Source organism: Uloborus diversus, chromosome 9 (genome assembly GCF_026930045.1).
Source record: "Uloborus diversus isolate 005 chromosome 9, Udiv.v.3.1, whole genome shotgun sequence".
Lineage (NCBI taxonomy): Eukaryota > Metazoa > Arthropoda > Arachnida > Araneae > Uloboridae > Uloborus > Uloborus diversus.
In genome coordinates this window covers 118470497-118542585 of record NC_072739.1, presented here as the reverse complement: position 1 = coordinate 118542585, position 72089 = coordinate 118470497, and the positions used below count along the sequence as shown (strand labels likewise).

General features: G+C 33.2%; 2 protein-coding genes across 2 annotated transcripts in view; one reads left to right on the top strand and one right to left on the bottom strand.

Annotated features, from left to right (window-relative positions):
• The window catches only part of LOC129229865 (uncharacterized), a 255772-nt gene extending 254891 nt beyond the window's left edge, over positions 1 to 881 (bottom strand). The window contains exon 1 of the mRNA XM_054864242.1: positions 656 to 881. Within this exon, the coding sequence (XP_054720217.1) occupies positions 656 to 696 (41 nt within the window). The 5' untranslated portion in view covers positions 697 to 881. The remainder of the gene's footprint in view (positions 1 to 655) is intronic.
• An 18293-nt stretch (positions 882 to 19174) lies between these two features.
• LOC129230457 (40S ribosomal protein S26-like) lies at positions 19175 to 55651 on the top strand. Its single transcript, XM_054864856.1, is given in 5 exon segments — positions 19175 to 19258; positions 21602 to 21688; positions 21690 to 21780; positions 45922 to 46058; positions 55556 to 55651. Coding segments are annotated over 5 exon segments (447 nt in total). The 3' UTR covers positions 55604 to 55651.
• Positions 55652 to 72089: the final 16438 nt, after the last annotated feature.

The window sequence follows — 72089 nt, the reverse complement described above, 5'->3', positions numbered from 1 at the left end:
GAAATAATTTAAATAAAAATTTTTTTAATGGTACATTTGCTCAGTTAACGTTTGGGCATGTCCAAAATTGTGTCTTTTAGCAAAGAAAATATTTTTTTAAGGGCATTCTTAGAGCATTTTTTCCATGATTTATGTCAATTCTTGCCTCTATACAGTATTATAATTTAACTCAAAAATTTTAGAGTTAATTAAAATGAAAGTTATTTGGTGTTGAAGCTTCAAAGTTGAAGTCTGTATTTGCTCCCACCTTTTGAGAACTGCCCATAGTATTTTCACATTTTGCGAAAAATGCGACTGTAGCGGAAACCCAGTACAGTTTCATCTGTTTAGGAGCTATGATACCACTCGAGCTAGAAATACTTAGTTTGTTTCCTAAGTAAAATTTCTCAATGTGCACAAAATTCTGAAAAAAAAACTTTTTGAAGATAATGGGTCTTTTCAAATGAGACCGCCCTAAAAAATCGGCCACGTGTCATCCCACTTCCGCAATTCAAGTCGGAATGGCTTGTTATAAAGATGAGACATGCACAAGGCTCGGAAATATTCTAAGTAAAACATAAGTAAAAAGAGACTCTCAAAAAAATTAACCATTCCACAAAATAGTTACCCCACCCCCTCTTCCCTCAAAAAAAAAAAAAAAAAAGCAGATTCATACCTTAAGTCAGTTGAACAAAAATTTTTAATCATAAAATTCATGCTTCGGTAAGTTCAAAATCAAAAGCGATTTGCTGAAGACAAACTTTTTGAAAACAAGAACTTCTTCTTCTTCTTCTTTTGGGAATTTTGCTACACTTAACCTAAGTGGCTTTATCCCTAATGATCCAGGTAACGAGGACTGCAATTCTGAGGGCAGACAAACTTAAATTACACCGAAACACTGATGAAAGAACATAACATGAGAAACAGAATGAACGAAGGTGGCAAGATACACAAGACAAAACAAAACCAGGTCCGAAAACAAGAACAAAAGGAACCAATCCGATTCCAATACCGTAGCCTACGAGGATGCAACGCTTCTGACGCATCTGTCATTTTCGACCTTTTCGACCGATTTCCGAAGCTGAAAGGGGACCAGAAATATAGTTCAGTTTGAGCCGATAGATGGAGCTTTTAGCGTTGCCAACAAACCGCACGATTGCATATGTTTGCGTGCTAAAAAGCGGTTTTGCTTTCGCTATGAATAGAAAATAATTGATAAAATTGAAGATGAAAGGAAATATTGTTGGATACTTTAAAGTTCAGCTTCTAAGGTACTTCAATGAAAGAATGTCCCTCCAAATAATGTTCATAATAAGCTTTGAATAGTGCTTTTAAGGAAATGTTTTATCGGACCCAACCATGTTACACATTTTTAAATTACGTAAAATAAAAAACATATTTTAAATCGAATTGCATTATTACTATGGACGTATCTAGAGGGCGGCAAGGGAGGGCAGCCGCCCCTTTAAATTGGGAAAACATATTTTAAAATAAAGCATGAAATTTCAAAAAATTGATAATTGACATTTGTTTCAATTTCTCAATTTATTGATAATTTGGCTCTAGTGACCTGACTTTTCAAGTATAAACTTTTTTTTGGGGAGCTAAAGCGAATATAGATAATTTCAACTGCGTATTTTAGTCATATAAATTGTAATTGGCATTCGGGGTGGGAGGGGGGATTTCTTAAATATTTTTTATTTATTTATTACTCTATTTTATTTTTAAAAATTTATTTCATTTTATTGTTTGCATTTTATTTCATTTAACTTTTTAGTTTGCGTGTGTGTGCGGGTATATGGGGTATGTCATTGGCACTTTTCGAATAATGTAATAATTATAATAATAATTAAAAATAAATAAGTAAGTAAATAAAAATATTCAAATAAATAAATCTTTACTAATAATAAAGCTGAAAGTCTCTCTCCGGAGGATGTCTGGATCTCTGTGACGCGCATAGCGCATAGACTGTTCGGTCGATTTTCATGAAATTTGTCACAAAGTTAGTTTGTAGTATGAGGGTGTGCACCTCGAAGCAATTTTTCGAAAATTCGATTTTGTTCTATTTCTATTCTAATTTTAAACACATTTCTCACAGAAATTTAATAAAATGAGAAAGAATTTGTTCTGAAAATTATCTTTCTTTATCTTTTTTTTTCTTTACTTCTTTATCTTTATTCTTTTCTTTTCTTTTTAAATAACAAACCTGAAAGTCTCTCGGTATGAATGTCTGGATCTCTGTGACGCGCATAGCGCATAGACCGTTCGGACGATTTTCATGAAATTTGTCACAAAGTTAGTTTGTAGTATGAGGGTGTGCACCTCGAAGCAATTTTTCGAAAATTCGATTTTGTTCTATTTCTATTCTAATTTTAAACACATTTCTCACAGAAATTTAATAAAATGGGAAAGAATTTGTTCCGAAAATTATCTTTCTTTATCTTTTTTTTCCTTTACTTCTTTATCTTTATTCTTTTCTTTTCTTTTTAAATAACAAACCTGAAAGTCTCTCGGTATGAATGTTTGGATCTCTGTGACACGCATAGCGCCTAGACCGTTCGGACGATTTTCATGAAATTTGGCATAAAGTTAGTTTGTATCATGAGGGTGTGCACCTCGAAGCGATTTTTCGAAAATTCGATTTTGTTCTTTTTCTATTCCAATTTTAAGCCCATTCTTCTCGGAAATTTAATAAAATGGGAAAGAATTTGTTCTGAAAATTATCTTTCTTTATCTTTCTTTTCTTTACTTCTTTATCTTTCTTCTTTTCTTTTCTTTTTAAATAAGAAACCTGAAAGTCTCTCTGTATGGATGTTTGGATCTCTGTGACGCGCATAGCGCCTAGACCGTTCGGCCGATTTTCATGAAATTTGGCACAAATTTAGTTTGTAGCATGGGGGTGTGCATCTCGAAGCGATTTTTTGAAAATTCGATTTTGTTCTTTTGCTGATCGAATTTTAAGAACAAAAATATCATAAGATGGACGAGTAAATTACGAAATTATCATAACGCAGAACCGTAACATGGGCATAAGCCAATTAGCGAGATACAAAATTATCATAACGTGGAACCGTAACATGGGTACAAGCCAATTAGTGAGAAAATTCACCATACATTATTTGTAAATATACAGGCGACCTTTTAATTTTTCTATTACGGGCATAGCCGTGCGGGTACCACTAGTAAGTAAATAAACAGAAAAAAAAACATGAGCTACAAAAAAGGAATAGAGAGTCGAGATTTTTTTTTTTAGTAGTGGGGGGGGGGCACCCCTGATTGGCTTGGATTCTCACTAAAAAATGAAATTTTTTTGATTATCTAGATAGGTCCGCTGTTTCAGAAGGTAGGAGAAACTGAAAATCAACTATAAAATCTCTCTACTAAATTAGCTGGATTATCGTCCTCTCCTGCTCCCCCCTTAAAATTTAATGTTTTTAAAGAGGTGTAAATATTTTTTATTTTAAATACATTTCAATTTTTGGAGCTTAAAGGAAAGCCTATGCCAAAGCATAAGATGTGATGTTATTTAGCAATTTTATTCAGTACATATACATGGCCACAGGGATCCCAACGCTTCCCCCCCCCCCTACAGGACTGATGAAATTAGTTTCCCTATAAAAATTATCCTCCTTCAAAATTAGAATGGCGGAACCGGCACCATGAGTGCCCCTTCATAGGCACTTCTGATACAAATAGACCGCACCGCTGTTTCTTTCTTTTTGGAGTATGTGTGTGGGGGGGGGGGGTAATATTAGAAGGTTTTCAATCTTATTTTATTGCTACTACAAAGCCCATCCGCCTTATACAGACCTCTCAACTGCTATGAAATACTCCCAAAGAACGAAACTGTCCAAACCCTATAAAATGACCCTCCTAAATCAAGAGGGTTATTAACGCAGACTGCCTCATTGATCTTATTTTTTTTTCCGGAGGAGGGGATGTGGGTAATTTTTGAAGGCTTTTTAAAGTGCAATCTCAGTTATGAGCCCCAGTGGGTTCTCCTAACATATCCCACACTATATCTATCCCGCACTATCCAAAAATTTTATCCTTTTTAAATAGTGCAAGATGAGCGGCTCTGATAAAAAGATGTATGACCTTGAGATAGTTCATTTCTGTGTGGAAAAAGATAGGAGTGCCATGATGGGGACTCCTGGCAGAAATTGCTCGGGGGAGGGGGGTTAAAAATTTTAAAAATCTCATTTTTGAGGGGGGGCTTGTTACCGGGTCGTGCTCCATAGCATTTGAGAGTCATCCTGGGGAAATACTTCTGATTTGGGTGCACACGGGGTACAAGTGCAGTCTCTTCTCCTGAAATTGACAGGGGGTAATTTGGGTAGTCTTTTCATTGGGGGCCGCTCCATAGCATTCGAATGGGCGATTCAATACATAGTGCATGATCTCAGTGGCGGATCCAGACGATCCTGTTGGGAGGGGCGAATGAGTCATGCATTATAGAGGGGGGAATCGACTTTCACGAAAATAAAAATTTCCCAAACTTTATTAACTGAAGCATGACGTGTTTTTTTCTTTTTTTTTTCTTTCAAAATATGTAATGATTCAAAGGGTTTGAAGAAAGTTGTGTTTCAAGCACGAAGAATAAAAAATTGAAAGAAAAAAAAAGGAAGATTTCTCCTACTAATATTCTAGATCCTGGTCTGGATCAGGATCCATTATCCAAATTAAACCTTTTAACTCTTAATTTGTTTGAGGACTCGTGAAGTATTTTCAGTAGCCATTTAGGTCCTCAATTGTACTTTTTTCCTTATGAACGAAAGGTTGCAGTGTCAAGATGACTACTTTTTTACCAGTCTTCGTAACGAACACAATGAAATACAAATATTGCATTTGTAAATAAAATTTGAAGATAGTATTGGATTTTTTTGTTTGAGCTATTTAACATTCGCACATAAGTAGGAGAGTAGTAGGAGAGTTGTCGGGCATTCCCTGAAATATTTTGTTAGGAATGCATTTTCAGTATAAATGTGAATATGTGTTTGACATCTCATTACGTCAGAATATATGTTGTTTTACTTTTCCTTCAGAAAATTTAACAATTTTCAAGCTTTTTTTTTTTTTTTTTCGTTTTGCTCATGCCCCCTTTTGGAATTATCATGTTCCCGGAAGGAAGGACGCACCCCATATCTTATTGACTTTTTTTGCTCAAACGTTATTTACAGGCGTTTTGTTGAAGTTTACAAATCGAAAAAGGGGCTATTTTATAGTCCTCATTAATCACTGTTCTTATGGTTTTACTTGTACACTGTTTCGATTCATTAGGGTTCTTTGTGAAACATTTAGCGTAAACAAAAAATCTGAAAAGAAAACCTGAAATTTATTCAAAACTATTATACTTTCAAAAACATAGATAAATCCGCTGTACTACGAACAAAATAAAAAAAATAATGAAAAAATAAAAAGATTGCCAAAAACTTTGTTTGAAACAAATTAAATTTTTGTTTTCGAATGCTTTGCTAATTCTAAAATTTATTTTGAATATTTATTTTTATTCTTCAATGAATTATGAAATCAGCATGTTTTAAGTCCGAAAAATACGTTTCCGGACAATTTCAGTGCCGTATCGATAAGGGGAGGCGGAGAGTGATCTGTAATTTACTTTATCAACCCTGTGTCTGCTTTTGATTTTCAGAATGATAAGGTTAATGTTGCATTTTGCGCGAAAACAAAATGTTTATGAACTTACTGCATATCCTTCTTGCATAAAAAGTAGACTGTGAGAGCATTTTAATAAATCAAATTTAGAAAACAAACAACGAACATAATGATTAACAAAATTTCCAGTTGCAGTACATAAAGAAAGTTATGCTGCCCACTGCCAATAAATTTTGAGCATAGACAGTCGTTTAGAGGGGGAAGAATTCATCCAAAACCTGTCAGCAGATCCGCTTAGAGAGGGTAGAAAAACACTGCAGCTCTCTCTCTCTCTCTCTTCCCGAAAGCTAGAAAATTTCTGTCGGATGAGTCCTCTTAACAGCTCAAAAATACATTTAGCAAAAACAATGACAATGCCATTTGGTAAATGCACCGAGAAGATAAAAGAAGTTTTAAACGAAATGTTTTACCGGATCCAACCATATGTGACATATTTTAAATCACTTAGAATAAAAAATATAATTTTAAATCGAACTGCATTTTTACCACGGCCATGCCAAGAGGGGAGAGGGAGCAAGGAAGAGCAGCTGCCCCCCACCCTTAAATTGGAAAATATTAAAAAGAAAAAAAAATAAGTATGAAATTTAAAGAAATTGATTAATTGATGTTTGCTTTAATTTCTCAATTTATTGATGATTTGGTAAAAGTTTAAATGTTCATGGCATAGCTCAACATATTTAATGAAAAATGGATAATCTGGTAGTGCTTTTAATGTAAACATTTGCACCCTCCCGAAGCAGAATCCTGCCTATGCCAGAGAAAGGAAATGTCGTGGGCAGCGTTATCTTCCTCACCAATTTCGTTTATTGTAACTAAAGGGGCCCATACACACAAGGGCGCAGTTATAGAGGCTCCCTGCCCCCGAAATGAGGGATTCTATGAAAGACGAAATAAGCTGACAAGTAACATTGACCTAGTGTCGCATGCCGATTTGAATTAAAACTTTGCACATCGAGAGAACACTTAGGAATATTAAACACGTACTTTTTTATCGTCAATAAATACTTTTAATGGGGTGAAATTAATCTCTAAATGCTCTCAGCTCCACTTAATCGGGAAACGGATAAACGAATACCCCGCTTTTCGAATAACACCTCCCGGAATCGAATATTCCCCCATAGACGCAATGTTAAAGATCCCCGCTTAATCGAATATTTTCATCGGATTATCGAATAATATTGATCAGCTTTCAAAAATATTCTTGCTGACATTTTTTAAAAATAAATTAGAAATAAATTAAGTAAGGAAAATTATTGACTTAAAAGTATGAAGCAATAGTTTTCGCCGACAAAACGGGAGAGAAAAACAACTTGCATATTACATCGAAACAAGTCCACTATTCTATCAAATTTCTTTTGTCTTTGTCATTACAAAAAAAAAAAAGAAGCACATTCGAGAAATAAAGTGAATAAAAAAAAATACACATTTTCAACAACAATTAAGATTAATGAAAATTAAATGCAAAGCACGGTAAACGACGAGTAGGGGAAAAAGAGAGTCAGAAAATGCTTTCCCCAAAGATCTTGAACAAGCTATCCACTATTATGGACTTAATTCAAAAAAATAATAAAGTGAGAAAAGATAGCAAAATTTTCAAAACCCAAGTTGTTAGTTACTTTTTTTTTCCTCATACTGACTTGAGATTAATTATGAAACTATTTTGTCCTTTATTTATCTTATTTCAAAAACGTTTTACCAAAAACATTAATTATTCCCTTTATATAGCTATTGATTTATTATTGTTACGTTTAAGACAAATGTTATCAATTTAGAAAGGTAAAGAACATTTGCCCCCTAATCAAATACCCCGCTTAATCGAATAAAATTTCTTAGAACCGAAGATATTCGACAGCGGGGCCGACAGTACTGAATAATTGGGATATTAAAGAGTACAATATATTCTTTTTTTTTCAAATTTTAACTACAAAAATTCAAATTATGATTGAAAATTGGTTGGAAGACACATATAAAAATATAAAAATTATTAAAGTTCAAAAAAGGAGGGAGGGGCAAGCTTAGGTTCAAACAAAAAAAGAGGGTAACGCTGTTCATCCTCGACTACACTAACTGTCAAATTTTAATTTAAAGCAAATTTGTGGAATGTACTGGATAAAAATTAGCAGCGATTGCTAATAATTCCTTCAATTCTATATTATTAGTTTTAGAAAACGACGGTCACGGAGGGGGCGGTCGCCCCCACCGCCCTCTTGTAAATCCGCCTCTAGTCAAGAAGGCGATTTTTCTGACATGGAATTGTTCATAGGCAACAAGAAAAATCCAAAAACACGTCAATTTTAGTTTGTTTAGTTTTTTTCAAACTGCCAATCATTATTTGAATTTTAATATTCAAAATTACAAGTGAAAGAATATATTGTACCCTCTATTATCTCAATTATCGAACATTTAGGGGTAAATTTCATCCCGTTAAAGCAGTTTGTTGCCGATAATAAAAAAAACACGAGTTCAATATATTTAAATGTTGTACCGAAGGATATGCAAAGTTTTATTCCAATCGGTAATTCACACTTTTGAAGGATTACTTGTGAATATGAAGTAACGTAATTTTTAATCGATATTTTAAAATTGTGTACTGATTAAATAAAACTAACCAAACATATCGAAAAACATTCGAACTCTCATGAGCTGCAATCTTCAAAGTAATTTCAGTTGTTAAAAGACAACACATGTTTCTCCAACTGCAAACCTCTTTGTTTTTAGCCTACTTTCCCAGTAAAAGTCAGAAAAAGAAGAAAAAAGCATGAAAGAAGGCTTAATGCATCTTAAAAATATCGTGAAAAACAAAAAAAAGTCGAAAATAAATAAAATAATTGAATGAATATTGAAAAATTAAAAATTGGAAAGTAGGGTATTGAGATGGGGAAAAATGTCTGTCGGTCTGTCTGTCTGTCTGTCTGTCGGTCTGTCTGTCTGTCCCCCCCTAATAACTTTTGAATGAATAGTCCGATTCGAACAAACTTTTTTTTGTTCGAAAGATCTCGGCGAGGACACCTCATTCCCATATTTCACTTTTTGATTTGAACTATTTTTTGTTCAATTTTGAACAGTTCAAAAAAACTTAACATTAGCGCCTACGGGGAAATTCAAAGCAATTCCGAACTGTGAGGCGAATTTGCTTCAAACAAACTTTGTAGGAAAAAGCTTTTGATAAAAAACTTGTATATAAGATATCTTTTTGATTTGAACAATTTTCCGTTCAATTTTGAACAGTTCAAATCCCTTAACATTAGCGCCTACGGGGAAACTGAAAGTCAATGTAGATTCCGTACTTGAAGGCGGATTTACTTCAAACAAACTTTGTTGGAAATAGCTCTTGACGACCAACTCCCGACTCCGACTCCGAGAATTTAGGGGGACCTGACACTGACTCTGACTCCTGTTCCCGACAATTAATCGGACTCCGACTCCCCGACTTCGACTCTGACTTCGTAGCTTTGGCAAACATTTATACACGGAGGACAAATGACTGACTCCGATTCTTGGATATTTGACTCCGACTCTTTTATCCCAAAATGAGATTGACTCCGACTCCGACTCCGCTGCTGTGGTTTTAACTGTGAAATAATTATTGTTGATATGATTTGTTTTTATTTTCACGCTAAAGTTTTAATTTAGGTATTTAGTTTTCGGTGAATAAACTCGTAAAATATGCGCAGACGATTTTTTTTTTTTTTTTTTGACAATGAAAATTATTTCTTTAAGTTGACATTTTATTGTTTTTTTTTTTATTTTGGTAAGTGCATTAATTCGTTTAAAAAATTATTTTCGGCAACAGGGGAAAAAGAAACGATTTTTTTTATATGATGTATTTATTTTAATGAACTTATTATTATTTTTTCGTTTTGAAAGCTGTTAAAAAATTTTTTTTAATGGAAAGAAGTGTATTAGCTGCTTTGTTTAAAAGGTGCTGCTATTTTATTTGTTCGTTTTTTTTGAAGAAAAGTAAGGAATATTTTATTCCTAGAAATCAGCTTAAAATATTAAAAAATATATGTTGGAAAAAATTTGCGATTTTAGCTATTTTTGAGAATATTGATCAGGTACTAGAAAGTAGTATGGGTATACGGGAAAGTAGGCTCGTCTAGTTCTAGACGGAACTTCTTGTCCTTTCTGAAGGTTATAGCAGAGACACGCCAGGGGATAGGAACACCTAGTAGAGTACAAAGCGATTGCCAATGGGGTTTTCCGGGAAATTCTTTCAATGACAAGAAGGTTGGGGGGAAGACCGACGGGGGACTTTTATCCGAGTACTCGATTGTCGATTGCCCAATTTGGAAGGGATACAAGAAAGTAGTTTGTATTTCCTTATCCTCCATTCAGCTCAGAAATCTAATTAAAAAAAATAAAAAAAAAAACATCCGATTGTATTAAATTTGGCTTTCGACAGTCATTCATCGCTTTCTATGGTCGAAGATTACGAGGACATACAAAACAGTTTAATACACTATAATTCATAATTTAAGTAGCATTTTTGAGTCTCCAACCTCCGGCCCGTGAACAGATTTTGTCCGGACCCGCGGGAAGCTTACAAACTTTTTCTATTTTTTGAAACAGAGACAGTCTCGTGGGAAATATAATTGAGACTTTATTTTTAATTACAAATAATTATTTAAAATATTTTTAATCGCTAGTTAATCATTTTTTTACCGTTAACTACGAGTGCAGCAATCTCTCTTTTTGCTCTTTCCGAGAACAAATCTCTTTTCTCCGCGCTACATTCTCCTGGCATTGAGCATTTCATGGCACCAGGGAAAACATGTGCTAGGCTGACACCAGATTTAAATGTTTTTTTCCAAACTCTAATGCTAGACTATGAATTTTGTGAAGAAACTTTAGAACAAAAGCCGAACATTAGCCTTTTATTTTTTTTGAGCAATTATGATTGCTTATCGTTCTCATTTGACTGTTTTGAATTCCTATGATTTTATTTTCCCACCACCACCCTCTGCAGCACCACCGTCGCGTCGACCGGCCTCACGATGCTGCTCCTCTTGCGAAAACCGTCTACAGGTTGCGTCCATATCCTACACACACACACGCATACACACACATGCCTACACACATACACACACATGCCTACACACATACACACACTCATGCCTGCGCACAAACACAAACACACACTCCTACACACACAAATACACATACACACACTTATGCCTGCACACAGACACAAACACATATGCCTACATACACACACATACATGAACGCCTACACACACAGCACTGCATACACAACACGCACACAAGGACGTAGCCAAGGGGTGGGTCCATGGGGTCCGGACCCCCCCCTTCCCGAAAGACCACTGTCTGCTTTTTGTCAGTTGTTGCACCTCATGTCAACAAAAATTTTTCAAAAGAGAAAAATTTTATGAAAACCGGTATTTTTACCTTAAATATTCCCATTAATCGGCAATTTACCCGCATCCGAGTCAATTCAGAACACGAGAACCTCGTGAAACTGCAATTCCTTCTTCCGCCATTCTGTGTCGCGTACTCCATCCAAAAATGACGAATTTTCGTTTCTGCTTTCAATTCAGCTGGGTTGTGACCTTGAAATTCGGCCCCTTTCCCTTGATTCACCAGATTGCCATCGGCAAAGTAATTGGAGACAAACATTTATTGTCACTTTCGCCGTACCCCCAGTCTCCATTGGCCGTGGTTTTCTTTCTTTCTTTCTTTTTTGTTTTGACTCTTTTCCCGTTCGGACTTGATTTCCTAGACACATGCTGCACGAAGGACAGCTAGAGTGGGGTGCATCTGTGGTAAATCAGTAATTGAAATTCCTATTATTTTCTGTTTTAACACACAGCATTTTTCTACTACACACTTATAGGAAACATATCTAGAACAAATTTGTAATCAGAAGAAAATTAAGTTTACACAAACTAGGTAAGTTGTAGTTCCTTTTTAAAGGTTTCTTAACAACACGAGCAATTTTATGTGCTAATGTGTTTTCCCATTTAATAATTAAGTTCAGACAGAAACGAAAAAGAAATTCTGCACATTTCGTGTGTTTGAGGATGAGAAAAAATGAACATTAATTATTAATTAATTTATTTTTGCTGTTTATATTTTTGGCATGATTCATTTCAGATTCATTTTATATTTTGATTAATAATCTTATTTAAACTTTTAGCTTATTTTTAACAATAATATATTACTTATGTCCCCAGAAGCTTACAACTTTTGAACTGTAATCCTGAAAAAAAAGTAATTTTTTTTTTTTTTTTTTTGAAAATTTGTGTCTTATTTTTAGCTCAAGATAACATTGAGAAACTTCTCTCTCCTTTCTGAGAAACAAACTAGATTTTTTACGGATGTTTTTCCACCCAATATTTAAACATGACCATGAAACATATTAAATGCCCAAAAAGAATTTGTGTTTGAAGGTAAAGTAAGTGAATAAATAAAATTTGAAGTTGACGCAACGAAATTACTTTTCACTGTATCAAAATTTTATAAAGCGAAGAATGAAATTGAAAATTATTCGAATATTTTACTCTGATCAGTTTATGAAATTACAAGTTTGGCCATATTAACACATGTAATTTAAAAGTAATTATTTGAAATTCGTACTTTTAAGTCTTACTGAATTGTGAGTCTATGGTTCCAAGAAAAGAGCCGTTAGTTACTTTTAACAGAAGAACAAAATCTTTCTTCGATGTTGTTCCGTTTTTCAAGTAAAGCATATTTATATTTGCTTCATAGGAATAAATTTTCTGATTGTTATTTACCGCCTTTGTACTTAGGAATTATTTAGTAAGCATCTATGCATTCATCATTAGTAAATTGCGAAGGTAGCATTAAACGTAACATAAACTGACATGTGCATTTAACTATAAATTATCAGGTGAAAATTTCTGCTATATTTACTGCGTTACAAGCAAAAAATTTAAAAAAAAGGTGAATGCGAGGTAAATTTTCTTGTGTTTTTCACTTCTATATTAGTTTTTTTCTTTTTTTTTTAACTTTTAATTTCTTCAAGTTAAAATTACTTGCTATTTCTTGCACTAGAATATATTTTACAAACATCACATAAAAGAACGAAGAAAAAGTCAATATCTACGTTATAAAATATGATATGCTTTCGCGAATACAGGATGATTACAAAATTACTCCTATAATGGAAGTTATACCAATTTGAAAATGAAAGATTCAGAAGTATTATTATTGTTATATTAATTTTAGAAGATTGATTTAAATCATTACTAGATTTTTAACCACAACTATTCTAAGAGTTTTTACAAAAGATTGTCTTTAGACTTCGGAACATCAGATGACCGAGGAGCAAAAAATTTGCAAACTGAGGCTATGAGAAACCTATAAGTTTTGTTTCCAAAAATTGGCTAGCTTTTTGCATACATATTGTTGAAAATGGATCTAATTTGATGCTGCTGTATTATCGCAAACGGGACGAAGACTACCTTAATGATCAAAATTTGACGTTTGACTCCAAATTATGAAATTTTCGAGTCTAACACTTACTTCCGCTAATAAAGACAATAAAGTAACCAGGTTATAATCAAATAGTTTCACGATAATTCGTAACAGAGCATATTGCCATTTTACCTGTAGTTGTTTACAATTATTTTTTTAATTTGAAAAAGACTGATTTGTACAGAAGTTGTTTGTATTAGCATAATAAACAGAACTCGTGTTTGGTGGTGAGATAGGTGGGTACAATGCCTCCTCTTGATCTTTTAAATGAAGCATCAAATTGAAAACATCAGAGGAAAATTGCCAATAATGTTCAAATCAGTCATGACCTTATAAAAAAAACATTTATAAAAAGCAATCATTTACATTTTTTCCAAAATGTTGTTAAAATAAAAATACATCGATGCTTAATCTCATTCATTATACATTCCATTACTCGTCAGGTAAAAGATCTCTCAGGTATTTGTTTGGTTTGACAAAATTAAATCCCTAGTGCAGTTTCGCATCGCAAAGAGCTCAAGTGTCTGGCATCTGGTGGAAACTCGGCGTCAAAATTTCCTGTGCCAGTCACATCCGCGACTTAATGGTAGCATATGAAAGACTAGATGCCATATCGGTGGTTCGCACTATGTCCGAAAAAGCTAAAGCCTCTAACGAAACACCATGCCTTTTTTTTTTCAAATGATTGCAGCAAAGGAAGTCTCCGTCCCTCAAAGAGTTAATAGTTTTGTTCAAGCTTTTAAATGATGGTTAGAAATGATAATAAGAAAACGGATAAAATTAGAAATTTCATTCAATTTCGTATTATCAAGAGAATGTTATAAACGTAAAATAAATAAAGAACTAGTTCCAGTTTTTTAAATGAAACCTTGCTAATATTTTCGTCGAGAGGATGGTTGAATTTTGCCAGAAATCTTGTTCAAATCGAACAGAGTGGCGGAATTACGTTATATAGCATTCATACAGTTATACATTCGAATCGATAGATATAGATTTCTTTATTTTTTCAAATAAAATGACTTGTACATATTTTGTTGAAATATAAAACAAAGCTTTAATATTTTATTAAATTATCACCTGCATTTTCCAAGTAATCCCTAGGACAGTGTCCGTTTTCCGATTTTCTTTTATTGTGAACTTTTTATTAATAGGAATTATTATCACTCCTTTTCAAAGCATCAGAATAGAGGAAGCTTATGTGATGGAATTTTTCTATCCATGTTTGGAAACTTAGTATGGCATAACTTTGAGTTTAATGTTAATTTTATAAACTGACACTAATTTCTTTTCCACTTAATATAAAATTTTTGTTAACTAAATCTAACTAATTGCTCTATCAATTTCAATTATTTAATTAATTTTAGTTAATTATCATATTCTTATAATTAGTTTTAATTGGATTTATTTTTTTAACGTAGATATGCTACTAAGTCTGCTTTAGCATGCCTCCTCTTTTGAAGTTCGTGCAACCTTGGACCCCCCCCTTAACAAAGTTCTAGCTACGTGCCTGACGCACACACACCCACGCACATGAGCCTACACAAACACGCGCATTCATACACACATGCGCTCGTGATTGCGAAAAACATAATTTGAATTCAAGATGCCAAAAATTCAAATTAATATAATTTTTTTTTTAAACTTCACTTTATTGTGTGACAAAGAATACATTTTCTTTCAGTTTTCTGTACTATTCTAAATTTTACAAGACTCCCTGTCGTTTTATTGTTAGAAATTTAAGGGCACTTAAAATACAATTTCATTTAGCTAAGAGCAAATATGTCTAAGGAAATATAGTAACTTATTAGAAGCAAGCTCAGAAATTTTTCAAAAACTACCACTGAGACTGAGAGCTTAATTTATATATATATATATATATATATATATATATATATATATATATATATATTAGGGTGGTCCTTATTTTTGAAGTTGTAGATATTTTACGCGACGCCCCCTCAATTTGTTCCATTATACAAATAAATGATCCATGCAAAATTTTAAGTCAATCCATGAATATTAACACGTGTCCCTAGGGCCCCCTTTTTTGAGTTTCGAAGAAAAAAATTGCGGATTTTCTCATTTTTATGTACAAATATTCCTAGGTTTCATATTTAAAGTAATTTTGAATCTCAATAGATGTTGCTACTTCCTGATCAACCATTCTCTCACTTTCATTCTGTAAAATTTTACATATTACATAGGGTACATGTACACGAATGGCCTTGAGACAGCCATACCGCTATTCGAACTCGTTTCAAACCAAACGGCAGGGGAACATTTCTTTCCATCAAGATGGACACAAGGGATTCTAAAAGCCATTAATGAATGGAATAGGCCATTAATGAATGATTTTTGACAACAAATTGCCTCCTCCAGTCTTTGGGGGTGTTGATTTAGAAAATTTTCTGTGTATGTAATAGGTGTTGCAAATAGGGTCACTAGGTTTCCGTGCTATAAATATAAATAATGACAATTATATTTTAATTCGCTGTTCTTTAGTTATATACTTAAATGTTTATGCATTCTTTATAATTTAAATTTTGAAAAAATCCTCTATTACCCTACCATAAAAATAAACTCTATTTTCCATATCTAAAATATAAATTTTAAAAAATTCCAGATCGGAATAATGTAAAAATCTATACTTTAAACTGTCTTCTATTTCAGTACATAGTCCTTTATTATCATCAAATTCCTCTTGCAATTCACACGATTTAGAAACCGAAATGGGTATCTATCCTAACCTGTTGAACTTTTTTTCTATATCTGGTCTACCACAACGCAAAAAAGCTTCAAACTATTGATATCTGCTCGCATTTCATCAATGTTAGACAAATGCCATATTAGGGACAAAGATGCTGCTCATTTATTAACAGCCTATGTAGATGCAGTAAATTTAAATCCAAATAACCTTATGATCAATCGTACATCCCTTAAGAGAGCAAGAGAAAATCTTCGAGAGGTAAAATCAGATTTCATGAATTTAAATTTAGATTTTTTAGTTATTCCCTGGGATACAAAGCTACATCCAGATGTAACTGGAAAAAAACGCCGATGGGCTTACCATGATAGCTTCAGGTCCCAATGTTGAACAGCTACTCAGAATTTCTGAGATATTTCTTCAGTTGTATATGTGATATCTTAGATGATTGCTCTTTATTGCTAATTGTTCAAGCTGCAGTGTTTTATACAGCGGCTTACAATACCGGAAGTATAATTGTTTGAATATTTATATTTAGGAAACAATTTAAATTCATCTTACATGAAGAGAATGCCCGTAAATGCTGTTTTACAGTTAAATGTTGTATGAAAATATAGTTTTTCGCAGCAACCCATTCTAGGCCTTTTAAATTAATATAAAGTCTAGTGTTTAAAAAACCTGCAGCGTACAAAATGATGACAAACATGCAGCAAAAGCAGTGATTGAAAAATTCATAAATCACTTATGCTACTTAGGGCTACTGTAGCTTTGTCCGTATTGGACGAAGGAATTATTTTTGAGATAGGAAAAGAATACTTCAAAAAAATGCTTGCTGAATAGAAAGACGTGTCTGATGACTGTATAAAAAATTTCAGATAACAGTAGATGATTTGGAATACTTTCTTAGTAAAGATCTTCCTCTTTATAGAATGAATTACAAATCAATAAAACTGTTTGATAAGTTACAAACATCAAAAGATGTTTTCCTATTTGATCCTGATTCATGGCAAAATGAAGGAAGCTATCTAAAGGGAAGAGGGAAGAGATATCGTTAAAATGCTGAAAGATGTGAATGATACTACTGAAAGAGGAGCACAATTAATCGAAGAATTTCACAATCAATTTACCAAATATGAGTCACAAAAGCAATTTAGTATTTTACAGACAGTCCAAGACTATCGGAAAAAAAATGCACACGATTGAGATACATTGAGAAAAGTGTACGATTAAGGTAAAGTTTCTAAAGCACTATTTCATTTTTATTCAATGCAAAATCTTTAGACGATATGAAGTAATTAAAAAGGTTAATTTTAGTGCTACCTCGCTGTAAAAATATTTTGCAAACATAGGAGAAACGATGTATGGGATCTGAAGCAAAAACTCGAAGATTTGTGGGAAAATTATCAAAAGTGTTAAAGTTCAACGTCCTAGGGGCACGTGTTATTATTGACCGATTGATTTATTATATATATATATATATATATATATATATATATATATATATATATATATATATATATATATATATATATATATATATATATATATATATATATATATATATATATATATATATATATATATATACATATATATATATATATATAATATATATATATATATATATATATATATATATATATATATATATATTATAAATATATATATATATATATATATATATATATATATATATATATATATATATATAATATATATATATATATATATATATATATATATATATCATTCGCGATGTATGGGTGGAGGATAGGCCATATGCTAAATGGACCATTTGGGCTAAAATATTGTTGGACCGGCCCGCCTTGTCTCAAAAAATTTTCAATGTGGCCCACAAGTGAAAAAGGTTGGAGAACCCTGTTTCTATATCAACTAGAGCGTGATTACCGCAGGGGCATGCGGGCACAGGCCCCTCCTCTTAGATTTCAGGGGCCTAAAATTCCCTTAATTTATCATGCTAAATAAAAATAAATAATGATTTCACTCAGAATCTATAGAGTACAATAATATCATTGATATTTTTGCAAATGCCAAGACAAAGAAAAAATATCTTATAAAAATTCCTCTTAAAAATTTGATCTCTTTGCAAATCCCAAAACCATTCCCAGCTTGATCTGTATTTGTTATTAAAAGTTATATTGTAGATAACTTTTATATTTACGGTAAACTGTAACAGGCAAAGTTTAACACATCTTGTCGAATTATCGTATACTATATCTCTTCTACTTTTTAAAAGTTGTGATATGAGGTACCACCAAATTTAGAATGGTTGTGTTAATACGCAAGTATCGAAATATTTAGTAGCTTCAGAATCAGCGGAAACAGGGGGAGGGGGCACGAAATGACTTTCATGCCCAGTGTCTTCAAAAATCTTAGTCGGGCTCTAGGGGCCCCTAAAATAGAAATGTGCCCTATGTCCAATATCAGAATGATCGGGCTCTGATACCAGCGGTCCCCAACCTTTTTATACCAAAGGGCACATGCTAACATGCCGGTCGCACGCAGAGTCTGATTACTGAATAGACTGACTAACTATAGAGCCCCCACTTTTTAGGGGCCTCCAAATGCCTTAAACTGTTTCAGCCAACGACAAAAATTGTGACTTAAATAAAAAAGGGCCTTGAAAGAGCGTTTGACCTTAGGTTCCAGCTAACTTAATCGGGCACTGTGCACCCAGGGCTGCTCACCCCCTCTAAGAGTAAGGGCACACACCCCCTAAATATCACAAAGACCCTCCCCCCCCCCCCCCCAAAAAAAAAAGCAGGAGACAATTCCCAAATGAGAAAAATATCCATCAGAGCATCCCCCGTAAAAATTTTTAATGGTGCAGTTTGCACCTTGACCCCCCTTTTCTAGGTGGGCACCCCTGGGGGGTAAATTTTCTCAAATGCCTTTCGAAAAAATTCTTACATATAAAATAAAGTTTATACTAAATAATGAAAGCAAACTGTACGAAGTCGTAGCAGGAAAATGAATTGCAGTTCAAAGTCAATGTAAGTTTCGGAACTTCATTTTATTGGTCATCATGGGCGCAGCTAGAAGAAGTAAGGGCAAGGGAAGGAGGGGCAGCTGCCCCCCCTCCCATCCAAAATAAAAATTGTTTAAGGCTACAATAGAGTTTTAAAATGAGAAAAATCGACCAAAATTTGGATTTTTCATTTTTTCCCTTACATTAATCTTTGAACTGTGGGCACTAGCGCAGCCAGAAATACCTTCTGGATGTTTATTTTTTTGATCAAAATATTTTTCTGGAGGGTTTTTTTTTTTTTTTTTTTTAAAATGACTATCTGAAACGGCATAAGCAAGTGCTTGTATTTTATGGCTCTGGTAAAAAGACGTATGACCTTGAGAGAGTTCATTTCTGTGTGGAAAGAAAATATTAGTCGTGGAGAATGGGGACTCCTGGCAGAGACTGCGCCATTGGTATAAAAAGGGGGAGGGGGATTTTAGGAGATTTTAAAATCGTATTTGGGGGGGGGAGGGGAGTCTCGTTAACGGGGCGTGCTTTTTGCATTTGAAGGTGTGTACCTTCCTCCTAAGGGGGGGGGGGATATTTCTCGCTTGGGTGCAAACGGGGGGTAAAAGGGTAGTCTTTTTTTACTTAAATTAACAGGGGGGAATTTTAGAGTTTTTTTTAAATTTCATTTGGAGGAGTCTTGTCATTGGAGGGCGCTCCTTAGCGTTCGAAGGAGCGATACGTTGCCCATCTACCCAAGAACGATGACACACCCTTTCCATTGCACGGAGCTCCCTCCACCCCCCCCCCCCAAGAGGGACTGCATGAAACAAGATCGAAAACCTTCTTCAATTACTGGCTCTGATAAAAAGATGCATGACCTTGAGAGAATTCATTTCAGTGTGAAACAAAGCAGACAACGAAACTCAAAGCGGAGTGGGGTGAATCCGGGTTAAGACAGTTAATCATTAAATCATGTCCCATGAGGTCAAATAAAATTCTTAAACTACCTCCTAAAAATTCCAGCACTGTCTGCACCAGGACCCTCCCCCCCCCCCCCGCCTGTTTAATTTCACATTGAAATCAATTCTCTAAAAGGTCATACATATTTTTTTTATCAGTCTTACAATTATGCTTCTTCGGATTGCTATATTCGTCAGGAGTGACCACAGGAGGGGGGGGGGGGTCATAACGTAGCCTGTACCATCAACAATTTATGGGGGGGGGGGGGGTAAAAAAGGTTTTTGATCTCATTTTGTTGAATCTCACAATTGTAAGAAAATGCCATCTAAATTGGGCCGGGGGGAATCAAAAGTTTTAAAAGTTTTTTTGTTTTAATTTATTTATTTTTGATTAAATTTTTTTTTTTTTTTTTGAAAACTGTTTATACTCTTTTTATTTAGTTAGTTTGTGTGTCTGTGTATGTCATTTGCGTAGCACAGAATTTTTCTAATAAAATAATAATAATTATTAAAAATAAATAATCATAAAACATTTTTTTTAAAACAAATTTATTTAAAAAAAAAGAACAAAAATACGAAAGGAAAAAGGGTCGAGAAATTTTTTTTACGGGGAGGGGGTGATTTTTGTTAGTAAGCTTGGGGGGGGGGGGACACCCCTGGATTTCATATGTTTAAAGAAAACTGCTTTTAGGAAAGTTAGGTTTTAGCATCTAATGAAACAAAAAAAAAAAAAACGTATTAAAAGTAAAAAATACATTTGGCAAAAACAAAATGTTATCTGGTAAATGCACCGCGAGAAGAGTAAAAGAAGTTTTTAACGAAAATTTACGAAAAACAAGGACATTCTTTGTGTTTGAAATTATTACTTTAATTCTCTGACCGGAATTTATCTCATTTTCGATGCTTGTTTTCCTCGCGCTATTGTGACTCAAAGGACAATATTTTTCATTTCCAGGTGCTAAGGGAGAGTATCCTGGGTTGCCTTAGATGCTTGAAAGTTGAAAATTTGAAAAAGTATGCATATTATAGCAAGATATCTAATAAGTTTGACAGTCCAAAACACATTGTGTTTGCCTGTCAGAGAGCTTTGTTGGCCTCGCTATAGGCGCCATCTAGGGGCGAAATTCCCTGCCCCTGTCCCTCGCTTTCGAAGGGAAAAATAACAGGCTCTTCAAGCAACAGCACAGATTCTCGTAGGCTACTCCAATACTTAATAAGGCGTTGCCAAGCTAACTTGTAAATTTTGCTTATAAATTTCCTAATGAATGGAGAAGGACCCAGGTAAATTTTTAAATTTTTTTGTTGAAATCAAACTCGAAATTTTAAATACTGTTATAAAAGTCGAAACAAAAGCAAAAGTAATTTTTTCTTTTCAAGTGTCGCAAGGGATGTTACTCATCAATATTGGTTTTTACAAAAGTTTGGCAACATTGCATTTGCTGCTTGAAACTTTCTTGTTTCTTGATCGGCGTGATCGACATCGATGCAAATATAATTATTAACTTTTAATTTGGCAAATTTGAGATTTAAAGTTTAAGTTTTCATTATGGTAAAACCTTCTATTCATTGCATTTTCCTTGTTTCATAATGTTATTGCGTACTTTTAAGCCAAAACTTGGCGTGCGAATAATATGCAGCATATTAGCCTAACTTAATACACGTGGATTTAAACAAAAATGCCAGCTTGCTAAATAGTTAACTTAAATCATTAGAATGTATATATTTGCGAACGATTTTGAATTGAATAACTTTTTTTCAATGTTACGGAAGATGAGTTCATGCAATATGAAATATTGTATTATTTTCTTTTAGCTTGATCTGATTCATTTATGTGTGTTTTATTTTCAGACATCCAAGCGACGTAATAATGGGCGTAGTAAACATGGAAGGGGCCATGTAAAACCTGTTCGGTGTACTAATTGTGCTCGTTGTGTACCCTAAAGATAAAGCAATAAAAAAATTCGTTATACGCAACATAGTTGAAGCTGCAGCCGTGAGAGATATTACAGATGCAAGTGTGTATGAAAGTGAGTATCAAAATACTACTACTTGAACCCGAAGAATTTTTCTAGTTACAAATCAATTGTAGGGGGAGTTCGCCATGGTTCTCTTTTATTTTTTAGGGTCAGGTGGGGTAAAATGGGTATAAAATAGCCCACTTTTGGGTTTTCACTCAAGCAAGAGTAGGAATTGACCTTAAACTCCTGAAATTTCAAATTTTGTCCTAAAATTTTCATTATTTTATTCCTTGTGCAGAAAAATAAAATTCAATCTAAAAATGAAACTTTTCATGATATATCTATATTTGAGGATAAAATCAACTTCATAGACTAAGAAAGAAAAGCAAAAACCTATGCTGTTGCTGCTTTTTTTCTGGAGAAGGGAAGGTGGTGCAATTAGCCAAAACATGTGCGAAATATAAAGATTTGTTTTATCTATACTTTGTTACTGTTGCAGTCATTCCTTCTTTTGCAAAAAAGAGGTAAAAATAAAACAATAAAGGAAATAAAAAACAGCTGTGCAGAAAATAGATTAGGGGTGAAAAATTGATTTTTCTCCCTTTGAAAAAAATAAGTAAAAAATGTGAACCATAAGGGTTGGAGCTGCCCGGTGACCCCCTGCAGCAGCCCCTCTCCCTTGAACCCTCTTTCTCTCAAATTGCAGTTCTGTGTCAGAGGAGGTATCAAAGCTTTTTGAAATACAATAGACCCTCATTTTGTGCGACCCTCATTGGTTACATTCCACGGAAATGCTGCGTAAATCAAAACTGCGTTAATTGATACTTATTATAATAGTGTTAAAATAGGGGTTAGGTTTTGTGGATAAAAAAATACTTCATTCTAGTGGTGACTAATTGTATAATAAGTTTAATGTGTACTCAGGGGTCTGGCTAGAGGATATTTGGGTCCGTTAACGAACCCTTCACAAAAAATCCGATCAACCAAAACGGACCTTTCACGAAATCCTGATCAACTAAAACAGACCCTTCGCAAAATTCCCATAAACAAGATCAGATCTTTCACAAACTCTTTATTGAAAGAGCAAATCTGAAAGCAAAATAATGCATATTTCAGAGTATAATTTTTGGAACCTTTTTTGAAGTCAAATTAGATCTGCTTATACAAAATCTGCCAATTTTGCAAAAGAAAAAAAATCGGCACTCTTGCAATGCTCCTGCAAGTGATAAATAATTGCTACTGCTAAATAAATATAATGATTGTTGTTTGTTTCTTGGAAAGAAATTAACAGCTGAAAATAAGTTCCTTCTTAAATAATATTGTTTGTTTTATCACAGCTAAGTAGCAGCTGTGTTGTGGTAAACTTTTCTGAAAAGGTGTTGGTAAGCATTTTTCTCCTTGCTCATGATTAAATAAACAATAATAATATAATATATATCTGTGAAATGAAATGAACTTAGAATTGCAAATGAAAAGTAAGGGTGGGGAGAAAAATATGATCGCTTCAGCTTCAGATAGGGTTAACAACTTCAAAATTATCATCACTTAGTGTCTGGCGTTGCACCTTTATAGTGACTTGATTAGAAAATATTCTCATTTTACCAGCTTGTCAATATTTGCATTTTTACTCTGCGGTGCAATGTTCAACTTATTTTGGGAGAAAGTTATATGGGTTTTGATTTTTCGATGCTAACAAGGGTGATTAACTTTAAACAAATTCTTAATTACCACTTTTTTTTCTTTAGATGTCTACATTTTGAAAAATGCAATGTTTTAACATCCGATATGAGAATCATGTTTTGTTCTTTTTTCAAGCTAACTTCGCTTTATAAGGATGCAAATAAATGAAAAGTCTCTTTATTTTTGTTAGAACTCTCATTTCAAGTTTTTAAAGCAAAATTCCATTTTCTTTTATGAGTCAAATAATAAAATGCTGAATAGATGGTTTATTTTTTTATTTATTTATTTTTTTTTTTTTGCTTCAACTGTGTCCACAGATATTAATGAAATGTTTATCATAGGACTCTAAAATGCAATTTTAAAATATTTTATCAAATATTTCTTTTATGAACTGTTTTTATACTTTTGATGCCTTCACTTTGAGAATTGCGATCTCTTTGCATCTTCTATGGGAATCCGATTGTTCGAATTTTTGATGTTTAGTACACTTTGTTAAGAGGTAAACAATTAAAATCTTTTTAATTTTGTTAAAATCACAGAATTTGTAAGTTTTCAACTAAATTCTGTCCTTTTTAAGTATCTTGGATCAAAAATTTAATTGTTGAACCCTTATCTGAATTTTCTTTATTTTTTGTTAAAATTATTTTAAATACTGTACAGAAATATTTCTAGTATAATTTAACATAATGTAGAATGGTAGATAACTATTGATACTTCAGAGAGCGATGCCCCCCCCCCCCCCCCCCGCAAAATATTAGAAAACATTCCAGAATGATATTCTTGACATAGAAGAGGAAAACACTCAACTTTAAGTTTAAATGATGCAGTTTGTGCTATATCTAAGTTCTAAAATTTACTTTTAACAAAAAAAATATTTCTTTTTGCAAAATTATTTGATTTTTCAAAAAACGGACTCTGTGAAAAATTCTGGACAGACCCCTGATACTTATATCGATTTGCATGCACATTGTGCATAAAGCAAACATAAATTAATTTCGTGTTCAGTTTATAAAAAGGAGCTGGCAATGATAGTCTTTTGGCAGTCATTAAGAATTTTTCTCTGTAGTTCTTTGCAGAGCATTAACTCATCTATGACCATTTGCGTCATTTCAATGATAGAATATTCCTTCACTAACAAATCAGAAAGATCATTTCTATTGTCTAGCAGGGCCTCTAAAAGAGGGGGTAGCAGGGGCAAAATCCCCAGGGCCCAGCCTATAAGGGGATCCTGACGCCTTCTCAGAAAGAAAAATGTTTTTTAGAGTTTATGCTGCTAACTGATCTTTTCAAATTAGAAGAGCAAAAACATCTGTCATTTAACATTTTAGCCTATTATTCAAAATCTGCATTTCACAGCATCAAGTGCTTGTGGACCTCCTTAGGCATGGTCGGACTGGGAATGAAATTTGGTTCGGGCATCCAGAGAAGACCGGCCCCTTTCCAATTAAAAAAAATTCAGAAACAAATTTATAGAAATATTTCAATTTATATATTATATAAATTGTCAAATATTATAATTAAACTGCTTTACTAATCAATTACTAAAAATAAATAACCAAATATTGATTTAAATAATCAGCTAAGCTTTATTAATATCAACAAACAGCATTTTATTTAAAAAAAAAAGCAAATAATTTTTTAAATCGTTGTGGAGGCAGCAGGCTGTGTAGTATCAATACTTGAGCTCAGTGGTGACTCCATGCACAGGGCTATAGGGTTGCAGAACCCTCTCCCAACTCTTTTGATTTCAGAGATTCTTTCTTTTGGTCAAATTTCCTCGAAAGAGTTCCGAATTCACTTCCCTCTAACATCATCAAAAAACTAAAATGGTCTAAAATTTTGTTTCCTTCCACAGCCGTTTTCCTGAAAGATGTCTTGCAGCAATTGCGTTTTTAGAACTTAATTTTAGGAATATTCTATGAAGAACTTCCTGAGCCCCATTCCGTCTCCTAACATCATCAAATATAGCCAAAGAAAAGGGTTTTTAGAGTGCCTACTATCTTTTTCAATTCCAAAAAAACTCCCTCCGAGTCTCCGAATCCAAAATTTTCCCTTAACGTTTACAGAAAGGGATCATAATTGAGTTTTCAGGACCTTAAATTACAAACATTTCTGGGGAATGATTGCCCAAATGTCTTGTTTTCAAAATTTCAACAAAGATAGTCTGAAACTGAACATTTTTGGGATATTTCATTTCCATTTTTGAAAATTTGTAGCAGGGTTGGCAAGTTTTTGCCGGTTTTTGCCAAAGTGGCAAAAATAGATTTTGTTAACTTATGGACAGTTTTTTTTCCCTTTGATATAAAAGTAAAAGCATGAAAAGATTTTGATAAAATTTTAAATTAATTATTTTTATAGTTTAAAAGTAAGTTAAACCTTACATTTTTTTAAAGTTATGGAGCATTTTTATTTTTAAATTTTTAAACATTAACATAAAATTTCAGTTTGTAATATCTAAGACAAATAATTAACTTACAATGAAAATGTAATTAGCTTGTTTATTATAGCATTTTTTTACAGAATACTAAATATCTATACAAAGTATACTTAATCAAGATGCAACTATAAAAGTAATTAAAAAGCAAAATACACATTTATTTAGATTGAAATATCACTTAAATCATCATAGTCTAATACCATCTTCATAATCACTTCCTTCCTCATACCAAAGAATTCATGTGAGTCATCACACCAAACAACACATTGGCATTAAACCCACAGGGGTAACTTCTTACTGATAATTGATAAAAGGCTTTGCCATTTTCTGTAGAGTGAGCTAGTATTACTAAAAAGTAGAGTGAATATAGAGTGCACATATTGATCAACTTTTTTTTTCTTTTTAAATTCTTCTCTTGGCTATCCATTTTCCCAGTAAGTGAGAAAAAGTGAGTTATTTCTTTAGTGAGGAAAAGTTAATATTTTTCTATCTTCAAGTAAATATTCTGTTATTAATTAAATAGCTTAAAAATTTTAGTGGGATAAAAAAAAAGTGATTAATTAAATATATATATATATAATTAGAATTCAATCTTTTTATTAATTTACTAAGCTTAAGTAAACATTCTTTGTTTTAGCATTGAAGGAATCGGCTCTTTCTGAAAAAATTGTTTTAGCAGACATTTAAAATCTTAAGTTTTGCAATCCCAACATTTGTGTTTTATTTATTTTTCACCTTATAAATTAGAAGTAACATGGAGAGACATAACTAAAATATTAAAGTGCATTATTTATATTACATTGTCACTATTTCTTGATCTCTACATAGTATAAATTAAAATGAAGTCCCCGAAAAGCGTCTGTGTGTTTGAACTCACAAAACTCGAGAACTACCCGGCCGATTTCGATGAAATTTTCACAGTTTGTTCCTTTAAGCTCTGAAAAGGTTTGCAGACCAGTTCAAAAAAAATTCAATGAATAGTTCTTTTATTCCAATTTAGGCCAAATTTTCTTATAAATTCTCGATTATGGGGGTGAAAAATTACTTGCACATATTAATATTATATATCGTTGGAAAGAGTACAACTTTCCACGTTCTACGCAATTTGTTTCAATGATCTAACTTAAGTGCGACGGGAGTTATTTGCATTTTTAGCTTGAATTTTTTAGGCTTAGCTGAAATTTAGGCACTAATTTCTTCATTAAATCTATCAATAAAAAAAGATGGGATTGTCCCTCAATTTTCTTTTTCACAAAACTGAAAAGAGCAGCTTTTTTTACTCCAAATCTAACTCGACCTTTGGTCGAAAGTTTAACCCTCTATCTCCATTAGAAAAAAAGTTACAAGCGAATTAAATGAAGTTCAAGAATCTGTTCTCTATTCAAGTTTTTAGCCATTTTATTTTGCGTTTCCACGATAACGTTTTTTGAATCCATTGTTTATTTCCATCTTTCTTATTTTCAATTTTTAAACTTATTTTATTTTGTGTTTCCATGGTTACACCTTTTAAATCCATCTTTCTCATTTTATTTTAATTTCTTAAAAGTATTTTAGTATCTGTCGTCATTGTTTGGCGAGAACATTTTTGCATGATGTTTTTTTTTTCTTTCATTTAATCCTGGGTATTGAAGATACTTCACTTGACGCAATTGTTTTTTTAAAGGTAGACCGGGCAACACAGCTAGTTAACAATATAATGCTACTTTATTTGCAATTAGGTTTTTTGCCATTGTTTCTATTTTTGCCGGTTTTTTCCATTTTTGCCATGGTTTTTTCCACTGTCTCGGCAAAAAACCAAACCCTGATTTGTAGAGTATCCTCGATCCCTTCCTTCTCATCAAAAATCATTTAAAACTTCATTTTTGGGACTTCAATTTCGAAAAATTTCAAAAGCAGAGCCTACAAGCTTTAATCTCTCATAGAATGTCCCTGGACCTCTTCGCCTCCTCTTTTTTGTGTAAACTGCAATTTTAAAACTATTGTTTCAAACATTTTTTGGGGGAGGAGGACCTTTGTGAATGTTGTACTTACAACTGCAGGTTCATAAGGTTTTTTTCGCTTTCTCCGCTTAGCAATTCTCCAAATCTGAGTGTGCGATGCTGGTAATGACAGTTTGTCCCCCCCCCCTCCCGGGTCGTGAAGCAAAAATCTGGACTATCTCTGTCTTGGTATATATATGTTTGAAAAAAAAAATTGAGTGGCTTCAAGAATTTTGAAAGTGTCAAAATGATTGTTCAACATTATAGTATGATTAGCTTTTTTTTAAAAAAAATAATTTAACCAGCTTTTAAAATTTTTTTTACGAAGAAAAACTACCAAATACGATTCCGTTTCTTCACTGTTCACTGACCAGGTTTTAAGGGTGCTCTTCACTGAGAGTCTGAAAGCTTCGGATCCAATGCTAACCTACGGAAAAAGTTGAATGTTATTTTACAAAATTCTTTTGAAGTTTTCGGGTTAATTTTTTTGTCAGTATTTTTCAAGCCTATGTCTGTATTTTAGTTTTTACCATTCTTCGATTTTTTAAAATTCGAGAAAAAATGAATTTCTTCGAAAACGAGGTACTGTTGGACCTTTTGCTCTGTAAAAAAGCTGCAAATCGTGTTATCGAAATTTTAAGAACGCCCCAACACGCAAAATATTTTCAGCTCTCTTTTGAGACTAAGTTTGAAATCATGCGACCATTTTTAAAAAAAACGGGTTCCAACCATCTGAAATATTTTCGAAAAAGCTCAATTTCTCTACTAAGCCACGTCTCCACCGGTCCCTCCTTTCTTGAGGGGAAAAACCGGGTGAGGTGTATAAGATTTACAATCATTAGCGCAAACGACCGTTTCCATTTACTACTCCCCTCTTTTCCGGAGGCATTTTTCAATGAAGGAATGAATGAGTGCTTTTGAAAGTGAATCCACATGCTTGGAAACATCTTCACGATTTGATTTGTGTTTAGGAAGGATATAGTTTTTAAAGAGTGCTTCTGAGAATTCTTGTGAATTCTTGTGCTAAATGACCTCCTGAATCCAAATATGACCACCTTTTTCCATTCGCACGTCCCGCTTTTTTGGAAATGTCGCCCGCAATTTTTTTCAGTTTTTGAAAGTTTCATAGCCATTATTTTTATTTGGAGGGGAAGGGATCGTTATATTATACATTAATACTTTTCTGAGGGGCTAGAGAGGTGCTAATTTGTACGCAAGACCATATGGAGGAAATTGGTTAACTCATGGGGGGTATTGCCACTTATTATATTTTTAAAATCATCAAAACCCATCCTTTTTACTAGAGGTTTGTTCAACAATTTTTTCTCCTATTTTTTGGTATGAAAGCAGAGTATAGGACTCACACCTATAAACCCTATATCCGAAAAAAAAAAAATTCACGTTGTAAATTTAAAAAAAAGGAAGAATCGCATTTTGCGTAAAGTTGCATTGCAGACCTTCAGTGAAGAACCTTTCCGTGTTACTCAAATTAATTCACTGATATAATTAAGATTAAAATGATCTTAAGTATGCTTATAATATAGCATTAATGAATATTTCTATTTCTGGGAATGCACTACCCCCATTACTTTTCACTACATCAAGAAGGCATAAACAATGGAGCTGGTGCATCCAAAGAAAGATAAATATGTATATTAATCAGGGGTCGATCCAGCGCCAAATTGGGGCCGCTTTGCGGCCCCTTCACAAAATTCCGCACGCCAAAAGCGACCCCATTCACAAAACTCCCCATCGCAAAAGTGGCCCCATTCACAAAATCCTGCGTCTTAAAAGCAGCCCCTTCACAAAAATTTATAAAAAGGCAGCTTTTTCACAATATTTTTTGATCGCAAATGTGTACGCATTTACGCGGAAGCGTACCCCTCTTCCACCTTCCCCCTTCTTATCTTTTTGCCTGCTGCGTGAGGTGTTTTTGCTTGAGAGCTTCAGAAGGGGGACGGGATAGGGACGCTTGTGATTGGTGGCTAGCCAAAATCCAAGAAAAATAATGAGCACGTGATAAGGAATTGAATCGATGATTTTCTGCTGTTCTACGAGTGCAAAATGAAGACTGTCTCATTTCACGCCACGGCAAATTTATCGCCTATATTCTGTTGCTTTGATTTGCTTCAATGACCAAATACTTCTGCATTAAATATTCTTTTGAATCATTGTAACTTTCAATTGTGTCTTAGTTGCATGCATCCTTCATTTATCCATATTATTTTGTCAAATTATGCACTTTTAATTCTCAAATTAGCTGCAAATTGAAACCTTGCCAGTTGCAGATCTTGTAGTTTTTTTCCTCTTTCTTTTTTTTTTTTTACATTTTTTAAAATATTCTTCTGTTTTTTCAATTTCTTCCTATTTCCTTCAGTTTATTTTGAAAAAGTTTAAGGTTCATAGTTGGGGGGTTATCTTACGGCGCGGACGAGCAAAATTTCTGAAAATTATTCCCGAACGAAGGTTAAAAAGAACACTCGAAAATCTTATATTTTCCTTTTTTTAATCAATTGCAAAGAAATTCGTATTGAATACTGGCGCATGCTGATGCAAATCGTATTGTATGGCAATTAATTAAATCCTGTTAGAGTATGAGTGACTACGCGGGAAACGCCGAACAACCGATTGGCGAAATTCCCTGTAGTCTGTAGTTGATACTGTCTGTTCTCGAAAGCTCACTTGACACAATTGCATTTAATGGAAAAAAAAAAGATACGATTAGGCCGGGGGTACCCACTTTTTCTCATATTCTTTAGTTTAAAGCAGCGTTTCTCGATCTTTTTTCGACGCTCGGACCGGTAAAACTTCCTCAAAAAATTTCACAGACCGGTAGAAATTTTTACTTTTTTTTTCACTAAAATAAACTAATCTGTTTCTTCTTTCTTTTTTTTTTAAACAAATGCCAGAAAGAAAAACCTTCTACTTAAAATAAACTTACAAAAGTTAATTGTAAGATTGTTTTTAATAACTTACACACTTCAAATGAAAAAATAAGCGCAGCTAATTTGTGTAAATTTTCATAAGCGAATAAATCTAGGAGAAAAACCACAAAAGGTATGCAAATTAATGGATATATTAATGCATAAAATATCATATGAAATTAGGAATAAAAATAAAATAAAGAAATTTTATTTTATTGGAAACGGGAATAATTCTTCGAGGACCGATCAAATTTTCTCGCTGAACGGTGCCTGCGGAGAATTGCTGGTTTAAAATGCATTATTCATTTTTTCTTTCCTGCTATTTTTCTTGTAGACTGTACGTGTAGAAGCAAAAGATAACTTCCAAAGTCACGCTAGTTTAGCGTACAGCATACACTAAACCAAAAAAATAACAGTATTATTATTATATTCAGTAAATTACAGGTTTTCCATCTCCAGCTCAGTCACTTTCCTATGCCGGGCTGATGAGTGCTAATAAGCACGAAACTGCAGTCCTCGGCTGGAAATAACTGAGCTGGCGGTGTATTTCAAGTATTATTATTAATTTTTTTTTTACTTTAATTCCTAGATTCCTTCTTTTATTGATAAAATAAAATGCCAGCTGAAAAATATCGTCAGTCATTCTATTTAATCTTGCTGTCTTCTTAAAATAAACATGAAACTTCGAGATGAGCAATTTTTTAACGTATGTCGGCTAATGGTGAGCAACGGGAACAGCGCGCAAAGGAAGGTTTATTGAGTGGGATTTTATAAAAAGTTGCGGGAATCGCTTAATCTGCAGACGATAAATTAAAAAAAAAAAAAAAACTGCAGACGATAAAATAAAAAATGTGGTTATTGTATATTATTCCAGTTCGTTTTCTTTATGGGTATTAATCTTTTTTTTGTAGCAGATCGTTTGCGATCCAGGAGTGCAGACGATATTTTTCGTAGTTAGCTTGTTCGCGTGTTTAAGTGAACATTTTTTAGGCGCATCAAAGAATAAATTGTTATTCTATTCGAATATTAATTTGTTTTGCAAAATATTTCGTTATGTTTTTAGCGGATAATGGAGCGCTGGAGATAACAGTCGCATTGATCTCAGTTTGGAGAGATTGCTTGTTCATTGAAAATTATTCTTCAAGAAATTAAAATATGAAACGAAAACGTCCTGCAACGAGAGGTACCTCCCGAAATTCTGCGTATTATGTTTAAAAATGTCGCCCTTCGAACGTTGGGTCCCAAAATATTGTGAATTTCTTGAAGTCAGCAATTAATAACCCCTATAAAATCGTTACCACCACTTCATCATGCAGTAACAGTAACGCAAATGTTCCCGTTTCGGAGGACTCGGAAAATGCGGTAAAAGTAACGCAAATGTTCCCGTTTTGGAGGATCTCGGGGAAATGCGGTAAAAGACAGTACATCAAATGACAGTGAGGGCAGTTAGCAAAAGTATAACGATTTTTGAGGCAGAAAATACTGGAAGTGAATCTGGAGCAACTTCAACTGATGATAATATTGAGATTGAGCTATCAAATAATGATTCAAGCATTGTATTTGAGAGTACAAATGGATATAAGAAGCATGCAATAAATGAAAAGTGAAATTGCAAATTATGAAAAGGTGTATAGCTGGCTTTACTATAGTTATTCAGCTAAGGGTTTTTGTGCAAAATATGTTCATCTTTCATGAATGTTAGTGATTCGAACAAACCTTGAGTAAATATTGGAGTTGATATCAAGAAAAGCCGTCACCCTATAGAGTTTTAAAAAAATATGAGTGCAGCAAAAATCACAGAGAGGCTGTCAATATACAAAAATTTAGTGCAAAAGAAGGAATTCTCAAAAAAAAATCTGCAAGTGCAGAGATAGGAAATGAAGCAAAAAAAAAAAAAAAAATAACAGAAAATTGATTGGTAAGTTTATTCAAATTTTGTAAATCAAGAAGCAATGGGCCATTTCTGAGAATTTTGAATCTCTAGTTAGATTTTTGGGGGAACATTTAGATGACAATGAAATAAAAAAAAACATTTGCTATCTTGTGGTAAGAATGCCACGTATTTATCCCACATTTCAGTTCAAAACATTTATCTTTGATAATACCGAAATTCCGTTGTTTTCAGGAAAATCCTAAATTTTACTTTGATTACGCTATATATATTTAGTATTAATTTGTGTTGAGTTTCAAAATCAAATTCTAAAATAACTTTACTTAAAATAAAATTCTTTTATATGCTGTTTTTATATTTTTATTTCTTTTGAAGGACTTGATTTCCTTAAATCCGCCATGGTAAACGAATTTTTCGCATTTTTGATGTTTACTGTACCTTGTTAAGAGGCAAACAAATAAAATTTCTTTATATATTTATTAACTTAAATTGCAAAGTTTTAAATAAATACCTACTCTGTAAGAACGTCAAATGTCAAAAAATTAAACGCTGAATGCTGGTGCAGTATTATTTTGGGTTTTAATTACTTTTAAGTTTTTCAAACACACACATGGCATCTTTAATGAGTATTTCACTTCTGTGTTAAGAAATATGTGATATCTTTGAGTCTGTTCATATTGTATTTATTAGGAGTTATCATTATGTTCAGCAGCATGTGCAATTTTCATTGCTCTAAAAGTATTTGAGAGGGGCAAACAGGAAATCTGTTGTGAGACTTTCACCTTAAGAAAGTGTGCCTTGCATATGTATATTTGTAAAAAAAACAATGAATGTAATGTATGTGTCAAATTACAAATAAAATGTTAAGGGTCTTACTTCCCCCCTTCCCCCTAGCGCATTTTCTCTCGACAGCTTTCAGGTATTCTTCAAGAACTTGCAATCACCCCCTGAAACCTGTCTAGGGCTTTTCTATAACGATAAGAAAGCTAAAAATGCTTTTATATAATCTTCTCCTAGAAAAAAATCATGAGAAGGTCTTTTTTACAAAAATGAAGAAAATTCATAAAAATATTTTGCTTTTTCACAAAAATAAAAAAAAATCACAAAAATATTTTGCTTTTTCACAAAATGAGGACCCAAAAAATAAAACCTGGAGTGACCCCTGTTAATGCTACTTTATAAGCAAATTTAAGGATGCTTTTCACTGAGAGTCTGAAAGCCTACGGATCCAGTGTTAACCTGCAGGGAAAGTTGGATGAAGGTTTTACAAATTTCCTTTGAAGTTTTCATGTAAATTTTTTTCCCGAGTATTTTTCAAGCCTCTATCTGTGTCGTGTACTTTTTGCTTTTTGAAATATCCATTCTTTGATTGTTTAAAATTCGAGAAAAAATGAATTTCGTTGAAAAAGGTGGTAGATACTGTGTGACATTTTGCTCCGTGTAAAATCTGGCAAAATATTTCCAGCACTCTTTTGAGATTTTGTTCGAAATAATGCGACCATTTCTAAACAAAAAAAAACAGGGTTCCAAAACCGTATTCCAGATACTTACTAGATATTTGGAATCTATTTTTGTCTATATTATATTATGTTACTACAAATGTAAATACATAAAATGCTTTCCACAGCTCAACAAACATTTTTGAAAATAATTTCTCGAGCCAAACTCGTAAAAAATTCTTTACAAGGTAAGTACGCATTGATCATGTAACTCATAATACAGTGAAATCCAGTAACAATGAACTTCAAAATCGGGACTGAAAACTTATTTGGTTGAAACGGGCATTTCGTTATACTGATATACGTTGTAACAGGATTTCACTGAATTTTTCTTTTGAAAACTTTCTAAGGAGAAAATGATACATACCTGCATTTCTTTAAAGCATGAATGAGTATAAAAAAATTGTTTTAAGGCAGGGGTGGGTTGCCAGGGTCGTGACCCCAAATGGGGTCGTGTAGCGTTTCTTATTCGATCGAAACATTATTCCTACCACAGTATGGTTGGGGGTGGATTGAATCTAACATAGCAGTTTTGTAATGTAGGATCTAACGTAGCTTTCACAATGTTGCCAGGTTAGGTCCACACCTAGTGATACTTCTTTACTGACATGTAGGCTACGGGATCACAGGTCCTTTACTTGGTCAAAAAAGGGTCGCAACGTGCAAAAGATTGGGAACCAATGGTTTAAATTTACAGATAATTAGAGAACGGATGGGAGAACACTGACCATTTTATTTTTAACTGGATGAATACACAATGTTCTAAGAATCTTTCGGTAGTCGTGTTACACTGAAATTTTCATAAGCTCAGACAAATAATTTGTCTGACGTCTAAAACATTTCCCTGAAACCTAAGGTTTTTCAATTTTAGCCGGTCTTTATCAATATATATTTGTGCGTATGCACTGTGCAGTCGCGCCTGTTCATAATGAAATCTAAGGAACCGAATAACAATTTTTCGTTTATAGCCTCAATTTCGCTATAAAGAGGTAAACAACAAGCCTGGAACTGAACCATAAATACAATATATACAGCTTGAATATTAGTACGAAAAGCCAAATTTCTAGTTGAATTTTAATTCAAAGTGTCAAAGATCGAAGTTTTTTAATATCCTGGATAAAAAAAAACAAATACATAGCCACAAGTTTTCAGTTAAGCAATGCATTTTCTACACTTATAATTTACATCTTTTACTTGTGCTTTTAAGACGTTGTTTTTGACTTTTATCTATTTCTTGCACAAAGCTCATGCTTTTTAAAGTGCATATTTTCTTTACAATATACACATTTAAAAATTAAAGATCTTTTGGAACACCCGATTTAAAATGGTGTTAAAGCTTCATTGAAACATTATCATTACTTAATATTATTCATAAATGGAGGGAAAAATAAAAAAAAATACCAAACAGAAAAGAAAGAAACATTTAGCATCCAGCCCATAGCTTTCATTTGAATTTTGACGTCTTGAATTTAAATTTTGTTTTTCCCAATCACGAATTGTGGTAGAACCCTACTCGTTGGGTTTCTTATTTCTTTCTACAAATGGTTCCTATCCGAATTAATTTGTAAAAGTCATGTGTCATGATTTGAATACAAGACGTCTACATTCAAATGAATTCCAGGGGCTGGATGCTGGACGTTGTTAACTGAATGCCGTTTTTGTCTGAAAAGTATTGTGTGAAATCGAGAGGGTCGGGAATAAGTAAAGTCTATGGCGGGGGACATGAACTTCACCGCCTAGGAGGAGGGACATGCTCGCGAAGACACGTGGAACAGACGAGTTTGCATTAAAAGCGTAGAAAAATAAAGTCGAAAGAACATCAACTACGTGCAAGTGGAAACAGTAACCAACTGTGGTCTCTCAAAAAAAGAGATATTTGGTCTTGGTCAAGCAATAATAAGGTATTTGAGGGCGAATGATTGGTATTAGTCTCACGCAACTTTGCGCACATCTCTCAATTTCTGTTGATTTTAAATGTTAACATTATCATAGAAATTACACTATTTTAATGTACGAACGTGCAAATTAAATTACACTTGTTTCGGGGTTACTAAGAACATCTTTATCAATAGAGATAGATACATGTGTTTCTGTCTTTTACATCATTCAAAAAGTTTTTATTGGGCCTGACAGATTTCTCTTCCACGTTCTAGAGTTATTTGAGTTACCCTAATTTTGCTAACAGTTTAAAATTTTCCCGGGGTCGAGAAGAGATCAAAAAAAGAAAAGCTAATTTGAATTTTGACATCTTGAATTCAAATTATGTTTTTCACTATCACGCGTGTGTGTATGTAGGCTTGTGTGTTTGTGTGTGGGGGTTTGTGTGTAGGCATGTGTATTTGTGTCTGTGTGCTGGCATAAGTGTGTGGGTAGTTGTGTGTATGAATGAGTGTGGGGGGGGGGTATGTGTGTAGTCATATGTGTTTGTGTCCAGCATGGGTGCAAGACCTTCCGTCTTGACAAAATTTCCGAGACGGAGGTCGGGACGGAAAGAAAGTCGATGACTTTCTTTTAGTTTTTAATGAAAAAAGAAAAATTGAATGTTTGAAAAATATGCTTTAATATTACTGGATCGTTCCATAACCACGAATTTACATCGCGACATTCTCTCGGTTTTCTGCCATGGGCTCGTTTCGTTTGCAACGTGCTTTCGGAGGAGTGACTTTTCGACTCGCGCCGTTTCACTTTTTTTTTTAGGTGTAGCTCTGTTATTTCCAACTCACTGCATTGACCAAGGAGTTGCTGGTTGGAAACACCGATGGGCAACCGTTCCTGCATTTTTGACAAAGACTTGAGGAAACACTAAATTCTGTCATTGAATCTAAGACTCGCTAGAATGGGAATATGGGGGGGGAGAAAGGAACGAAGAAAAATAACGGAGCACGAGTTGCGAAAAAACGCTGCTCTTGCAAAGAGGGTAATCTGTTCGCAAATTAACCTGCGATACTGAGGTTTTAAAACGTTGATATCTTGGACAATCTAAGGCGGGGTGAGGGGGGTGTTACCCACGGGTTACAGTATAAAATATCGAAAAACTGAATTGAAAATATTTTTGAACCTAGGAGTGGTTCGATATTTCTCCTCTGCAAACCCTTAAAAATTTAAAAGTCAAAAAGTTTTAGGCTGTCTTTAATGATGTAAAAGCGGGGAGGCGGAGGTTTTTAAAAAAGTCGAAGACTGGAAACTTAAAAACACTAATTTAGGAAATCTTTGGTGAATTTATGAGAGATGGTTTTGGTGTTCTAACAAGAAAATGTTTTGTAGCTGATGTATTAAAAACTATTTGAGGCTATACATAAATGACTTAAGTTAAAGGGCATTTGAGACCCTCCTCCAAAAAGTGTTTGTAATTGAAGTCTTAAAACTTTTATGCTGTCTTTGGCAATGTCAAGAGGGAGGGAGGGGGCTCTCTTTAGGCGAAATTCCGAAATTGGAGTCTTAAAAGCGAAACTTTAGACCATCTTGGGGTTCGGGGTTCTCTTTTCCCGAAAAATATTCAAAGCTGAAGTACTCAGCTTTAGGTAATCTTTGGAAGACTTAAGAAGAGGGAATTCGAAGGCTTTCTCTCAATACGTTTCAGAATTTAAATTCTTAAATCTTCGGTGATGAAAAGGGGAAACCGCAAATTTAAGTAAAATTTAGTGAACTTAGAGGAAAGAGTTCGGAGGGGGGGGGGGGGGTCTCTCCCCGAAGTGTTGAAATGCTATTTTAGCTATTTTTGAGTGAGTTAAAAGTTAGGGGATTCAGGGGTCTTTCTCGAAACGTTTTCGAAACTGAAGTCTGAAAACTTTGGGTTGTCATTGGCGATGTGTGGAAGGGAGTTGCTCTCTCAATAGAAAAATTAATCTTAAACAAAAACTTGCACTGCATTTAGTAAACACAATGAGAGGGGGGGGGGGATTCCGCACCCTCAGCCCGAAATATTTTCGTTTCTGAAATTTTTAGAGCTTTGTTTTGGGCTATCTTTGACTGACTTAAGGGGGAAAGATGTAGGAAGATTCTTTCAAAAAGTTTCCAAAATTAAAGTATTAAAATTTTTAGGCGGTCATTAGTCATGTTTATAGGTAAGAGGGGTACTATTCCTACAAAACAATTTAGAAACTGAAGCCTTAAAAATTGAAATTTAGGACATTTGTGGTGAATTCAGAGGGAGGGTTTCGGGAGTTCTCTTCCGAAGATTCTTTGATGCTGAAATATTTAAAGTGCCACTTTAGACTATATTTGAGTGCCTTAAGAGGGATGTGATTCGGGAACCCTGCCTGGGGTTAGGATTCGGTTCCCCTATTTCTTTTTTTAATTAATGAATGTTGGAAAGGGTACCTTGTTTAAAAAATATATCTACTTCACTGAAGCGATTTTTTACTGCTAATTCTATCTTATAAAAGAATTCTTTTTCAAATGAAGACTATGTGGAGGAATGGTGACAGTTCATTATCATTAGTCGGCTTTACCCTTCCCTCACCTTTCCTTCTTTTCTAGTTTGTTAGCGCTACCTTGGGTAGACTTTCCGATCAGAACTGATTTGTTGCAAAAGTGAAAATCTTATGTCCTAAGCGATTTTATTGCCACAATAAAAATGTTTACGGTCGGCAAAAAACTAATGGTGGGGTGCTGCAAACACTTTTATCCTTTACATTATCGTACATCGTCTAAAATTGCGTTTTTGAAACTTCAATTTTGAAATGTTACCGAAGGTGGGTTCCTGAAGTTCATCCCTTCAATAGTGCATTCAAAAAGCGTATAAACGTTATGAAATTTATATTACAATTTGTTTTTAAATCTTCAATTTCAGGAAGAGCCCATAGTGTCCCCCCCCCCCTTTCTCTAATATTTTATGAAGGTTGCCCAATAATTGATTTTGGGACTATCAGTTTGAAATAATTGATGTAAGAGTCCCTGAATTTTACCAAAATGGCCTACCATAGCGTTTTTAGGACTTCAATTTGAAAAAATTTATAAGGGAGAGCCCCAGACCCCCCCTCCCCTTTTATTGTCGGATTTTAGACTTTTCGGAATTGTGATGTCAAATCACTTAAATATTACAATTTTAAGGCTTAAAATTTAAATCAAACAGATTCCAAAACTGGCATTGTTAAAATCTACAACATTTATACATACAAATTTTTCCTTAAGCCCGCATGCGGGTGGGGTGGGGGGGGGGGGGCTGAAAATATTTTCCGTCTTGAACACATCACCAAACTTGCACCCATGGTGTCCAGGCATGAATGTGTGTGTAGGTGTCTGTATGTGTTTGTATGTATGTGTAGTTGTGTATGTATGCACGTGTGTGTAGGACATGGATGCAACCTGGAGACTGCTTTCGCTATAAGAGCAGCATCGTGCGGAGCCGGTCAACGGTGATGGTGCGGAGGGTGGCGGTGGGAAAATAAAATGATAGGACGCCAAAACAGTCAAATGAAAGCAATAAGCAATCGTGATTGCTCGAAAAATTAGAGCAATAAATGTTAGTACACTCAACAATTTATAAATTCTGCTTCATGAATACTTTTATACAAAAAGAGAAAAATTAAATTGAAATATTTTTTTAATTTAAAGTATAGTATACTAATGTGTGTGATTTGCAAATGTCGGATTATATTTTCAATTCTGATATTTTTTCTGAATATAAATTACGTATGTAAGACATAGTTCACGTTCTTACGAGCAAACAATTGACTTAAATAGGGAATATTACACGTAATTGTTACGATTGTTTGATTGATTGCAATAATTTGCATCAATGAAAGCTTGATTGAGTGCAGCTATCAAGTTTAGGACTTCGTTTGCACGAAGCTCTCAACATTGTGTGGTAATAAAGAGGTTTCATTTAATTTCGAAATGGGAGCATGAATGAATTTTCTGAAAATTATGCTTTTAGCCGTTGCTTTTCTCACCATAGTATCCGCAGAAAGGAAAGCATTTCTGATTATTGTTATTACTATTTTGAATCGCAGAAAGCAATGCATAACTAATGTAACCAAAAATTGAAAACCATTAGAAAAAAAAAAGACCTGAGAAGAAAAAAAAATCAAAAAAAGTTTTAAAAAGTTATTTTATTTCTCCTAACATTTTGCATTTGAATAAGTCGAAGTACATTGTTCCAAGTGTACTGCAAGTAAACTGCAGCTTGTGTTTTTAATTTAAGTACATTATTGCAAGTAATTCCCTGTTGCTCGTGTAATTCCACCCACGAAATGTATTTTCAAATCTTCTCGAACATCATATAGCTGCGTGCTTCGAAAATACACTTCAATAAAAGACTTACCAACTACTTATTATTATAGCCTGTTCCACTTTTTGTCTGATGCGTAAAATATTATTATTATTAATAATATTATTATTATTATTATTGAAAAAGAATTTCAATTTTAAGAAGTATATAAATCATTTCTTGTGTATGCTGCTCTAGTCACCATGCTGATTATCTATGTTTTTGCGGGATGATTTGTTTACTGATAGTAAACAAATGCAGCCCTGCGCATGATGAATCACTGGAAAAATATAAATAAATATCTAAAATATTAATTGATTAATTAACAAAAATGCCAGTTCAGCATTGGATATCCTCCATCGAATTGCAGAAGTATTCCTTTTTCGACCATATATATATATCATAGCTGCCAAGTGCTCCGTTTTTCCCGGAGTTTCTCCGATTTTTATTGCGTACTCCGAAAATCCGATTTTTTCCAAAAAAAACTCAGTTTTTTTTACTTTGCTTGTACACTTTTCGATTTTTGAGGAAAAAGAAGAAATTGTGCGCAAACTCAACAAAAGAAAAGACAATTTGATGCTTTGGAAGCGTAGTGTCAGGATAAACACTGAGGGGGAGCGCCGATTGGAGATCGTCGTTTTTTCATCGAGCATTTCAGCTACGTGTAAAACGTAGCCGCCATGTTTGGTCATTCACAAGATGGAAGTTAGCAGACGATACTTAAGCGCCTTCGTTTCCAAAGACAAAGCAGAATTGGGTGTTTCTTTTAACTGCAAACTAATGAAAATAAGCAAAATGTGCTGCAAAATGTTTTTTTTTTTTTTTTGGTTATTTCAAATAATTTTATTGAGAAATATGAAAACAGTTATACCATTTAAAATTTCATTTTATCCTTATTGCTTTGGTCATTCACAAGATGGAAGTTAGCAGACGATACTTAAGCGCCTTCGTTTCCAAAGACAAAGCAGAATTGGGTGTTTCTTTTAACTGCAAACTAATGAAAATAAGCAAAATGTGCTGCAAAATGTTTTTTTTTTTTTTTTTTGGTTATTTCAAATAATTTTATTGAGAAATATGAAAACAGTTATACCATTTAAAATTTCATTTTATCCTTATTGCTTTGGACACGAATGTGCTAAAAATTCGCAATTAAATTGTAGTTTCATGGGGATTTTTTATTTTTGAATTATTTTCATGCTATAAATTCAAAATTTTATGTCTGAATTTTTGACTTAGTCGCCATATTTGGTCATTTGCGAGATTTTAGTACACAAGATTCTTAAGTGGCCAAGTTTTCGTAATTGGAATTAGTTGTTTATTGGAATGCAAACTATTGAAAATAATGCAAAATAGGCTTTTTTTTTCGGAAAATTCTAAATTTTTTTCTTGAAAAATGCAAAATTTTTTCTTCAGAATATTATTCTATCCTCATTGGTAGTGTTCACTCTAGAAAAAAAAAGGGCAGGGTGCTGGCCTTTGAAAAGGGCCCTTTTTAAAAAAAGGGCACTATCAAAATGTATTGAAGCCATGGTTTTACGTATATTGTCACTAAAAACAAACAGAAATCAAACAATGCTTCATTTTTCTTGGTATCAAATTTTAGTTATGAACTGAACAGAAACAGTTGTAGGAAGTAAATCATTCGAGCCATCCATCGAGCTTGGTGCATTACTCCCGGTGACCTTATTTTAAATTCATTTTCTGTATCTCCACCTAAAAATAGCATAGGCAGTTCTATCAACTCTTGATAGTCATTCCTGACCGTAATATTAGTAAGTTCAGCACGCTAAAAGTCAAATAAATTTTCCAAGACAGGGTACATTTCGGAACAACTCCGCAGCTCCTCCATAGCACTGTATTTTAGTGGGATGGATAGTTCATATATATGATGGTGGCAAGCAAAGGAAAGCATTTCTCTATCAATTTTTTACTCAAGAATAGCGCAAGGATCACTTAAAGGACCTGTTTTGGAAGCTGTAGTATCACAACAGAGAGTTTTAACTTTGTCTTCGAGATTCCAATCTAAAACTGCCTTTTAAATAGCCTGTGTTTGTTCTTTTCTGTAGAATTATCCAGTTTAGACTCAACAATGAGTTGTTCGTCATATCCATATGAAATAACTATAGATAAGCGACCTTCTTTTAATTTTTGATCACCCAAAATAGGCAACAGTTTCATATTCCAAGGTAAATTCACTACATATGGTACCTCGTAATAAAAACCAATTTTTATTCTTTTCTCGTGCTCCTTCCGCTTTTCGGTTCGAATTTTTTGAATTGAAGATTTATCTATGAGAAATTCATCAAAGTTACACCCAAGTACGTCAATAGTAGCTTCAAGAATAAACACATAATCTCGTACACTTTGACACCTGTCCAATGAAGGAACTGATTTTGGAGTAATAAAATCACTCCTTATTACATATTTACTTGTTCCAGGTTCTGATAATACTTGTTCCAGGTTCTGGAATACTTGTTCCAGGTTCTTATATACTTGCTCCAGGTTCTATACTTGTTCCAGGTACTGGTTTATATGTTTCAGGGAAATCTTCTGTATTAATATTTAGTAGTTAGAGCTCGAAGAGGGATCTTCTTGTACAAGTTCATACAAATCCGAGGATGTTGTAGTGGAATCGTATTTAATGCGCCTGTTTTCTTCTTTGAAAGCTCAAAGCAGCTCAGAAAATCCCATCTTCCTCTAGTTTGATTAATCGAAGTGCATCAGCATGTGCAATATTGAATAAATTGTTTAAATTACTCTCAAATTCTTGTTGGCGCTGCCTGAATACTTCTTGCAGTTTCTTTCTTTTCCTTTCCTTTTTTTTTTTTTAAAGTCTCTCCAAATTTGATACAGGTTTTTAAGTTTATTCACACAATTTGCCAACGATTTGGTGGGAATGCGTGCTTTTTCCCAAAAGATACGCACCCCCCCCCCCCAAACATATGTTTTTCTGTTTTTATTTGTTTTCTGTACACTATTTACAGCTGCTTTGAGCTTCGCAAAGTATCGCTTCGCCAGCGTTCGCTTGCTTATGAATACACGTGCTATTTACACGTTTAGGCCTTTAGGCGCAAGTCGGCACGGGTTACCATGCTTCAAATTGTATGAAATTTTTTTTACAACGGTTTTGATATAAAAGGAAAAAAATGAGAGGGTATGCGTTTAAGAAAAAGCTTTCATTTTTTTGGGACACCCTAATATATATATATATATACATACTAAAAATAGCGGGATCCCCCTCCCCTCTTTGAAATGTAACCATATCCTAATCAGAAATTGTTTTCTGATTCGGCCATTTCTGCTGTCCTCCCAGTAATTAAAATTAAAATCGGCATTGTTCCACCTCTTGACTGTAAATATCCGATAACCGATATGTAATCATCCCTCCTCACCCCTCACCCTTTTTTTTCCGGGACTACAGCACAGTTTTACACTAAGCTTATATCTCTTATGTTTTTCTTTATAAATATATAATCATATCCTAAAGCTAAAAATTGCATTCTTTAACCCTTCTAGCGGCCGTGACGTAAAATTCCTTCACCCAGCGATGTATCGAAGAGCGGCCGTGTCGAAAAATTTCGCCATGAATATTCTTCCATAGAATTTTACGCCGCAGCCGTTCTTGAAGCAGAATATTCAAGGCCAAATTTTTCGACACGGCCGCTCTTCAATACATCGCTGGGTGAAGGAATTTTACGTCACGGCCGCTCGAAGGGTTAATTAAACTTCAGACAAGAAACAAATAAGCTTTATGAACGAAATAAGATTCGGACGTGGTAAGTGAGAACATCGTTTAAAAAAAAATAAGACAAACGTTTTTCCTGTTCAATTTATGATAAAATTTTTATTTCATTCATCAATTTTTCGTGAATATAAAATCTGGGAACGCATATCAAAAAAAAAAAAAAACTTTGTTTCAAAAATTACCGCAGACCCTTTGGTACTGACTTTATTTTCTGTTCTGTTCAACCTTCGCGTTGGTACTGTTCAAGTGGGGTTTTGGCTCCAGCTAATTTCTTTGATTGCTCTTCACGACGGGGGTCATTTAGGGGATCCTTTCCCTCCAGAACAAGGACAGCTGTGACAGGTCACGTGTTCCTGCCTTACATCGATTACCGCCCACTCCATTGGCCGTGGAAGTGTCAATCACTTGATTCAGGTTCACTCCCGTCGTTCAAGGAAGAAAGCCATTTACACCTTAACTTCAATGTTTTCCCTCACTGAAGAGCAGCCTTAAACTGGGTTCAAAAGTTCTTCAGCATAAAATCTAAGATTTTTTTAAAATTTCAGTTTTTACGCATTGCTACTTTAAACAACTCTGATTATTTTGAAAATATTGTTATTTAAACTTAATTTTGAATGAAGTGAGTAACCTGTAATTTTCTAAAAAATAACCTGGAAAAGTCGGGATTTTTTTTTTAATCACAAGTGTATGAACCCTGTGTTTTTTTTTTCCCCCTCCTCCCTCTGCAGCACCACGCCAACCGGCCCCTCGGGATGCTGCTCCTCTGCTGAGCACTGTCTCCAGGTTGCACCCATACCCTACACAGATGCGTACATACACACATAAACGCCTACTCATGCGAGTACATAAACACGCCTACATACATCAATGCCTACTCACGTGCATACACAACACGCACACACACACATGCGCCTACACAAACACGCTTGTGATTGCGAAACACATAATTTGAATTCAAGATGCCAAAAATTTAAATATATATATAAATTTTTTCTTTTTTTTAAAATAAAGTTAGTAGTTTTTACAAAAAAAATTCTGCGAACGCCATTTGCTAGTTCCTCCAGAGGATCTTAAATATCGCATAAAATATCTTCTGTGGCTATCTGGTGCTTGTTTTCTTCTGTGGACCAACAAAATTACTTTTTGTTTTTGATCTGGACATAAAGTGGATTCTCAGACTATTATTTCGGTTTGATCAACAACACCTGCACTTTAACGTCTGAATTAGTAACGTCATCCTATGACACATTACATTTAAAACTAATCGATTTATCATATAATGTACTTAACTTAAATTTCTGCACAATTGTATTTGATGCTCATTGCTGTGGGAAGTTAGCTGTTAACTAAAATTATTTCATCTAAAATTTATTTTCTTATTTCTCATTCTTTTTTGGAACAAGGAAACACAAATCTGTGTTAACATAGATTTTCCATATGTATGTGAATGAATAGGTATTGAATAATTCTGTTTCACCATGTACAAAGTTCTGTTTGTTTATTTTTTATGAAAGCAGTAAAAATTATCAAAATTGAGATTTGTACCATATTCTGTTATGTTTTTACTTCTGATTGCAATTAAATTTTAGAAAATGCAGTATTTTATTGAAAGTTTTATTTGAAACATTCTTATCTTTACAAAAATGTTCCTATGTTTATCTGAAAAGATTGTCATTTCCTATTGAAGACCTTGCCTGATTGAAGAAAATTACTGAAAGCTTTTCCAATTTTTATGTGTGTAAAAAAGTTCTTGCATCAGCAGTTTTGAAAAATAATAAAAAAATACTTCATTTTGTTCAGCTGTATATATATAATATAATCCCCAAAACTTTTTTTCGTTCCAGCCTATGCATTACCAAAATTGTATGCAAAACTTCATTATTGTGTATCTTGTGCTATTCACTCTAAGATAGTAAGGAACAGATCTAAAGAAGGTCGAAAAGATAGAGCTCCTCCCCCGAGGTTCCAGAGGCCAATATCAGTGAGTACATTTTTTTTTACATATTAATTTGGTATGAATTTGTAAATAGCGATGCAATTAACTTTTTGGAATTTTTTATTTTTATAAAATTTTCAAAAATAATGTTTTTCCGAGCATTTTGGAGGGCATTTGGGCACCCTGGCTGATTTAAGTTAGCGCTAAATGGGCCATACCCCTTTTTTAGCAGGGTTGGCTGGATTGGACCCAATGGATTTTTTTGAAAAAAAACCATTTAAAAAAAACCCATTATTTAGCCCAGTTTTGGGTTTTTTTAAATTTTCTGAGAAGTTTTTTAAAAAATTAATTTAATTTAAATACTTTTACAATTTAAACTTCTTTTTTATTAGTTCTTCACCACAGACAAGAGACAGAAAAAATGAATTTTGAACTTTAATAGTATTTCTTAACTCTTAACGGCATTAAAAAAATACTTCAAAGATTGAATTGTTTTGCTGATGATGTCAAAGTTATGGGGACTGTAGATAATGAAGAACAAGCAAAACAGCTGCAAGAGGATCTAGATCATATTACGGAGTGGGCTGATAAATGGGGTATGGCTGTTAATGTTGGGAAATGTCAAGTGCTACATTTAGGGCATGGAAATAAGTGTACAAGTTATTATTTGCAAGGTTCAGTCATTAGTCAGGCAGACAAAGTTACTGATCTGGGGGTCTTAATAAGTCAGGATTTAGAGTTTAGCCAACAGTGCAGCATTGCTAGTAACAAGGCCAATAAGATGCTTGGGTTTATCAATAGATCTATTTCAAACAAATCTAAAGAAGTTCTTCTGCCCTTATATAGACGTTTGGTAAGACCTCATTTGGAGTAGGCTGTTCAGTTTTGGTCTCCTTATCTTAAGAAAGACAATGTATTAGAAAGGGTTCAAAGGCGAGCTACAAGGCTAATAAATGGACTTTCTCACTTAGACTATGATTCCAGGCTTAGAAGGTTAAAAATGTACAGTCTTAAGCAAAGAAGAGACCGAGGGGACATGATTCAGTTGTTTAAATTTATTAAAATGAAAGATGTTACGGGGCTGAAGTTAAGCGCTGAAAACAGGACGGGGGTCATTGTTTTAAGCTATTTAAATCTCAGGCTAACATGGATATTAGGAAAAATTATTATAGCAGGGTAGTGGAACCTGGGAACAGTTTACCGGAAGAGGTGGTAATGAGTAAGAGAGTAGATAGTTTTAAGAGGGCCATTGATCTTCACTGGGGATTGTAAATTGACTAGGAACCAGTCTAGCTGGGCCCAGAGCCTGTTGCTGGTCGTCACTTTTGTATTTGTATATATTTAACTTTTTTCTTTAACTGGTCAATAAATAATCCAACTATCTTGACTAAATCCTGTCACGTCTGATTTTCTCAATATTTGTAGATTGTACAGATTAAATTACTCTAGCTAAAAGGCTTTCATGTGAATTATTTTCTGCAACCCAACACGTCACAAATCTTGAATAAACAAGATATATTTTTTAGAAATTAACGGGTTTTACAAACGGTCAAACAGGAAACAGAATAGGATGTACAGTACAGTAAAACCTGTAAAGTTGACCACCTGTCTATGTTGACCGCTTTTGTTAGGAACGGAATTAGTCCTATCTTATATAATGAAGGAAAACCTCTGTAACTTGACCACCTCTCTATCTTGACCACTAATGAACACCAAATTTGATTTGGAGCATTGTAAAATACCCTTTGTAAGTTGACCATTTGATTTATTTTTTAAAATTTTATTTAGCAAATTATTATTTTATTATTATTTTTTTATAGCTTTCCAAGAATATTTTTGATTCCAGACCAGCATTTAACCAACTAAATGAAACAGCAGCATAACTAAACCTCCTTTTGAGTTTAACCACATGTAAAAACTACTAAGAACCCTTTTTTTCTCCAAACTTGTTTTTCTTTTGTTGCTTTATTTGAGACTGACTTTTGTACTCTATGTTCAATGAAAACATGTGTCAATAGAAAAACACAAAGTATTTTTTTCTAGTTGCAATATTTTGGCAACAATGGAATTGTGCTAAAGAGTAAAGTTACTTGCATTGCAGTATTTTTGGTGCAAGGGATTAAGAGATAGGACATTTTCATTTTCAACTGCCTTTTTGAACTATGAGAGTCCAACTTGTTGCTCTTTGTGTTATAGTTTTACATAAAATGGCTTCAAAAAGAAAGTTAGTTGAACTTGAGATTGATAAAAAGTATGAAATATTAAAATTAATTGAAAAGAGAGAAATCCAGAGAAAATTAGCTGACACATATGGGGTTATAAATGTATATGAGAAAAAAATAAAGCGAAAAATTTGTTAATTTGTGATTAGCTATGAACTTTTAGGAACTATTAATATCAAATGAGGAACTTTTCATAAACAATAAGACTTTTTTTTTGATCAATTTACTGAAATTTTAAATTTGCGTGACACATTATACGTCATTCTGGGAAAATAATCTCTAAAAATATTTGAATAACATTTTAAATTATTGTTTCAAAGTAATACTAAACAATGAAAGTGAGTTGAACAGAAATAGTAAGTATCAATTAGTCAAAAAATGAATTCATGGTGCAAAAAATGACAAAAAAAAAATCATTACCCCCTTTATAAGTTGACCACCTGTCTAAGTTGACCACCAAATTACTGCACCGCAAGTGGTCAACTTACACAGGTTTCACTGTATTTTCATTATCTTACGAAAAAGTTTAGTTTAATATTTCTTACTCTGTAGACAGAAATAGAAAAACAGGCAACATAAAATTCAAAGAAATATCTTGATTAAGCTGGAATTCAGTAAATATGGATTTAAACTACTTGCGGTTCTACAGTAGTTTTGCAATACAAAATGAACTACAATCAAGTAAAACGCAAAAAAAAAATGTAGTAATTAAAAACGAACAATAGATTTTATCACTCAAGAAGTAACTTTGCCTTAACTGTTGGTAATCATGGAAACTAAAAAATCTGAATCTTCACCATTCTTGGGTTTCGTCATCTTTTGTACTTTTCTTCAGAAAACGCTGAATTTTAAATATTTCAAATATTTTGAAAGTTTGAAGTTATTTTAAGATGTTCCCTATGCCTACTTATATTATATTCCTGATTTTTTTTTTTTTTTTTTTCGGATTTTACCAAATTTTTGTAATAAAATTTTTGTTGCTTCTTTTTTTTTTTTTTTTTGGTAGACGAGGGAATGTCCGAAACTTTAAGCAAATTTACTCCTGTTTTGGTTTATTCCTTTGCAGTATATTTTTCTTCTGTTGTGAAGATATGTCGCTGGTGAATCACCTATATACCTCTAGTGGAATCTCCTGTTTTTTCCTTCAAAAGTTGGCATGTATGCATTATGTATGCACATAGCAGGGGGGGACAACAAACATGTCCCTTTTTTTTCTGGAAGCACCCTGTGCAAAGTCGCTACAGATCAGTGGAAAAATCAGAGAAGTTTTTATAGAAGTATAAGGTAATTTCAAAACAATAACTAAAATTCAGGGAAAATTGATTAAATGAATTTTTTTTTTTTTTTTTGGCTTTGCAACTAAGTGCCCTACTTTCCGATGCATTTCTCACGAATTCTGTTTTTAAAAAATATAATTAATGAGGTGCAATTATACACTCCCGTGTACTTGTGCATCTTTTTCTCTCAAGGTCAAAAATTTCCCATTGTATTTTCTGCTGTCACCTTAAACTATACAAAGGGGGGGGGGGGGTCTTTTTTCAGAACCAAGTTACGGACATATATATTTTGAAATAAATAATTGTTTTTTTTGCTTTTTTTTTTTTTTTTTTTGTTACAAAAGTAATCCAAGATTTTTTTTTTTTTGTCAAATAATGAAATCATTTGAAATTGAATTGTGTAATATGACTGGTTGTTAAAAGGTTTCAATTTGTTTTAGATGAATATGTCGATTATTTACGTAAGTAAAGCCGCATTACTTCTATACTTCACTACAGGGCTGTCCCAACAACTAAAAAAGCGACTATTTTGTATAAAAAAAAATTGCTACAATTTAGGCGAAAAGCGACTAAAATGTATAAAATATAACTAATGTAAAAAAAAAATGAAAATTTAAAAAAAGAAGCTTTAGCTTTAAGTATCATCTGCTGAACTTATTTAACTTCGAACTGACTTAGGTCTGCCAAATTACAGTAAAAGTTACTAATTAATAACCATTAAAATTATATGGGTGCTAATTAGAGATCCAAATAGCAATTAATCGGCCGAATGATCCTAATGATTATTTTTAATACTTCCAATTTCTCCATATTTTTTTCTTACAATTTCGATTTCAGAAACAGTTAATAGTTTATTTCTAAGAAACGATTTATTTTTCTCTGGTTTCCTAATTTTCCCTGTTAACAAAACATGAAAAGTTAAAATTATTAGGGTTTAGCTTGAAGTCAGCGGGTTAATTTAGAAGAACTTTTAAGATTATCTAAAAACCCTGTGCTAAAGATGAAAAGCATCAACACATGAAAAATGTTTCAATGTTGTTTACTTGCCCGGTAGCAGAAACTGCGAGACGTGCGTCGCAGATTTTTCGGCGGCCTGCAGATAATTTTACCAAAGAACAAAACGAAAGGAAGGGGGGAAAAAATAAATAAATAAATAAAAGAAAAAAAAAAGAAATACAACTTTAAAAAGATCGTTTGGAGATCGCTTTTTGAGCGATGGATGTTTCAGCATTTCAACAAGAAACATAGTCGCCCTATTTGGTCATTCACAAAATCGAAGTAGAAAAGTGCAAAAGTTTTCAAAAACAAAGATGAATTGGATGTATTATCTTTCTGCCAAGATGTGAAAATAACTTAAAATCTACAGCAAATCGTTTTTTTATTTTTTAAAATACTTTTCTTGAGAAGTGAAAAATTTTATGTGAAAATTTCACCTTATCCTCATTGCTTTGGACGCAAAAGCACCAAAACTTTTTTACTAAAGTTTAGTCTCATGAGGATTTTTATTTTGAAAATATTTTTTGCAACAAATTCAGAAATTAATATCTTAATTTTTAGCGTAGTCGCCATGTTTGGTCGCCAAGATGTTGGTACGTAAGACTCATGAAGTGCCTACGTTTTCAAAAACGGAATTAGATGTTTATTGCTATGCAAACTGCTGAAAATTAAGCAAAATGTGTTTTTTTTTTGGATAATTCTTAATTATAGTCTTTAAAATTGCAAAATTTTATCGTCAGAATATTATCTTATCTTCATTGCTTTTGAGGCTAATGTGCTAAAAACTGACTATTTCACATAAATTGTAGTTTTTTAATGATTTTGAATTTATTGCTACTTTTATGCAACAAATTCAAATATCTATTTATAACCATGAATTTTTCGCGTAGGCGCCATGTTTGGCCATTCTCAAGATAGAAATAGAGGATACTAATACTTACCCAAGTTTCCAAAAACAGAATTGGATGTTTACCTCAACACAAACTATTGAAGATAACAAAGTGTTCAATAAATCATGTTTTTTTTTTCTTTTTATAAAATATTTTTTTGAAAAATGCGAATTATCTGAACAGTTGTATTTGATCCTCATTGATTTGAAGGCTTTGCTATAAGCTAAACATTTCATCTAAAATGCAGTTTCCTGCCAACTTCTCATTTACTAATTTAAAAACCTATTTCAATGCAAATTTTCCATATTAAAATTAATATGTCTTGAAGAATTGGTTTTCATAGTGTGTAGAGTTCTATTTATTTTTATGAAAGTAGTGAAAGCTGCTTTCTCCCCCCCCCCCCCTTATTGCTTTAAAACTCAGCGACAGTGGGGACCACTGGCCAGTTGGAAAATTGTCCAAGTCTTGGCCTTCACAAAGGACTTGTGTATTTTATTAAAACTTAAAATAAAACTAATAATAATGCTGCAGATTATTTTCAACTACCGGAAGTAGTGTCGCAGACTGGCTAGAAAGTTTCTGCTACTGGGTTTACTTGTATATAATTAACCGTTTAACCGCCGAACTATTGACGGATGATCAAATTTGAGTAATTTTTTGAAATTATGTCTATTTATGTCTAGTAAATACAGAAAATATTTTTTTTCTATGATTTTCAGTGTGTTCCATTTTTGGAACATTGGCGTTTTGCATGAATTTTTTTTTTTTCAGAGAATTTTTTTAAACTAAGAGGTTTTGAATGCGGTTTTTATCTTAGCATACTTTATTGTGGAAAAAATAATATTTTAAATTGCATTTGTGTACATATCAGAATTCAGAAAATCCAATACAGAAATATCTAATGCCCATGATATGAGAGGAAGCGTTGCTGGTGAAGTCGTTTGTCGCAATGGAAACATTTCTTAGTCGTATTTTTTTGCACACCGCGCAACGTCCTTGGGATGCAGATACAATATAATGTCCGTCAGACATTCTTGACCGTTTATGTAAATGACAACGAGGCCCTGGAGGACTTTCCACTCGTACTTTTCTTCTTAGGAGGTGAGTTATTTCTCTTCGGAACTCTAAATGCTTCATCTTGACTTCGTGTAAATCACAATGAAGTAACCAACTAGCTACAACTGAAATATTCAGAGCATTACTAAAAAGATTCCATAACCATTTTTTACTCCTCAAATGAGGTCTGTAGCTCCCTAAAAGTTTATCCAAGACGTCCACACTCCCCATTCCTTCATTGTATCTCTTGATAAGATGAGGTTGTGGCACATCTATCTTGCATTTCTGCGCATTTGATTTCTCAAATTTTACAGATGCAAGTGGCTCATGTGTATAACAATTAGATGCTACTATAACCACTGCATTATCTTTCCAGCTGCACATGTACACTGATCCATCAGATCGATAGTCAAAATTTCCGCGATCTTCTTTAGAAAGGGCTTTTTTGGATTTCCGTGGACAATGGCCAGTTCGGTTTTCACGAATTGTTCCTGTTGCTCGTACACTTTTTTTTGATAGCTGAGAAATTAAGTCATATGATGTAAAAAAGTTATCAAAGTATACTTCATGCTTAGACGTGTCAGTCAAAACTGATAATAGATCATTTACAACTCTGGATCCTAATTGCACATCAGGGGATCCTTCTTTTTTGCCTGAATAAATCTCCATGGAATATGGGTATCCACTTGAAGAGCACAGCATCCAAATTTTGAAGCCGAATCTCATTGGTTTTCATCTAATAAACATTTTACATGAATGCCGATCGTAGTAGGGAACCATAGATTCATCTATGCTTACTTTTTCATGAAATACACCAAATTGTTGAGGGTTTTTACACAATTCTTCGTAAATAAGGAAAACTTTTCTTAGTTTGTCATTTTGTTTTAATTCATGGTTGTCCATCAAATGAAAGTTGTTTTTTATTTTTCGAAAACGATTTTGAGGCATAACTATTAGTACAATTGGCACAGATGTATCTTCTGCACTGCTCCAATACATATCTTCAGAAGGAACAGAATGGTACCCACTCAATAGCAACAAACCAAAAAATTGTAGGATTTCATCTCTGTCAACATCTATTCTTCCTCAGTGATATTGCCTAGTTCATCAGGGGGTAATTGGCATATATCTACATCTGACAAATCCAAATCTGACAATGTCTCTAAATAAGCCACAGCTTGTTCTACAGTAAGAAATCTTGTAGACATTTTTTAACATTTATGAACAGTTGGTATACGTCAAACAGAATTTCGTTTTGCCTGAAAACAAAGCTAGCAAATTATTGAACTGCATTTAAAATATGAAGAATAAAACTCTCACTAATATTATTTTTTATTATTACGTGACAATGCAGCTGTCCGAGCAGGTGTGGATTCGGAGCCATGTAGTCCGTCAAACAGAAGACTTGTTATTATTTTCTTTGCTAACAAAACGTCATATCCTTTCAATATATAAACTTACTTGGTTTTGCCAACATGTACATCGGAGTACATTCAAAATGAGAAAAAAAAAGAAACATATATTACGAAAAATGAAATTTCCCTTTGGAAGTCGAACGATTTACTTCTTGGAAATTTGACTCCCTAAAAGCGCCAATGTTCCAAAATTGGAACATGCTATTTTGAAGGAGTACACCTTTCGGAAATATCATTGTACATTTCTACAAGCATTTTAAAATCATACATTGAAGTATTTTTCACAACTATAATAAATATCATCACATTTTCTGAAAAAACCAATTTTTGGTAAATTTTATAAGAAAAAGTTGCAAAAAGCTAAAAAAACACTCATCTTTGAAAAATCGCAATAAATAATTGAAAACATATAAACAATCAAGCAGGAAATCAAAAAATACTTTGAAATAAGACTAAACTGTGTTAAAAAAACTTGTTTATTTTAACGTTATTTCTTGGGAAAATTTTCACTTAAATATGATGTTCCATTTTTGGAACATTGGCGGGTAAACGGTTAATCAAAATAGAAAAATAAATTAAAAAATAATTATATGTATGCACATGTTTTTCTAATTAAATGATATTAAATACTAATTTTTTGTTGAATCAAAAATTAATAATTTAAAGAAGTCAAAGATATTGTTAATTTCAGGAGTATAATCATTCAATGTAGTCGAATCCAGACCAGTGAAATGTATCTTTAAATTGAGGAAATCATTAATAAAAGTTATCTGTACTTCACAAATTTCACAGATTAGGTCATAGGCGGATTATGGGGAGCAATGCTCCCCCTCGCCCTCGGGGGGGGAGAACACCGTACAATGTATTACAAGTAGTAAAGCGGTCACTGGGATCCTGAAATGTGCTGAAAATGACTACTACTTTGAACTGAAAACTATTAGGGCAAATAAGTGAAAATACCGACTGAACAAGCTATGTATTCAGCTGCAATACTTAAAATAATCAATGATTATTTCAACAAATTAGAAACTGAAACAAAGATTTAAAAAAAAAAATCAGATTTACCTGTAAACTAAACAAGCTATAGCTTAGGGCACCCGCTTAGTTAAAGGCCCCCAACTCCCAAAAATTTCATGATTTGTTCCTTATTACCAAAAAAGGGAAAGGACCTGATAAAATAAATTTCAAAGTACTTGAAAACCTTGGAGGAAAAGTGTGGATACAAACCATAAGTTTAAACATTTATAACAAATGGGAGGGGGTAGACAGTAGAAGAATAAATGCCAAAATATGTTAAATTCAGTTCCTTGCCTCATCCTGCATCAAAAATTAAAAAATCATGGTTCTCACGTTTTTTTAACATATTACTTGAGATAAATATTTGTGACTCACATGTTTCATATTTTACTGTTTATTTAATCCCAAATGCATTGCAGTATTTTGGAAATTTACTGGCAAACAATTTGAAACCTTGATTGCAGGCCCTATTGAAGTTCCTTTTATGGTGGTTTTGTTTCCTATAAAAAGATGGTTACAATTTTGCAATACATAACAAAATGCATGAAATCAATGACCAGATATCTGCAAAAAATCCACTAACTGTTTGATCCCTCTGCTTGTATTGTTAATTTATTACAGATTTGTTAAGACTTTTCTTATTAAAGTTATTTATTTTATATCTTTCAGGATGCTGGACCTCGTGGAAATGTCCAACGTGTTATGCCATCAAAATAATTTTTTTATGTTTTGAAAATAATAAAAATAAAACTTTTAATGGAAGAATTTGCTTTGTGTGTGTTTATCTTCTACACCAGGGGTGCACAACCTTTTTGAAACAGCTGGCCACAAAGACCAGAATTGATTAAGTTGAGAGCCACTTCAAAAGGTAGAAGGAGGGAGGGGAGTCTAAATCATAACAATTCATGCATAACTAGAATTGTACAATTTCTGGAAATTTTAAAGTAGTGGAAAAAAAACTGGTTTTCTTCGGGGGAAATCGGAAAAAATGATTTTTTTAATGAATAAAAATAGGGTTTCTTGATAGCTGTGTGTTTCTTGGAACATACGAGTATAAAGGGTTAAGCATTTAAAGATACTTGCAATCCACACATCTTCTCTGCTTGACAGAAATACGTATAAAGGTAAGTTTAATTAGAAAAAACTTTTTTGTTTTGTAACTGAGAGCTTTCTTGGTTAGACACCAGAAATAAGTAAAGTTGTTGTTCATCCAATAATATTGGGTAAGGTCGTGTCTAATCATAACAATTACATTTCCTATTTTAGATTTCCTTTGGAACTTGAATTTTTGACTTTCAAACATGAATATTGTTTGCAAGAAAAATAAGTATGATTCCCCTTCCTTACAATGTAACTTTACTGTCTGAAAAGGAAAGCTACTCAGTTTTGATTTTCTCCAACCAGTTAAAGTCCAAATCAAAACTAAATTGGTTTTTCATTTTTTTCCGAAGGAACCCCCTAACCAAAACTGTGTAATGGTTTCTAAAGCTGGACCAAAACTTAAACTGAAGTTACAGTTTATTCATACGGCTGTGAAAAGCACAGTAGTAAAAGTAGTCATACCTGCAACAACCTAGTTTTTCTCTATTTCGTATTCTACTTAATAAATAAAATATTTTAGGGTCATTTAATCAGGAATTTTTTTTTTTTTTAATCTGGAAAAAAAGATCTCAATCAAAAATGTATGAAACAAACTTTAAAACACACAATGTCTCAGTTTGAGCTCAAAATTTCACTTTTGTGCTTGGCACGGCAGTATACAAAGTGCAGCAAAAAATAAATAAATGGAGCAAAACATCATTGAATGGAAGTAATTTCATTTCAATGAGTGTCTCATTTATTTTTGTCTCTCACTTTATTAGAAAGTAATTTACAACATATCTCCTAGTCATGGGTGCAAGACCTTCCGTCTCAGGATGGATTTCCGTCTTGGACAAAATTTCAGAGGCGGAGGTCGTGACGGAAAGAAATTCGATGACCTTCCTTCAGTTTTTACTACAAAAAGAAAAATTGAGTGCTTGAAAAATATGCTTTAATATTACTGGACATTTCCATAACCACGAATTAACATAGACATTCTCTGGATTTTCCGCCATGGGCTTGTTTTGTTTGCAACGTACTTTTGGGGGACTGGCTTTTATACTCGCGCCATTTGACTTTTTTTAGGTAGCTCCGTTATTTACTCGCTGCGTTGCAGATCGCGAAGTTGCTCGCTATTCTCTCTAATTTTTCGGATTGATCGCCTTTCGTCTTTATTTTTCACTTGCTATTTTCGATCATCCATTAGTTTTTTTTCCTCATTTGCGTTTTTTTTTGCAAACTTTTTACATACGTAAATGAAAACTATGTGCGCTCTTAAATTGTCTTAAGAGTTGAACTTGAAACACGGTTGAGTGTGATTGCTGACGGAATGAAATGTTTATGCCACATCCCAGGTAAAACGGGAACTATCCAGGGAGCTTGAAGATTTTAATGAGAATGGGATTTCTGGAAAGAATCGGAGGCAAATTTCAAGCTGGTTTAAAACACCGATGAGCAACTGTTCCTGCATCTTTCACATATTTCTGGTAAGATATTCTAAGACTTGAAGAATCACTAAATTCAAATGACTTTCAATCTAACACTCGCTAGAATGGAAATAGGGGGAAGGGAGAGTACAGAAATGAGAGAAATAACGGCAGCGCGAGTTTGAGATTTCTCCTCTGCAACTCTAAAAAAAGGTTCAACATGTTTAGGCTGTCTTTAACAGGGGTAGAAGTGACCGACTTGTCACATATAGGACATTTCCACAAAAAATATAGGATGCATTATATGAATAATTTTGCTATGAAAAAAAGAAATAATACATATCATATATCATTTAGTTATTCTTATCAATGATTTTGTTAAAAAAAAAACCTTCAACAAAATTATAACTTACATCTGAAAAAGTCTTGTGGATGTTCTGGCCCACGCAGAAAGAAATGAGAATTCAAGAAGCATTACTAAACATCAAAGATTAATGCAAACTACGTAGTTCGTAGTTCTAAGCAGCTATTTCCACGATGTTGAATTCGATATTTATCAATTCTTGATAAAACTAAATAATAATTGTGGCCCGACAAGAATAACAATTAATGCTAGAAAATTCAATATGACATTACAAATTGTTATCGAAAGAAGATGATACTTTTTTGCCTTGCTTGGCTAGCGCTTGTTGCTTTCCATTTGTAGCTGAGTTATTTCTCTCGAATTCCCGAATCGGTTAATTTAAAAAATTTCTGTTTCGATTTTTCTAATTTCTGAGTTACGATTTAATTGTGTCATGTTTTGCAAATCATCAACAAAATTCTCACGGATATATGGTGGTAGTTTTCTTTTCAGTTGATTGACCATTATTTCAGGGTGGCGACAGATCAGGGAACTTTATTAATCAGGGAAATATCAGGGAATTTTGAAAAAATATCAAAAAATCAGGGAAAATTGATTTTATGAAGTTTTTTTTGCATTACAAAATTAAGTATTCTAATTCCCACGCATTTTCCGCCAATTATCTGTTCAAAAAAAGTAAAATTAATGAGGTGCGATTATACACTGCTGCATATTGGTGCATCTTTTTTTTCTTAACGTCAAAGTATTGAATCTTACTTATTAACCACAGGATGAACTTCCTAAGATTGCATTCGTGTCTGTTAGGTTGTTTATTTTACCTAGCTTGAAGTTTCCTTTCACGCTTTCAAGGCTACGTAAAATAAACAACCATACAGGCAAAGAGGAAACCTTCGTTAATGCCTTAGCTCCTTTGCCTTTATTCCATTGTCTTGAAGTAATTATCCTACTGTAATTACGATTTCAAGAAGAAATCTTTGGTTTTTGAATGATTACTGATAAAAGCTTAAAAGTTATTACTTCTTCGCAATTTTAATTTAATTGCTAAAATTGAACTTTCAGTAAAAAAAACCTTTTTTGCCATTATACTATTTGTTACCGCCGCAGATTATAAAGGTTTTCTTTTCTTCAGACTTTAATGATTCTTTTAATTTATAACCAAGTTGTAGTCTTCTTTTATATGTTTTTAAATTAACAAATTGCTTTTTTTTTTCTGTTTTATTTTTTTTCCCTTGCATTTCAAAGTTGTTTGTTACAAAAGCAATCTAAGATTTTTTTTCGTTACATATTAAAATCATTTGAAATAGAGTTAACTTGTGTACTTAAGTAAATATCTTTATTTTGTATTGTTAAAATGCTGTATTCATTCATTAAAACCTATGTTCTTGATTAGAGAAAAGATCCCTTTGAATGGATGTCAAATGGTTTCATCTGTTTTGCCTAAAATGTCAATTAGTTATATAAGAATAACTACATTACTTCTATGCTTTCACTATTACTTTTTATTCTTGCAACAATTATTATACTGTTTGAAAATTTAGTTCAAAATAAATTCAATTACATTTTAGTTCTATCAGAAATACACACACGTTTTTAAGAGTGATTTTAATAGTTTCTTAAAATTCTTATGCTGAGTGGTTCCTGGAAGTAAAATATTTTTTTAAAAAATTTCTGTAATGTTTCCATGTAGAAAAATTTAATATACTGTTTTGTAGGGGTTTTTTTTCAAAAAACTTAACTTGATATGTTTTTTTAACCATTTTATTAAAAAAGTAGCATCTTTTTAAAATATATCTTTAGTTAAACAACTTTACACAACTTAAAACGTTTAAAATACTGCATTTTATACAAACATACAATGGATTTCAAGTAAAACAAAGAAAGAAAACCATTATCATTGGTAACGTAAATCAGGGAAATTTGGTGAACTTAATCAGGGAAAAGTCAGGGAACTTTTTTTCACAATTCCTGTCGCCACTCTGTATTTCTTTTCACTTATCGAATTCTGTAATCTTACTACCATTTTATTCCACTCATGATAAAAATTAAAAATGGTTTAACTAAAAACGGGAAATCTCGCCAAGGCTACTTTGCTCGCACTATACTAAAACTATAACCCTAAACACATTTGGCGAAATCTTTCAGCTGAGAATAAAAGGAATAAAGTAAATTCTTTCTCGGTTATTCATTTTGTTCTACGATAATATATTCAAGAAAATATTTTGCATACTGTCCATTCCAACTAAATGCTGCTCTAAAATATGGTTAGTTTAATTAATTTAAGATTAAAAAAACCCCATATTCTTACATTTAAACAAAACAATAAAATTTTTTACCTTGTATAACGTTATCCAAGTTTGTTAATCCAGAATTTTCGCTTTCACCAATTATTAAGGAAATAATGAAAACTAACATTATTTTGAGAAGCTCGAGAATACTACTAAGGGACGAATTAATTTCTGTAGCTGAAAGCAAACTAAGACACATCGATTGCGTTAATAAATACTCAGAACAAACTGCATGTGTTTACGTCAACAGACACACGTGGAACGCAACGTGGCAATGTTTTAGTTTCATTTGCAAGTTTGTAAATCACCGCAAGGTAGCGTGTTCGAGCGCTGGAGTTCCGATATTCGCAACTCCAACGAACTATAGGGGGCACTGCAGTCACTGTCTAATGGCCGACTTAAAAACTAAAACAAACGCATGTGGTAACGAAGAAAATGCTAAAAGTGTTGTGATTTTTGTTCATATGTATGATGTTTTTCGCTTTATTCTTTTTAAATTAATTTTCAAAGTCCTGTGGATATTCTGACCCACGTAGAAAGAAATGAGAATTCAAGAAGCATTACTAAACATCAAAGATTAATGCAAACTACGTAGTTCGTAGTTCTAAGCAGCTATTTCCACGATGTTGAATTCGATATTTATCAATTCTTGATAAAACTAAATAATAATTGTGGCCTGACAAGAACAACAATTAATGCTAGAAAATTCAATATGACATTACAAATTATTATCGAAAGAAGATGATACTTGTTTGCCTTGCTTGGCTAGCGCTTATTGTTTTGCATTTGTTGCTGAGTTATTTTTCTCGAATTCCCGAATCGGTTAATTTAAAATTTTTCTGTTTCGATTTTTCTAATTTCTGAGTTACGATTTAATTATATCAAGTTATGCAATTATGGAGAAGTTATGACTGATGGTATAGCAATATCACTGTCAAAGAACAAATTTATTGCCTTCTACTATTTATGCTCAGATTCTTAGCCTGATACTGGTATTTTAGCCATAGAATGGGGTTGAAGAATCTAGTCTTCTAAAGCACACAATTTCCACGTAGTTATAGTGGCAAGCATCGTCCACAGTGAGTCGATGATGGCTTAGCCGTGTGAGTGCTACTTACCTTCACCAAGTCGTAGGATCAGTAAAAGTTTTTGGATAATTTTACCTCTCACTTTAAAGAGACTTTCAAAAACTTGAGCAGATTAATTTACTGCAATATCATCCAAGATTTCGGGGCCTCTTTTAGGGTCGTGCCGAAAATATTAATAATGGCAGGTTTTACATTGCTTTCTTCTTTGCAGAAAAATATTGTGCACTTAAAGTTATAAAGGTTTTAAGTGCATTCCTTAAACTTACAAAAGTTCCCCAACATTGCATTGAGGCTACCTCAGCGGGTTTTGCAATCCTTTTCTAAAGCGTAATTTTCTGGAATTGTAATTTTAGGTATGGTTTTCGAAAATGTTTTTAAATTATACATTTTCTCAGTTGCTGAAAATATGAAAACTAAACCCTCGAATGAGAATACCAATTCAATCTCGGAAAAATAAATTCAATTTTATTGTGTTCTTAAATGGTAAATCCACCGTTCATCATATGAGACAAAGTTTTTCTTGCAGATATAAGAGGAGGGTTGTGAAAATAATCATTTTATGAGGCAAAAGTTGGAAAGCATTTACATGGGAAAAAAATTGCGGGATTTGACTCTTAATCCCGCTAAATATCATGCGAGATTCGGGATTGGGAACCCTAAATTAAACCCCTACTTCGGTGTTTTCTTTCACTGAATAACAACCTTACCTAAGTCCTCCAAAGATTACCAAAAACTGAGTTCTGAATACTTCAGCTTGTATACAACATTTTTAGTTTTTTTTTCTAGTGCTAAAATTATTAAACTGCTTGATGAACTGGCTTTGGAGCAAGCTACATAACATTGGTCGTGTGAAAAAAAGTCTTCTCTTAAATCGATCCTTTCTACTTTTAATGTCTGTCCTTGTGACTTATTAATGGTTATTGCAAAGCAAAACTTTAACAGGAAACTGCACTCTTCTAAATTCAAAAGGATAGTTCGCCTGTGATGATGTTCTTAAAAACTTCGTTTCTAGTTTTGAAAAAATAAAAGCAAAAGACAGAAACATTATGATTTGACTTGAGAAAAGCCTCGAAGAATCACGTGAGAAACAAAAACAATATCAAATTTACTATTACTATTACTATTCCAGGGGCCTCTAACCCCTTTCAGAAAACGAAGGACTGCGTGCCAGGCGCCTTGCCTTCATAAAAACTGAAACAGGATTAAAAAATTAAGAAAAGGGAGCACAAAACCTCAAACAGGAGGAGCAGAGGAAAACCAGAAATAGAATTATTGGAGGAAGATGGATAAAACAGAGGAGCAAAAGCCATGCAAGCAAAGCAGCGGGAAGGCAAGAAAATCATTGGCATATATAAGAAGATTGGGCGGAATTTGGTTTTTTAAAGAGTCTCTAATAGCTTTAAACTTGGTGCAGTCATAAAGGCGATGATGGATAGTGTCAGTTTCTTTGCATGAGTTACACATAGGGCTGTGCTCTAATCTCATTTTGTAAAGTTTTTCTTTAGTGAGATAGCAGTTGGTAATTAATCTATTAATCAGGATCTCCTGCTTCTTGTTGAAAATACCATTATTTCGCTGTTTGTTTAAGATCAGCTTTCTGTATTTGAATTTGTTATAATATTTGCTGTTTTTCCAATTTTTTTCTCTATAACTAATCTTAATGAAGTTGATATGATTCTTGCAATCTTTCCAAGTGGTGCAGGGTAGTTTGGGGGTATGACTGCCTCCTTCGCAAGGTTATCTGCGGTCTCGTTAAGATCAATGCCTGAATGACCTGGAATCCAAGTGATCGTGATTTTTTTTTATCTTGGGTAGCTTTAATGAGAGTGTTTCTTGTATTAGTGATTAGGTTATCTTCTTTGTTTTTTTTTGTTTTAATAGCTTGAACTGCGCTTAAACTATCAGTAATGATTATTATGTGGCTTTCATTGCCAATAAGGTATTTGACAGTATAGAAAACAGCAGCAAGTTCTGCTGTGAACACTGAGCAGATATCTGGAAGTTTTATTTTTCTTGTGGTGGTTTTGGCCTTATTAGTAATACCGAAACCGACTCCATTTTGATTCTTAGAGCCGTCTGTTGCCCAAAACTCAGCTTCGTTATTTTCATTTATGTAACTTAAAAAATATTTCTGTATTGCTTCTTTATTAATTTTGCTATTCTCTACAAATTCTTTCTTGATTAAAACTTCAAAGTTATAGCCTTCCCAAGGTTTGGAGTCATCCCCTTTAATGTAACTGTTTTGTCCAATCAGGTAACTGGTTTTATAATTTTCCACCAAATTAAGAATTTCTTGTTCCATATTATTTGTGCTTCCTTGAAGGTAATTTTCCAACAAGAACTTATTTTTTGGATTTTTTTTATAGTGTTGTTTAAGCATGTAAGTTATAAAAGACCATTTGATCCTGTCCTCATATTTGTCTATTGTGGTCATATATCTGAGAACTTCATTAGGAGCAAAAGAATTAAATTTAAAAGCTGATCTGATTGCTTTATTTTCGATTGTGTTAATCTTTTTCCTATTTTTTTTTGTGTCCAGTGTCCTGGCAATGCTGCCATAGTTGCTTTGAGGGATGATGACCTGCTTGATGATAGAAAGTAAATTTTTGTGGCTCATGCCTGTATTTTGATTTCCCAGGATCTTGATAACGTTTATACTTTTGAAAATTTTCTGAACAATGTAATTGGTGTGGCTGTCCTATTTTAAGTTGTCTTGAATATAAATCCCCAGGATTTTGTGAATATTAGCCCACTTGATAGGTGTATTATGTAACTTAATTGTGATGTTATGTTTCTCTTTAAAGGGGGACATGTTGAGAGCTGCACATTTGTCGGGCGAGAATTCTAGCTGATTTTTGTCTGCCCACTCGGAAAGGTTTGTCATAGTGTTGACCAGGATTTTTCCAGCTATATCTGCATTTTCATGGCTTATGATACAAGTAATATCATCAGCATATACATACAGGGAGCAGTGCTTATTTTGAATTTGTCCGAGATCCAGTAAAAAACAATTAAAAAGAAAAGGGGATAATATTGCTCCTTGAGGCAGGCCCTGCTGGACAATTCTCTCTGAGGAATCTTCATTTTTCCATTTAATAAGGCATTTTCTATTAGTAAGGAAGTCCTGTACCCATTGAATGATCTTGATGTCAAGGTTTGTATTGTATAATTTATTGATTAAGATGTTATGCTGAATGTTATCATATGCTCCTTTGATGTCGAGCAAAATTAGATAGGTTGTGAGTTTGTTTTTCCTAGCATTCTTTATTTCTTGGACTATTTTAATAATGCAGTCTTCTGTACTTCTTTCCTTTTTAAAACCGTAAATAAAATTGGGTAAAATGTTGTAGTTATTGTCCCACCAGTTGAGGCGTTCTAGTACTATTTTTTCCATGATTTTGCATGAGTTTTGTGTTAGGGCGATGGGTCTATAGTTGTTTACAATTTTATTATCTTTATTTGGTTTTTTTTATAGGATATATGATTGTTTTTTTCCAAACGTCGGGTACTTTCCCGCTTCTTAAGCTTGAGTTGAAAAAAGCAATGAGAATTTTTTTCCCTTCATCTGGAAGGTTTTTTATCATTTTATTGTTTATTTTATCAGATCCTGGTGAAGTATTTTTCAGGTTTCTTATAACATATATGAATTCTTGGTCTGTGATATCTTGAGATAATATCAAATTTATAGTTCGCTATCGACCAAAAGTTGAGATGAAGTACTGAATAATGATTTGAATGGAGGAAAGCCTTCGAAAATAAGGGATTTGAATTTTAATTAATTTCTCCCGAACTAATTCGCAACTCCAACGAACTATAGGGGGCACTGAAGTCACTGTCTAATGGCGGACTTAAAAACTAAAACAAACGCACATGGTAACGAAGAAAATGCTAAAAGTGTTGTGATTTTTGTTCGTACGTATGATTTTTTCGCTTTATTCTTTTTAAATTAATTTTCAAAGTCTTGTGGATATTCTGGCCCACATAGGAAGAAATGAGAATTCAAGAAGCATTACTAAACGTCAAAGATTAATGCAAACTACGTAGTTCGTAGTTCTAAGCAGCCATTTCCACGATGTTGAATTCGATATTTATCAATTCTTGATAAAACTAAATAATAATTGTGGCCTGACAAGAATAACATTTAATGCTAGAAAATTTAATATGACATTACGAATTATTATCAAAAGAAGATGATGCTTCTTTGCCTTGCTTGGCTAGCGCTAATTGTTTTGCATTTGTAGTTGAGTTATTTTTCTCAAACTGCCGAATCGGTTCATTTTAAATTTTTCTGTTTGGTATATTTCTAATTTATGATTTAATTATGTCATGCTATACAAATCATCAACAAAATTCTCACGGATATATGGTGGTAGTTTTCTTTTCAATTTGATCTACCATTATTTCTTTTTACTTATCGAATTCTGTAATCTTTCTACCATTTTATTCCACTGATGATAAAAAATAAAAATGGTTTAACTAACATGGACGGAATCTCGCCAAGGATACTTAGCTCGCACAATACCAAAATTATAACCCTAAACAAATTTGGCGAAACCTTTCAGCTGAGAAAAAAAGCAACAAAATAAATTCTTTCTCGGTTAACATTTTTCATTTCGTTCTACGATAATATATTCAAGAAAAAAATTTTGCATACTGTATATTCCAACTAAATGCTGCTGTAAAATATGGTTTGTTAAATTAATTTAAGATTAAAAAAAAAAACCCATATTCTTACAAATTCACACAAAACAATAAAATTTTTTACCTGGTATAACGTTATCCAAGTTTGCTAATCCAGAGTTTTCTGGTGTTAACGCGCTTTCACCATTTCTCAATCAAATCACTTTTTAGAGGGAAATAATGAAAACTAACATTATTTTGAGGAGCTCGAACACTTTCTGTTGCTGAAAGCAATCCAAGACACATCGAATGCGTTAATAAATACTCAGAACAAACTGCCTATGTTTAAGTCAACAGACATACGTGGAACGCAATGTGGCAATGTTTTAGTTTTTTCGGCAGTTTTGTGAATCACCGCAAGCTAGCGTATTCGAGCGCTGGAGTTGCGAATTGAGATTTCGAAAAATCCTTTCTTAGTGGTTACTTTTGTAATCATGCAGACATGCCTGCCAAATTTCAAGTCTGAAGCTTCAGCGGTTTCGGCTGTGCGTTGATATATATATAGGGTGTCTCAAGATATAATGGCGAAAAAAAAAATTGTGAAATCGAATACGCACACCCTCCAAATTTTTTCCTTTTCACCTCAGAAACATGAGAAAAAAGTTTTATTGCAATAAAATAACGGGAACCCGTGCCGACTTGAGGTCAAAGTTGGACTTGAAATCCTGTACAGCGACTACAGTGGAAATATTGCTAACTGTATAATTCCTTACTACACGTGACATCAATTTATTTAAAGCAGATATTTATAACAATATTAGACTACAAGAAACATTACTGTACATATTTTTATTCCAATGTTTGCTTTTTGCAGTCAGGATAGAGCTTCTGGTGCTCTTGAACGCAACGTAACACAAATTGTTTTTGTTCCTCCCTCATCAGCTGTAAGCAAACCATGAAAGTCCTGCATCATTTTCCCCGCTTTTTCAGTTGTATCGTTTACTGCTTTAAACATTGAGACAGTCTTTTTCACATCAAAGAATGAAATATTATTGACCTTACCATAAAAGCTGGATGAATTTTTGTCGAGCAGCTTTTGAGATAACTGGGTTCACATTTTCCTACACTTTTTCAAAAAGCACAAATCTTTCTTGGGTGTTTTGATTGACCATGGTTTCACGTATATTGTTACTACAAACAAGCAGACATCAAACAATGTTTCATTTTCCTTCGTATCTAATTTTAGTTGTGAACTAAATAGTAATAGTTTTAGGGAGTAAATCGCTCGAGCCGTCCATCGAGCTTGTTGCATGACTCCCGGTGGTCTTATTTTAAATTCATTTTCTGTATCTCCCACTAAAAATATGATAGGCAGTTCTATCAACTCTTGATAGTCATCCTTGACCGTAATATTAGTGAGTTCAGCACGGTAAAAGTCAAGTAATTTTTCCAAGTTAGGGTACAGTTCGGAACAACTCCGCAGCTGCACTGTATTTTAGTGGGATATATCAGTTCATATATATGATGGCGGCAAGCAAAGAAAAGCATTTCTCTATCATATATTTTCTCAAGAATAGCGCAAGAACCACTTAAAGGACCTGTTTTGGAAGCTTCAGTATCACAACAAAGAGTTTTGAACTTTGTCTTCGAGATTCCAATCTAAAACTGCCTTTCAAACAGCCTGATTTTTGTTCTTTTCCTGTAGAATTATCCAGTTTAGACTCAGCAATGAGTTGTTGGTCACATCCTTATGAAATAACTATAGATAAGCGATATTCTTTTGATTTTTGAGCACTCAAAGCAGGCAACACTTTTATATCCCACGGTAAATTCACTACGTGTGGTACCTCGTATACTTAAAACCAATTTTTATTCTTTCCTCGTGCTCCTTCCGCTTTTCGGTTCAAATCTTTGAATTGAAGATACCTATGGGAAATCCATCAATGTTACACCCAAGTGCGTCAATAGTAGCTTCAAGAATAAACACATAATCTCGTATACTTAGACACCTGTCCAATGCAGCAACTGACTTTGGAGTAATAAAATGGCTCCTCATTACATATTTACTTGTTCCAGGTTCTGATAATTCTTGTTCCAGGTTCTGGAATACTTGTTCCAGGTTCTAATATACTTGTTCCAGGTTCTGATAAATGGGGCTACGTACTGCTTTATATGTTTCAGGGAAATCTTCTGAATTAATATTTTCACTAGAGTTCGAAGAGGAAATTTCTTGTACAGATTCATACAATTTCGAGGATGTTGAAGCGGGAATCGTATTTCATGCGCCTGTTTTCTTCTTTGACAGCCTAAAGTCGAGCCCTTTCCTCTTTATCGGCCAGTTTTTTATCCACCTTACCTAAAGTGACCACGTCGGTCGGAGCTTTCTTTGGAGTTGCAAGGAAATCCCATCTTCCTCTATTTTGATTAGCCGAAGTGCACCAGCATGTGGCAATATTGAATAAATTGTTTAAATTACTCTCAAATTCTTGTTGGCGCTGCCTGAATACTTCCTGCAGTTTTTTTTTTTGCATATTTTTTTGTAAGTCTCTCCAAATTTGATACAGGTTTTTAAGTTTATTCACACAATTTGGCAACAATTTGGTGGGAATGCGTGCTTTTTCCCAAAAGATGATGCATTTCCAAATGTCGAGATTTGCACTTTCATTGATGGTTAAATTTACTTCTCAAATGTTATAAAACAAAACAGACAAAACTTGTCCGTTAGAAGGAAGTTTCAAACCGGTAATTTGGTGTTTTACGACTCCTATTAAAAATACAGTCGAGCCCGCTTAATGGAATAGGCCAATTTGCCAGGAAAAATTATTTTAATAAGCGGAATATTCCATTATCCGGGATAAAAATAACACACATCAACGGTGTAGTACATTGGAGTTTTATTACATTAAGCGGGATATTCTATTATCCGATATTCCATTAAGCGGGCTCGACTGTATCTCTTTTTTCAGACTTCGCAATTCCAGTGCCATGTTTCGTTCCCTATGGAGCGAATATACTGCGCTCGCTGACCGAAATGTATTCGTACTGACACATTTGACGGTTTGCAAATTGCCACAGATAAGCCCTCCCCCCTCCCCAACATATGTTTTTTCTGTTTTCATTTGTTTTCTGTGCACAATTTACAGCTGTTTTGAGCTTCTCAAAGTATCACGTTTGCTTGCTTATGAATACACGTGCTATTTGCACGTTTAGGCATTTAGACGCAAGTTGGCACGGGTTACCGTGCTTCAAATTGCATGAAACTTTTTTTACAACGGTTTTGATGTAAAAGGAAAAAAATAAGAGGGTATGCGTTGTAAAAAAAACGACTTTCATTTTTTTGGGACCAACCCCTAATATATATGTGTATGTGTGTGTATGTATATATATATATATATACAGTGGCTCCCAAAAGTATTCGTACACTTTGAAATTTTTTAGTAAAACCAAAATAACTCGAAACTGAATTCGAATATGAAGTCCAATATTTTTTCACGTCCATTCTAAATACAACCCATTGGTTTTTTCAAAATATTGACGGATCTTCTTTTTGAAATGGGTCAGAAAACGAAGAGGACAGAAATAACACGCCACAAAAGTCATCGTACACTCAAATATTTTCGAATAAATTCATGATTAAAATTATCATATGCCGTTTTATTAATATTTTTGCATTGTGTTGACCCTTATAAGTCATTTGGCTTTAATTTTTTGTTTATTTATTCCTTAATATTGTGCTTATTACTGTAAAATGGTTAGTATTCGTAAAAAAACCGCAAACACCATTCAAAATTTGAATTTTTTTTCCCACAGTAGTGGTAAATTGGTTTGAAATGCCTCTAAATTAGTTAATTTATTTGTTTGTATAGGGAAAGTGCTTAATAAAATGCTTTAAGGAAAGGAATAGAACCGAAAACAAGGTAAGAAATGGTCAACCGGCAATGTTGACAAAACGTGATCGAGAGATTTAAAGTTAAAAAAATTATGAAAATTACACATTTGAGTGCTGTAAAAGTTTCTAAAGAGTTAAATGAAACATTTTACATTTAATTTTCACCTAAAATTGTTTTGCCCAAGTTCTCTGATTAGCTGAATTAAATGGGACCCTCTTCCCGCAGAAATTTTCTTGATCGTGCGAAAAACAGAAAGCTTACGCTTTTCGTTGCAAAATCAATGATAAATAAGCTAAAAACGTTTTAGAATCACGTCTTACTTACAGATAAAAACTAATTCAACATTTTTGGTTAAATTGTTGTATAACTGTAAGTGGAAGAAAAAATTAGGAACTTAATCTTAAGAACTTATTTGAATCAGTTAATCAGGACGGTGGAGGTGTTCTAGTGTGAGGGTGCATATCAGCATCAGGACTTGGTATTTTGTAATTTTTTGATGAAATAATGAATCATGCCGTTAATTTAAATATTTTAAAAACCAATTTTGAATTCTTAGCCAAAAATTTGGTTATTGGAAACAACTTTGTTTTTTATCAAGATAACGATAAGAAGCACACGGCTTTCAACGTTTGCGTCTAGTGCCTCGAAAATTGTCCTAAAATTTAGAAAATACCCCCTCAATCTCCAGATTTTAATTTAATGTAACGTATTTAGAGATATCTGGATGCTAAATTACAAAAATAGGGCTTTAAAACGAAAATAGAGCTAGAAACATTAAGACTCGAAGTGTGGTTGAACACTTACTCAGAAATTACGCAAAAAAAAAGAAAGAAAAAGAATGAAATTTATTCCCAGACGCTTAAAAGGCGCTATGAATACTGTATGATATTCTACTAAATAATAACTTAATCAAAAGCTAGATTATTCAATAACATATAGACATTTTTTAAAGTGTACGAAGACTTTTGTGAGATAAAATTTCCAGTACTTTTTGGGTTTTGATTTTTAAAAAAATAAGTTTAAATATTTTTTAAAAACTTTTATGTAGTTTTGTTAAAAATTGATCATAGATCTTATAATTAAATACCTATTCCGAAATCTTAATTCTAATCTATGGATTGGGCCCTATTTCGTTGAAAGTCTTAGGTGTACGAAGACTTTTGGGAGTCACTGTATGTTATCTCAGGACATTGATTTTTATATATTAAGATTAGTTTTTGCTGATTGAAAATATCGGATGTGTATCAAAATATTGGTTATTTCCGGAAATATCATTAATTTTCTAACCCTGCTCAGTCTGCAGTCCTTAATGCGATAACTGGGCTGTCTGGTATATTGCGTGTAGTTTTGGCTTAGGGAACTATTCAGATTTTGCAAGTATTTTACTGCCATACCTAGAAACTTCTGAAAACATGAATAGGTTGAATTATGTTTACCAATTTCCTCCAAGTATCTTAGTAGAATTTTTGCTCCGTACAGATATTTTCATGTAGTAATAACAATTAATTTAATCCTACCTTTTACAATCTAGCTATTATACACTAATTTCTGAAAAAGAAAAAATCTTAAGAAGACTGGGAAAGCAGCTTCCAAAAACTTGGAAGGTTTTAGTTGGTCCATTGGGACATAGAGAATTGACTGTATATGTATTTTTTTCTTTTTCACTAAAGCAATTGCTCCCCTCCCCCCCCCCAAAGAAAAAAAATAAAGAGTCATACAATTGGTTTTTCATTTATTTTTATGACATGAATATCAATTAGAATCTAAACCACAAAAATCATTCTCCATACCAATTTGCACATAAATTAATTTTCATACAATCTAATAATATTTACACTATGAGCTATGAAGCCACAAAATTGTAGCATTATGTACAACATTTACAAAATATAAATAAATATAATTTAATCTTTAAAAACAAATAACATAAGTGGATAACAAATTTAATAGGATTCCTTAAGCAAGTGATTTCAAAAAGAAACTAATAAAAATTTCCTAATTGTTATAAAGCTTTTGGATTGATTGATAAAAATGTAATTGATACCATCAAAAGTCTTTAATGGGATTTTATAGAATTATTGTACAGTGGATTTAGTTACTTGCAGCGGCTCTTCCAGGAGAGATCCACTGACATTGATTTTATGTCTAATATTTAGTTATAATGTTAAACTGAAAAAAATAACTAATTTATATAAAGAGGTTAAGTCATTTTCGGTATTTATTAAAGGATGTTTTACGTTTTCCAATTAGTCAACTTTTTAATTTTGAAATGCATCAAACTTTATGATGAAGCTCTAAGAGGATTAGAAAGGGGCTTGGAAGTGGCTAGGCTTAAAAAAGCCAACTCTGATACTTGAAAATGTAAATAGAAGTAGTCGGAACTTTATTTTAATTTTACACCGACAGTTTACATTATATACATAAAATTTATAAGATGACAAAAACTTCT